This window comes from Eleutherodactylus coqui, chromosome 5 (assembly GCF_035609145.1).
Source record: "Eleutherodactylus coqui strain aEleCoq1 chromosome 5, aEleCoq1.hap1, whole genome shotgun sequence".
Taxonomy (NCBI): Eukaryota; Metazoa; Chordata; class Amphibia; order Anura; family Eleutherodactylidae; genus Eleutherodactylus; species Eleutherodactylus coqui.
In genome coordinates this window covers 243,661,908-243,722,855 of record NC_089841.1, presented here as the reverse complement: position 1 = coordinate 243,722,855, position 60,948 = coordinate 243,661,908, and the positions used below count along the sequence as shown (strand labels likewise).

Here is a 60,948-nt window from a genome sequence, read left to right as displayed (position 1 = left end):
GCTCATGATAGATTAGCTAGCCCTAAAATCCTAGACTCATAGATAAAAATAATAAACAGAGGACACAGCAGAGTCTTCAGCCTACATGGTTGAGCGTTCCGTCAGCATGCTGCGATTTGCCGCCCGTTAGCGGAGAATCGCTATGATTCTTCGCTCGTGGACAGGGGGGCTGCGCTTTCCATAGCAATGTGGGGAAAGCAATGCAAAAATGCCCGTGGACAGGCAGCCTATGTGAAAGGAATGCTGTTAACAACTGTTATTTGCTTAGAAATAGGATTACAAGTGTCAATTGACAGTTTAAGGCTAGCTTTACACGGGCCAATAGACGCCCAAGCAATTGCTCAAAAAATGGGACTCAACTGGGCAAGTGAGATGGCATCGTTCACTTCTCGGGTCACTTGGTTTTTAGCTCACCTAAAAAGCAAGCGAATACAGCCTGTGTTCATCTAGCCAAGGTCACATGTAGAAACAGAAAGGACAATGCCGCACAACAAATGTAAGTAATCTGTACTCCAAGAAAGAAATGTCCATGTTATGCATGCCCACCGATGAGCTTTATCCGACTCACCCACCTCCACAGAAACCAAGTAAATTACAGACTCACATCCTAAATTCTAGAATTAAAGAAGTTGTGCCATGATAGAAAGTTATTCCTTATCTACATTCCCCTATCAGGCCCTTCCTACACTGAGGGCAGCAGTGGTCACAATTGTACACTGTTGCTCCATTCATTTCCATGGGACTGCCAGAAATAGCCAAGCAGTCCCACTGAAATAAGTGGCCCTGTGTAGGTGTAACTGCTGCTGCCCTCGGATATGTTGGAGCCCTGCTCTCGGAATCGGTGCGGATCCAAATGTTTGGACCCCCACCAATTTGAAAGTTATTGCCTATCCTGTGGAAAAGGTAATAACCTTCTACTAAGGTATAAGCGCTAGTGTGTAGTCACCTTTAGGCCTCATGTCCACTTGAAAAATACAATCCGCGCAGAATCTGCCGCGGATTTGCTTTAAATGGTATTTTTTTGCATGCAGATATCCGCACACATTGCTATCAATGTGATAGCAATGTTGGCGATCCGCGCGGAATCCGCGGCAGAATGGAGCATGCCGCGTTTTTTCTCCCGTGCGTGAAAAACGCAATTCTTTTAAATTGCCATCCGCGGGTGCAAAAATCAATTTAATGGACCGCGGATGGCCAATGATTCCCTATGGGCAAAATCCGCTGCAATTCCATTTAGCTAGTGGACATGAGGCCTGAGGCTGGGTTCACACAGGGCGGATTTGCCGTGGAAATTCCGCGCTGAATTTCGCCGCGGCAAATCCGCCTACGTCTGCTAATCTCGTGATTAGCCAGCCATGTGGACGAGATTTCTGAGAAATCTCGTCCACACGGGACGGCCAATCCGCTGCGGTAGGTCAGGCTGGAACCGAGCTGCGGCGACCGCAGCCGCGGTTTCAGAATATGCAGCATGTCTATTTTTTTTTTATTTCTACCGCGGCCGCGCTCTCCTCTATGGGAGCGCCGGCCGCAGCGGAAGAATGAGCGGCCGGGCCGCTTTAAAGCTGCCGCGGGTTTTTCCGCGGTGGTTTTCTTCCGGCGGAAATCTCGCGGTGTTTGCTGCGGCCAAACCACGAGATTTCCGGCGGGATTCCGTCCTGTGTGACCCCAGCCTTAATGTGTCATATAATAATACAATGTTTTGGCTGTTTCAGGGGAGCTGAACGTCTAATAGTCACTGAACTGAGACATCCCGATGCCAGCTGTCATCAACGTAGCTCCTTCTGCGGTGTGCAGTGCAGTAACACAGCATGTAGTAGCACCCTTTCTATGGTACTGCAGAGGTGCAGCTAGGCTTTCCTTAATCTGTGGCAAAGGTTAAGGCCCAATGTTCACAGGTGAATTTGAATTGCAGAATCAATGCGGGGCACCTGCGCAGAAGATCCGCAGTTCAAGCCGCCCATAGGGAACAATGGGCGTCCGCACTTGAATTTACACATGCAGATTTGCTTTCCGGATGCGGAAAAGAAATCACAGCCTGCTCCATTTCAGTGCGGTTCCTGCACGGACGGGCAGCGGATTCCGAGTGAAAGCTGGAGTTTGAAAAAAAAAAAAAAAAGTACTGCGCATGTTCGCTGGACGGCACTTATGCACACTTTCAGAGTACAAAAAAAAAGACCCAGACAGGTAACCAAAGTCCCCGGCCGTGGGAGGGTTGGAGAACTGGGGCGGGCTCCCACATGCGGAATCGGACCCGCCCGTGGACATGAGGCCTTAGTCTCCCTCTCCATTGGGTACGATTTTGCTAAACTACCTAAAAATAACACCAATACACAACTTGACCTCATCTGTCTGCTTGTACTGGAGAGTCGCCATTCCATGTCCTCCTCTTGTCCGTGAATTGGTGTTTTTTTCACATGGGCCTGCATCAAACAGTTTTTTCAGATTTCCAACAGCTGGACCTTCATACATTCACACAATATAGCAATGTGATCCCCTCCATAGTGTGCTGAACACAGAAATAACAGCATATGCCCATTAGCAATAGTGGGAATTGCAAACTGTGCTTGCACTGTATTACATAAGGAGTTCAAGCCGAATGGCATATTTATGAAGCCCTGAGCCAGTGTATTTCTACATGTTGGAAGGGTTGATGTGGCTTACGAGATACACCAAGGGCAAATTGTTAAAATTACACTATTCTGTTTCCAGGTTTGACTTGGTCTTGTCTTAAGACTTTGACACATTTATCAACGGGCTTGCATTCTATTGATGAATTTGGCATACAATGCGCTTATACACCGTCCATGTAATTCTAAAATACCTGGTCAAATGCCTAAAACCACGGAACAATGTTGTGTGTGTGCAGCCTGCATAAATGAGTCTTCTGTGTGCACACAGACACACACTGTTCTCTAAGGGAGAGCGCACACAGCTACAGAGATGAGTTCGCTGTGCGCACACAGACACACACTGTTCTCTAAGGGAGTGATGCACAGCTACAGAGATGAGTCCGCTGTACACACAGACACACACTGTTCTCCAAAGGAGTGTGCACACAGCTACAGAGATGAGTCCGCTGTGTGCACACAGACACACACTGTTCTCTAAGGGAGTGATGCACAGCTACAGAGATGAGTCCGCTGTGTGCACACAGACACACACTGTTCTCTAAGGTATTGCGCACACAGCTACAGAGATGAGTCTGCTGTGTACACACAGACACACACTGTTCTCTAAGGGAGTGCGCACACAGCTGCAGAGATGAGTCTGCTGTGTACACACAGACACACACTGTTCTCTAAGGGAGTGCGCACACAGCTGCAGAGATGAGTCTGCTGTGTACACACAGACACACACTGTTCTCTAAGGGAGTGCGCACACAGCTACAGAGATGAGTTCGCTGTGCGCACACAGACACACACTGTTCTCTAAGGGAGTGATGCACAGCTACAGAGATGAGTCCGCTGTGTGCACATAGACACACACTGTTCTCTAAGGTATTGCGCACACAGCTACAGAGATGAGTCTGCTGTGTACACACAGACACACACTGTTCTCTAAGGGAGTGCGCACACAGCTGCAGAGATGAGTCTGCTGTGTGCACATAGACACACACTGTTCTCTAAGGAAGCATGCACACAGCTACAGAGATGAGTCCGCTGTTGCTGACTTCCACAGGTGAATGAGGAGCCAGGTTATTATATAAATTATATACATTCTACATGTTGTAGAACTTTTAGCACATTTTTTGTGGGGGGTGTGGGAGAGATAGAAAAAAATGTCCAGAATTCCGCCATTGTTTTTGAGGTTTGTCTTTATGACATTAACCATTCAGGAAAAATAACAAGATAACATTCTTATCTCTATCAGCACGATTACTGTGATACCAAGTTTATACAGACTTTTATTTTTTACTACTTTTGCACAATAAAAAGACATTTTTAAAGTAAAACAATTGAATCTGCATTGTCTAATTCTAAGATCCATAGCATTTTTAATTTTTCCATTTTTATTATTAATGCAGCTCTGGGGGGGGCTTGGTTTTTTCGGGAAGATGTATAGTGTTTATTGGCCACATTTTGAGGTATATGTGAGTTTTGAAATGCTTTTTATTGCAATTTTGGGATGCAAACACAAGAAAAATAGCAATTATGGCGTTACTTTTTTAGGCCTTAGTCAGACGGGCGTTTTTTCGCGCGATTTGCGCATGCATCAGGCGATTTTTTAAAACCATTGCTTTGCAATGGTATCGGACACATGAGCGCTTTTTATGCGCTCGTCCGATAAATTATAGAACAGAAATCGCAGATCGCACCTATCTGCGATTCCTGTTCTCTTCTCTATATGCGCTCAATGGTGTCAGCGGCAGCAGCGCCGACCCCATTGAGAACATATAGAAGACAAATCATTCTTCTCTGCCACAGCTGTAACAGCTGTGGCAGAGAAGAACGATGTTTGCCCATTGAATTCAATGGAGCCGGCAATACAGCCGGCTCCATTGAAAGCAATGGGCTGCCGGCGTGCGCGGGGTGAATTGTTGGGAAGGGCTTAAATATATAATATATACTCACCTGCTCCCGGCAGCCGGAGTTCCACGCAGCCGGCCTGCAGTGGGTGTGAGTCAGACCTGCCCCCTGATTGGCTCAGCGCTGAGCCAATCAGGGGGCAGGTCTGACTCACACCCCCTTCACACCCACTGCAGGCCGGCCGCGCGGAACTCCGGCTGCCGGGAGCAGGTGAGTATATATATATATTTTATTTTAACACTTTTCTGGATGAATTGCAGGGAAGGGCTTATATATTTAAGCCCTTCCCGACAATTCATCCCATTTCGCCCGCAGCGCATTGCTTTCAATGGAGCCAGCTGTATTGCCGGCTCCATTGAATGCAATGCGCTGGACAGCTCCGGCCCGTTTCTAATGAAACGCGGCTAGGAGCAGATTTTCGGGCGATTTTCGGGCACTGGTCACGCGATTTGCGGATGCGCATCCGTCATGCGATCCGCAAATCGCGTGAAAAAACACCCGTCTGACTAAGGCCTTAAACGATTTTTACAATGTTCACCAAGCAAGATGAATAAAAATATATTTTCATTGCCTCTGTCATTAAGAATGCCTATTATGTGTTACTTTTTAAAAAAAATTTTGAGTATTTTATCTATTTAAAAAGGTTTTTTTGTGGGAAAAAATGCATTTTTTTAACTGGATTTTTTTTCTTTACTTTTCAGTCCCTGAAAGGGAATTAAAGATGCGATTGTTCAATCACTAGAATAGTACACGGCATTACTTATGTGGTGCATTCTATTATGTCTATGACAGTAGCCTATTAAATTCTGTGAGAGGCGGGGCCTTTATCATTGTATCTTGTCACCACCAGCAAGGTAGGGGTTTGACAGGGCTTGGATGCAGGAACGTCCCTGTCACGCCCCTAGCTGCCAATTGGTGACTTCTCAAAGGTCCTAGCAGCATAGTGTGTAGTGATTTTTGCCTAGGCTGGATGGTTAGGGACTAGTGTACCTGTTAGGCGTACATTATTAGAACAAATAATCTAAGCCTAACACCAAAACATCCCTAACCCTCCAGGCAAGGCAAAAACCACTGCACTGTTTGACCGGGGAACAGGCTGCTTCTTTATGTGGGTGGACTTATAGTGCTGACGGCAAACAGATGTGAGTCAGCACCACCGTCGCTCTTCAGCGCTTACATATGCGGACCAACACCTCTCCGCTTCCTCCTTGCTGACTGCTACAAGGGAGTGGAGGCGAGCATCTTCACACTGCTGGCGCTGGGGACAGTGCCGCCGGGGAGAGTGACAGCGGCACCAGTAAGGGGAGCCCACAATCAGTGCTGCACTGCTGCCGGAAGGCCGCCGCTGGGGACACTGCCACCAGGGGGAGTCACAGCGGCCCCGCTAAGGGGAGCCAACAGCCAGTGCAGCGCTGCTGGGGAGAAGCCACCGCCGTCGCCTACAGTCACAGCTGGGCCAGTAGCACACGCGGCATACTCACATAAGGAGACCGCAGTGCAATACTGAGTGCCAGGACCTGCTGTGAGTCCGAGAAAGAACACCCTATCAGGAACAGGGGGCTTCACCCCCTGTCGAGGACCAAGTGTCTTGTCACCACCCACACTTTCGATGGTGACAGGATACAATAATACCGGAGGGGCCTAATAGGCTGAGTTACATGGCAGACATGGAGACCTTGGCCAGGCGTCTGGCTGCCATGGGAACTTATTGGAACTTTGCAATCACACTTGGGGCGCCGATGGGTGAGAGGAGGAGCACCCTCCCCTTGTCATCAGCTTACATGATGAAGTTGCTATTGATTGTGGTATGTAGGGGGTTAAACTACTAGGATATGACATTTCTCCACTCCTAGCTGTCAGCTACGCTACACCGCCTAAAAAAGATGTATGTGCAGATTTAAAGCCCAGTAACGAGGTCAATAAAAAGGCGTATTGCAGTCTCTAATGGGTTAAACCAAGGTCAAGTAAACCTACCTTTTCCAAACAAAATACACAGATTACTGCAAATCAATGATGCTCTGTCAGTAAAACCACTCCCAACACTATCAGTTACATCAGAGGTTTCACACTTCTACAGTAGCTTGTTAGCTGGAGCTGTACAACATAATGTTCACCATTCAGCAGCCGAATGAACAGCTGAGAACAAACAGCACATAAGTCCTGTGGATCCAGTATTTTCAGGAAATGTTGCCAGCGTTGGATATAAATGAAGCCTTATCTAAGGGAGATTTTCACCTTTTAAGAACTCTTGTGGCATCAGGCTCTGATATTAATCTACAAGACAAGGAAGGCAGAACTGCTCTAATAATCTGTTGTCTACATGATGGAGAGACCTGGGCTTTGGGATCAGCAAGACTTCTGTTGACCCATGGTGCAAAGTTAAGCTTGTGTGACAAGGTGGGTCGAAATGCCCTGATGTATGCAGTCATGTACCGAAGAGAAACTCTGGTCAAGTTATTCCTCGATGCATTAGACTGTGATTTAACTCATACTGATAAATGGAAACACACAGTGCTCTGGTACGCCGTCTTCACTGGAAATGCCAAAATTCTCACAATGCTAAAAGACATTTTTACGAAGTACGGTTTGGATAAAGAAGATCCTACCACTATTTGGGGCAGCGAAGACAACTCAGCAATTCATAAAGCACAGAAAAAGCCAAAGCAGCATTCTAAAGGAAAAGTCAATACTATACAATATATACCACCTTACAAAACGATACCAGCTCTCATTTGGGAAAAAAGAGCAAAATTGAACAAATCCACAGAAAACAAGATACAGCAAACTACTTCCAAACTACTTCCAAAATGCAGTTCAATCACCCAAGTAAAATCATCATCTCCCAACAGCTTGACATACGCCAGCAACTCAAATCAGCCCAACTCACAGGATACCAACTGGAGGCAAGACTTGCAAAGACTAACTGCGATTCTGGAGATACAACTCAGTTCCTCTTACTGCAGAGAAGCCAGACTTTTACCACCGAGCATACAAAGATACCCAGAAATCCGTAAGAGTGAAATGGATAAATACAGTAAAGCTAAGCTACATGGCAAAGGAAAGAACAGGAGGTTATCAGTCGATGTCCTGGATATCTTGCAAGGCAAAAAGGCTACAAAAGGCATTTTCAGACGAAGATGTAGTGTAGCTGTAATTCCTTTAATCAAATTGCAATCTCACAAGTCATCCTTTGTACATGAGCAAGAGCAGCAAAAGATCAAACGCTTGCTGTCTTAACACCCACTATTGAAGTGTCTATCATAATGTCTCTGCTGAGCAGCTGGTTTGGGAATTCCAATGGCACAAATGCTTAGAATATAGTAGATGTCTATGCACTTACACATTGCCAATGGAGAAAAGAAACCAGCTGATAGTTGCTAGCTGTGAAGGTGACAATGTAGGTAACAATATACTGCATAGATTACAGGTCATTACTTCTGTAGTTGTAGATTAGCTTAGAAAATGACAGTGGAAACCAAATATGTGTTCAGTGGTCAGGTATTGACTTACAGGGCACCGGGTTGTAAGTAGGACCTCCTGGCCGTTCCAATAGATCTTTTGTTAAATAACTAACCCAACTTGTAGCAAGTTAAACAGGCACTTGTTTGAATCAAACTTGTTCCTACATGTACCGATAAATAATGTCTTATCTTCTTTGGCTTGTATGGCATTTCCTTCAGCAGGAGATCATCCCGATATGATACTCTACTAGCTTACAGAATCAACAACATTTAGAAACGTAATATCAGAATTAGTGGTCCGTGAACAACAAACAATCGGAATTGTATTGCTACTTAGATTTACTCTAGTATTGTGTTGTGTTTCATAAGGCAGACAGACAGTAAATATGTTTACAAGGTATACTCACAATACTGCCTACGGTTTTGCTCTAGTAATCTTGATAATTGACTGTTTATTAAGCCCAGAAGACAGAGAAGACAAAACAACGACAATCAAATCTGCAATTATCAAGAGTCTCTTCATGATCGATTCCAAACAGGAAAACAAAACTTTGTGTAAGTGGGAATTTGTTGGGGCGCTGGGCAATAGGCACAGAGCTCTGATAGTGAGGTACATATAGGCCCCCTGCACACGGGCGGAAATTCTGCGGCGGGATTTCCCGCAGAATTTCCGCCCCTGCCCGCCTGCATAGGATTGCATTACAATTGTATTTTCACGTGGGCAAATCGTAGCATGCTCTATTTCTGTGCGGATCTCGCAGAGGCCCGCACAGAAATGTTACTCCTGGCTCCGCTCTGCGCATGTGCAGCCGACACATCACAGAGCCGGAGCCGCAGGAGAAGGAGAGACCCGCATCGGTCCCTGCAGAGGCGCGGGTCGGGTCCTGCTGCGAAATTTCTCGCAGGGGATCCGACCCGGCCGTGTGCAGACGGCTGTACTATTTTAGCTAGTGGCTGGATGTGTTTATACACTGTAATGTAAAGTAAATAAAGCTAGCCAAGGTCAGCTTTAACCCCTTAGTGACCACGCCTGTTTACGCCTTAATGACCAACTAATTTTTCAGTTTTTTTCATTGTCGCATTCCAAGAGCCATAACTTTTGAATTTTTCCTTCGACAAAGCCATATCAGGGCTTGTTTTTTGTAGTGTGAACTCTTCAGTTATCCACTTTTTAGGAATATGTGAACATTTTGATTGATTTTTATTCTTTTTTCTAGAGGCGAGATTCAAACAAAATCCACAATTCTGACATGTTTTTTATTTTTAACGGCGTTCAACATAAATAATATGTTATATATTAATTCTGCAGGCCACTACGATTATGCCAATACCAAATTTATATAGGGTTTTTTATTTTTGCAACTTTTACATATATATATATATATTTTGCTTAATACTGCATTCCAACCTTTTTTTGTCAACGGTGCTATGAAAGGTTTTTTTTTTCGTGGGATGAGCTGTACTTTTTAATGGTACCATTTGTTGATCCATGCAACATTTTGATCACTTTTGTATTCCGCTTTTTGTAAAGCGAGATAGGCAAAATTAGCTATTGTTGCCATGTTTTTTGTATTTTTTGTTTAATGGCGTGCACTGTATGGGTTAGATAATGTACTATCTTTTTACTCTGGGTCATTATGAACGCATCGATACCACATATGTGATTTTTTTAAACTATTTTCACATAGTAAAGGGAGAAAGGTAGGGTTTTGACTTTTTTACAATTTTTTAAAAATATTTTTTTTTTTCTCACTAGGTGAGTTGATTAGCATCTTTAGCTTTTTTTCTAATACACTACTATACTTCAGTAGTATTAGCTATTTTCACCATGTTTTCTGTATTTTTTCTTCCTGGTATGAAATGTGCAGCTTAAATAATATACAAACTTTTTTCTGGGTGCCATAGCAACCTATCGGGGCCCTGCGATCATATCATGGGGGTCTGATGGGTGACAGAGGGAGCCCTCTCCATTAGCATTTTACATACTGCGGTCACACTGACTGCGGCGTGTAAAGGGTTAAATAGCAGGAATCCAAGGTTTCTTCAGTTGTTTTAAAAGCAATGTCATAAAGTTTGCAAACGACAAATTCCACCAGGTGAACAGAACAGCCGAGCGCGGGCCTGCTCCAAGGACAAGCTGTAGCTATACAGATGTTTCTTGTGCTTTAGAAAATGTTAGTTTTGGGAGGAGGAGAAAACATGGTGGAATCAGAAGGAGAGCAGCAAGAGTTCCATCACTACCAGCAGCAGCTACAGGACCTTGAAGGCTGACTGTGCCGAGAGGAACCATGAGAGCTGTAGCACCATATTTCCATAATGACATAATTTCCATTTGGGTGGGAAGTAGGAGGAGGAAATATGGTGAAAGCAGGAGAACAGCAGCATCACCAACACCTTGAGGGCACCGTGTGGTCTTTGATACATATTTATGCTCCGTGATATGCGACTAAAAATTGCCAGCGTGCTAACTAATCAGTGGAATCCGCCATGAGGGTGCAGAAATCTTCGTCTTGTTCATTGTTACAAACATGGGTGTGCTGAACACCCTTTCTGACAGCACACTGGCAGCACAGCAGCAGGGAAACACCTCGAAAGCATGTTGTGCAAGCTCTGGCCACTCGTCCAGCTGAGATACCCAAAAGTCAAAGGGGCCAACGCCTCTGACTGTCAGTCTTACCCAATGCTTTTGCTGCAGGCTGAAAAAAAAACTATTCCACACCTCTGTTAGACTGCCCCTGCCAGAGGCGGTGCTGCTGCAGCGCCAGCTTCCTGATCATCCACCATGAGCCACAGAGCTGCGATCCATTGCGGAAGCACACCTGCAACCATGGAGAAATGGAATGTTCAAGCTATTTAACAGTCTGTCCTGATGGCACTGCATTTTGAGGTCCCTCTCTGCTGCCGGAATGAGATTTGTTATTTTGGCCTTGTAGCGGAGATCAAGGAAGGTGGCCACCCAGTAATAATCTGATATTTTGAAGTGGGCTATGTAACGGTCCTTCTGCAAGCACTGCAGCAAAAAATCACTCATATGTCTCAGAGTGCCTGAGGGTGATGGCCCACATTCCTTTGGGTCCAGGCCTGAGTGTCCTTTGGCTCATCCCACCATCCATGTAGAATAGCTGAGGTTAGTGACAGATGGAAGGAACATTGCATAGCCCCTCCTGCCTCTGGACCTATATCATTCCCCTCCTTTAGGGCTCATGCCGATGGATTCCACTGCAGAAATACAGCATTTAAAAACGCGATACGCCCACGAGTGATTGCGGATTTTCGCAGCCTCCATTAATACTATATTGAGATCTCCTGCTGCGGATATCCGTGGTGAGATAAAATATGCCGCGATTTTATTCCCGCAGCATTCTGCAAGTGGGCATAGGACAGCAGGAAAGCGATTAGGTTCAATAAAACCTAATAGATGCGGAATTCTGCTCCGGGAAACATGGCAGGAATCCATCCATGGGCATTAACCCTTATACTTCTCCCAAGGCTAGGGATGCCCCTTTTTTGCCCAAAGCCACCCTCCCTGCGGTGTTGAGCAATGGTGGTCAAAATTCTGATCCTGGGTGTGCCGTCAATAGTTTCAATGACAAATCGCGCGGCCTGTGAGTGCGATGTGATTTTTTTAAAAGATCCCATAGGAAATAATGGGTGATTTCTTTCGAGGAATCACCCAAAAAATAGGACATGCAGCGATTTTTCAAGCTATGAGCGAAATGTGCATAAGGATGCATTCACACCAGCCACAGCAAGTCGCACTCGACATTCTTGAGCGCGACTCGCATCACACAGCACGTAGGTACACTGTCCGTGTGCTGCGCGATGGTGCGAAGGACCACACGTGCTATTATCGTGCGAGCCAGACACGGAAGCAGAACATGATGCGATTTTTACGTCTCACAGCATCACTGCAAGAGAAAAATCGCCCAGCGAATCCACTCATTGCGAATAACCGGTTGTATTTTTGCGCAGGTGTTGTGCGTCTCGCATTACACAAAACCCGCGCAATTTTTTTTGCCTGTGTGAAAGCACACTTAACCCATTGAAATCAACGTGCTGGCTATGTTCACAGCTGCGTCTTTCCTTTCTGTTTGTCTCTTCCATCATGGGAGGAGAAAATCCGAAAGCATCGTGTCCGTTTTTCCCCCTATTGAGAAGTATCGGCTTCAGTTACGCTCAGTATGGCTCCATCTACGCCCAATGCACCAGTTGTCCGTTTTTTTTTCTACAGATGAAATAGCGCAGGCTGCAGAATTTTTTTTTTGCCCAAAAAACGGAAGTCAGACGGATGCATTTTTTTTTTTACCGTTGCAGTCTATGTATAGAGGAAGGCATCCCGTCAGCACACTGTTTGTCTTGTTTTGGCTGCGTGAGATCGGGGGTCCCAAGAGAAAAGGCGGACTAAAAAAATATCGACATTTTAACGGATCCATTAAAAGCTGACAGCAAAACGGATAAGAACAGAAAGAAGAAGCATCCGTTTTTCACGGAAGCGTTAAACAGATCGGGGTAAAAATGTTAAAGTTTTCCGTTTGCTTTTTACCATCCTTTCTCTAAAAAGTTTTAACGGATCCGCTAAAAACGGAACAAACAAACGTCGGCCTGAGACGTCATGTCCACGCAGGCGGGAGCCCCCAGCGGAGTCCGACCCTGCCTGCGGCCACTGCGCTGCCTGTCCGGGTCTTCTGCATGCTGTCCTTGTTTGCGGAAGTGCCGGTCGGCACGCCAGCGCAGTGATTTTTTTGGGAACTCCTGCTTTCCCGTGGGCGGACCGCGGATCGGACGGCTTCCATTGACCTCAATGGAAGCCATCCATGCGGGATCCGCAGTGAAATGGAGCACGCTGCGATGTTTCTCTGGACCAAAAGGTCCGCAAATCAGATCCGCGTGCTTTATTACATTTTCGGACGCCTGTGTATCACTAATGGCGCCTTAATGTGCGGATCTTCCACACGGATTACGCAAATCAAACCCGCCCGTGGATATTGGGCCTTATTTTCACGGGTGAGTTCCGTTGGTATTGCTCTCTGACTGGACTCATGCGTGATTATCGCCCGTGTAAATACGCCATCATGCGGGCACGTGTGGCGAACACTTTATTATGACGGGCACGCGATTTTAGGGACATTTGTGCACAATGTTAGAGGGGCATCTGTGGCTGACACACTGTTATAGGGGACTTGTGGCTAGCAGACCATTATGAGAACATTAGCGGGGGGCAGTTATTTGGGGTAACAACCCGCATTCAGCCCGCTGACTAAGAACATGACGTAGTCACTGATGGAGGGCGGGGCACGGCTTGTCACGTGACCGCCCGTGGTACACGCTGTGCTATAAGCACCACGCACCCTGTACCCATCGGTGACATAACGCTGCGGCGGCTCCGTTTCTGGGGCAGACGCTTCCCTCAGGAATCCCAGAGCGGAGGCCACAAGATGGACGTGACAGAAAACAAGCAGAAGGCGCAGCCACAGAGCGAGATTTGTTCGCTTGAGACAGGTAACCAATCAGAAACCGAATATTCTAACACGTGACTGGTGGGCAGCCGCAGCCATCTTTAGTATGGGCGTGGATGGGCCTGCTGCGGCGCTGTAGAAGTAGTGGCGTGCAGCACGTTTATGTGTCCTTCTTATATATCACATTAATAGGCATTCATATGATTTATAGGTCTGCAGGCACTTAGTATGCCTGTTTGTATATTGGGGTTGGGGCTGCCGGATAATGACTTACATAGGACTTCTCTTTAGCGCGTAAACACATGGACGTGTTTTTGTTGCGTTTTGCGGCCATGAAAATGTAATGAAATGGTTGGTTTCAATAGTTTCGTTTGACTAGCGAGATTCTCGTAGTTTTTCTGTGTCTGAGCAAGATGGGGTGGGACTTGTCATCCAGCTCCCCCCCCCCCCCACTCAAAATCGCGCGCAATTGTGTGGAGGTTGAATAGTGTTTTTAAAAAAAACCCTGTTTCATGCGCCGATAGCTTCCATATAGCATGGGGCATCCGCACTTCATCTGCTGAATCCGCCCGCGGATATGGACCGGATAATACATTTTCTTACCTCTCCAGATCCAGCGCGGGTCTCTTCCGTGCCGGCCGGATCTTCTTTCTTCAGCACGGCAGATGTGTGTCAGCACCGGCCTACGTGCCCGGCGCATGCGCAGCGCAATTTTTTTAATAAAAATTCCTGCTTTCCTGTGAATCCGCCGCCCGTCCGCTGTGGGTGTGCCGCGGATCAGATGACTTCTATGGAAGCCGTCCGTGGATTTGATGTTCTGGTATTTATTTACTATCCGCGCGGATCTAAAATCGCAGCCTGCTCTATTTTTATCGCGGATCTGGCTTCATTGAAGTCTATGGGAGTCGCGGATCCGTAAATACATTTGCGGATCTGCTGGTTATAAGTAATTGAGGAGGTGGGGGAAAGGCTGGGAGGTGGGTTGCAGATTTTTTTCTGTGCGCATGATCCGCAGTGCATCCGCGATCTTCCGCAAGGGGGGGGGGGGGGGGGGGAATTTACGGTGACCTGCAGTGCATCCGCTGCGGAAATCCGCGTGTGCCGTGGACATGAGGCCTAAGCCCTCCCGCACACGGGTGGGTCGCACCCCACATGCAGGATTCCCAAGCTGCGTTCAACCTGGCCGGTGACCCTAGCATACCTGTCCAGCGTCTTCTCTGGGAGCTGCAGATGTGCCCACCATCACTCTGTCGCGCATGCGCAGTAGGTGCCGGGGCTTTGCAATGATGCTTATCCCGTGATACTTTCACAGTGCTCATTGCGGAAGTCCTGCGGGACGGACGGCTTCCATTAACTTTAATGGAAGCCAGCCGTGTGTATCCTGCACAACATTGCAGCATGCTGCGATTTCTCACCCGAGTGTGGAAAATCATGGCAGGAAATCACGTTTTGCTATAGCATGCTATGGGCTGGTTTGCTGCGGACTCTGAAGGCGTTATTCGACACTGGCTGAATTTGCTGCCCGATGTAATGAGCACCAATTGGCATCCTTGTGAATTGGCGCTCCTTTGATTTTCTACATGAGCTGAGTATCCGCTTGGGTATCGCTGGTACAATCGTTCATGCCCATAGGACAGCCGGGCATCTCCATGTTCATATGGGAAGACATGCAGACAACCGGTGAGCGTTTTAACGTTCCATCTGCTGACGAACGAGAGTGCGCTACTTGTCGGCTGGTCGTTAACCTTTTACACGATCTAGTCAATGGCGGACAAATGTATGTAGACGGCGTTAGAAGACCTCTGGGCCTTTGTCACAGTCATAACATAATGGAAGCCAGCGGAACAGTGAGTTGGGTTTCTGTAGCGGTGTTCGTCGGCACTGTTGCGTCCGCCACTTCTTATGGAAGGCGCGACGGAGGCCACAGCACAGATGTGAGCGCTGTCGCAGGCTACTTCAGTTAGGTTACTGTAACATTTGATGGCAAGATTAGGGGTGTTAATCCGACAGACCCCGATATGAGCCCTTATACGTGACCCGATAAATCGTTTAGATTCCCGCCACCCAGCGGGAATCAACGAAACTATCATTTAATGTAAATGCGCGGCCCGACTAAACGAGAATATGTTCGCTTCTCGTTCAGTTTATGCATGCAGAAAACTGAACGGCGGATCGGCCGTGTAAACAGGCAGTGAATCACTTATGAACGACTGCCTGTTTACTGTGAATGGAGGCGGGTGGCAACCATCTCCGGTCCGCTCCTGCTCCATTCACTTACGATGCTCCTTCCTGTGCTTTTATCACTGGGACAACTTGTCGGGCAACAAGTAGTTGTGTGTAAAAGAGCCCTAAGTGTCATTGTATACGCCAGTGACGTACTTTCCTTATCTCACATGCGTGTGTTCCAGAGACAGCCGTGTATTTGCACCGATGTGCTGAGCTTAGGACATCCCTTGACTGTTGGGTGACCACATGGATATGGCAACTTGTATTGAGTCGAGCAGGAAAAAATGTATGGCTGCCAATTTCTATTTTCCCTGGACCACAGACCTTGGCGGGTCGACCAGGCTTTACAGAAGTTCTAATATTTATGGCCACCTACCGTGTTGTCACAAAAATAAGACACTGTCTTATATTAATTTTTGTGTCAAAAGAGGCGAAGTGTCTTATAATACTCACCTAGCAGCTGGCGTTCGGGTTCCTCGCACTAGTCTCTGTCGTTGCTGCAGGCTGCTGTGTCCTCCTTCACGCCAACAGCAGTTCTTCCTGGTAGCGGGATTGAGTACCCCACCTCCAGCGAGCTAATGCTCTGAATGGCCATTGAATGGCTGTGATTGGTTAATCCAGCACTGGTTTTCATTGGCTGACGTGGTGCTCGATTCACTAATCAGAGCATTAGCTTGTTTGAATACCCCGCCACCAGAAAGAACTGCAGAGTCGGCGTAAAGGAGGGCATGGCAGCTTGTAGCAGTGCCGCAGGCCAGCGCAAGGGACACGAACGCCGTCTGCTAGATCAGTATTGTTCGATTGTGATTTTTATTTTCCTTTGCTCACAGAGAAGAAATCGCAGCATACTGCAATTCTATGTGCACTCCGCACGGATGGCTTCCATTGAAGTCAATGAAAGCTGTCTGATCTGCGGCCCTTCCGCAATGACATTGCGGAAAGGTTGCAGATTCCATGTCATCGGTAGGCGATGGCGCTGGAAAAGCAGTGATTTAGGCCCCCTGCATAGAGGTGGAAATTCCGCGGCGGGATTTCCCGCAGAATCTCTGCCCGTGGCCGCTGCCATAGGATTGCATTAGAAAACGCAATCCTAGGCAGACGGCCGCGATTTGTCCACGTGAAATCACACGCAGAAAACACATTGCAACATGTTCTATTTCTGTGCTGGTCTTGCAGAGGCCCGCACAGAAACGTCAGTAGTGACGGGCCGGCTCCGCTCTGTCATGTGGAGCCGGCTCATGGCAGCCGGCGTATAGCAGAGAAATGAAAATGCCAAGAGCGGGTGAGCCGCAGGCCTCTGCAGGGGCACGGGACCGCATCCCACCTGAGAATTCTCGCAGCGGGATCCGACCTGGCCGTCTGCAGGTGGCTTTCAAAAAAAATCCGCAGTACAACAAAAGGACTTCCACACGACCACCAGCTGGGCACAGCGGAATCTGATCCGCCCGAGTGCAGACGGCCAAAGGCCTCATGTCCACGGGCAAATTTGGATTTTAAATCCGCAGCGTTTTTCCTGCACGCGGATCCGCGCCCCATAAGGATGCATTAGACAACCGCAGGTAGTTAAACACCTGCGGATGTCATTTTTCCCTTCAGGTGCGGGTCCCGTGTGCAGGAAAAAATCCGGACATGCTCCATTTAGGTGCGGGTCTACCACGGGGACAGCTCCTGCAGGCTTCTATTGAAGCCTACGGAAGCCGTCCGGATCCGCAGGAGACCCGCGCCTGAATTAAACTCACCTGCTCCGGGCGATGCAGATCTTCCTTCGCGGCCGGAAACTTCTTTCTTTGGCCCGGCAGATGTGCCCGGTGCATGCGTGCGGCACGCTGCCGACGTGCAGAGCACATCCGCCGGGCCGAAGAAAGAAGATCCGGCCGTGACGGAAGGAAGACACGCACGGACCGCTGCAGGTGAGTTTATTCTTATTTTTTTAGGCTTCATGTCCGCGGGGCAGGAGGGACCCGCTACGGATTCTCCATGGAGAATCCATAGCAGGCCTGATTTTCCCCGTGGACATGAGGCTTTAGTTATGCCCGCTTCTTGTTAAAAATGAACATGCTTACATTTAGTACAAAGTTTGGCTGGTTTCACATCCGCGTTGAGACCTCAGGTCGGAGGTTTTGGTGCAGATCTAGCTTAAAATACTGGAAGAAAAGGTGCTGCAAACAGCACTTTTTCTTCCATCTGAAAGTCAGGAAGCTGAGTGGAAGCAAACGGACCACATTGTAGTCAATGCGATGCATGCGGCGCTGTTCGGTTCCATCCCGACACGGACTCCTTTGGCGGCAGGGATTTCCCTCTCCTGCTTCCTGAATGGAGCAGGAAAGCGGAACCCCTGGCGCAAGTGTGAAACCGTCCTAAAGGTTTCTCTCTGCCTGCCTCCAATGTGGAGCACTTCTACTTCCGCCATGTTACTTTGTAGACTCATCCGGGGCCCAGAGGAGCATTCTGATTGCTCTGCACCGATCTGCTCACTGTCATCTTGACCTCCAACAACCTGACTTTTAGATTGGTTCATGTTTTCCTTTTCTCTTTTCCAGGTCAGGTGGTAACCCAGCCCATTGGATACATTGAATCCTGTTTTACTAGAAAGAATGGCACCCCCAGGCAGCCTTCTATTTGCAGTTTGTCACGTGGCTCTTTAAGAATCAGCAAAAAGGTTTTCAATAACCCCGAGCATTCACTGATGGGTCTGCAGCAATTTTCCCATGTATGGTGAGTTATTGCAGGAATCCCGAGCTTGCATTGAAAGGAAGCCGGTGTTTAATCAGCTCTTCTCTTGGTATTATATATAATATGATAGTCTGTTGTCTGGCAGAGTTCTATAGATGCTTCAAACACCATCATATAGCCAAGTAACCAATTGGGTAGCCGCAGTCATGAACACTCCTTATAACGCATATACGTCTACAAGAAAAACTCATACTACATAATATCAACCAACAAAACATAAGAAATAAATGGCCAAAAATACTAAAAAAAAATATACACATTCCATTACTATCAAATACAAAATCGTCTACCACCATTACACATAAAAACATAACAAAGAGGACAAAAAGAGAAGCAAAACTGTCAATAACAGACCCAGAAGCCCTAGTCAAATATCCATAGCTATTAAGTAATAATTAAGGCTCTTTCACATATGCGTTGGGATTTCTCGGTTTCCTGCTCTGTTCGGGGAGCAGGAAAGGGGAATCCATTGGCTGAGCGACTCCGTATTATGATGGAACTGAACAGTGCCCAATGGACCCCATTGACTATAATAGGGTCCGCTCGGTTTCTGCTCAGCTGCCCCGCTTTTAGACAGAAGGTCCGGTATTTTGTGGTGGATCTGGGATGGAACCTCCGACCAGAGCTTCCAGCACAGATGTGAAACCGGCCTAAATTGGGCATTTGTAACAGCAATAAATAGTCCAAATATAAACAATGCTCCAAGTTAATAATGAGCAGATGAACATATATGCTGTTCTATTAGTTTTCCCATCACAGGTATGTGAATGCGCTTATTTCTGACAATAATTTCACATATTATTTCATTTCTTAGGATTTTGTTCATTTTTCATAAGAATGGACATTTAAGTTGCAAGGCGAAAGTCCAACCGCCGAGACTTGATGGAGCCAAGACTGGAGTGTTCTCCACAAGAAGTCCCCATCGGCCCAATGCAATTGGTCTTACACTGGCTAAACTGGATAAGGTAGAAGGTAATGCTAACTTACTGTATACTTTTGTAATCTGTCATTTGAATGACCTGCACTTCATATGGTGATAAGATTTGATATCACATGACACCAAAACAAATCGGATCAAATATAATGGGCTATGGAGAAACAATAAATAAGGGCTCCTACACGGCAGAGCCGGTTTCTGCAGGCGGAATCTGGCCCTGGCAGCAATGGCGTCCGCACTTGCCTGCTTACTTTCGTTTTCACCGGTATTGCGTATGGTACTGTACTCCTTCTTTTCCCGCATCATCGCCTAGCAATGATGCAGAATATGAAACCTTTTCGCAATGTCATTGCGAAAGGGCCGCGGACTGGATGCCGTCTGCGCGGAACCCGTGGAAAAATGGACCATGTTGTAATTTTTCCTCTGCTTGCGGAAACCTCAATTGGTTTCTGCGAGTGTTCAGGAAGAATTAATTTTCCCATAGCATGCTATGGGCGGCATTTGCCATGGATCCGCGGTGCGGACGCTCGCCACAGATTCTGCAGCAAATATCTGTCCATGGGCAGGAGGCCTTACACCCAGAAAAGAGAACATAGCACAAACCATCTCATCAAATAAAATCTTAATGTTTTATTAAACAACATGATTAAAGTACAATTCCATAGGATAAAAAAAGCAGACTAAAGGAGCCAAAGTGTGCTAAAAAGTTGTGCAGTATATAGCAATTAGTATAATAATAAAGTACAAGTGCAGACTAGACCATGTCAGCAATCCCAGTTGCAAACAAGTATGCTGATGTAATACAAAGTATATCCAAAATATCTGAAAAATAATAATAAAGTGCTATGCAAATAAATCTACAAATATCTATTGATATGAATCAGTACATCAGCAAAGTACAAATACATAGAGCCATTATCAATATTTGGGCAAGTATGTAAAAGACATCAGTAGACGAGCAACTAGGAAATATACAGGTAAACCACTCATGTGCAGATGTATTAAAGTGTAACTTCACTGCAATAATTATCTGTGACAAGTTCTCCTATCTTAATAGGGTTGTCCCATCTCGGGATTTCACCCCCAACACCATCATTGAAATTATGGTAGTGATGGCCGCACTGCGCTCCACAGCTCCATTCAGTTAAATGAGACCTCCAGAAATGGCTGAATGCTTGAACTCGGCAATATCCGGCAGTCCATAGTAAAAAAGACATCCCCGCCAATCTGGACTCAAGAGGAAGGCAAAAATCCCAATGAGGTAGAAGCCAATTTTCCCTATCTAAGGGGGAAAAATTCCTTCCCGACTCCAATCTGGCAATTTGAATAATTCCTGGATCACCGACCCTCCTGATGTAATCAGTGACTATAGCTTGTAATATTGTAAAATGTGATTGTTCCCAGCAGCAGAAACCACGTAATCTTGTAGATATGAGACCTTTTTAATGACTAACAATAATACATGATGTTACAGCGAGCTTTCAAACCTCTCAGGGTCCTTCCTCAGGCTTAAATGAAATGGTTCCGAAGAGGCATGCATATATATATACTTATGACAAGGCACAGACATGGATGTGAATAATTTGCACTTGAAAGAATACTACAATGGAAACACAAACCTCTTTGAAAAGTCACTGATAATGATGTGAAGGCTTTATGGTCCCTAATTAGTGTTAGGGGGTCACCAGGCCAGAGTGTTATCTGTGCTATAGATTTCTCTTACTTCCCATTCACGGATAAATCCTCGTGAAGAATTTAGCCCTTTATTGAAAGTGTCAAAAGTTGTTATAAATTTATATTCCCAACCTTTTTCATGTAATAGTGTATCGCTCTAGAAAGGTGACCGGGCCCCTTTTGTACTCTTCTTCTATCGACTTTGCCACCTCTGTCAAAACATCAGGAAGCGCTGGGGGTGATATCCTGGGATTGGTAGAAAACTCAGTGGTTGGATAACCTGCTGAGATGGAAATACCCCTTCAAGCCGTTGTAAAACTATTGATATCGTAGCACAACTTACCTGTTGAAAAGCTACTACAAGGGCAAAAAAAAGGCAGACACAGAAGATTTTCTAAACAAATTGTCAAGTTAAGCTTTACTAAATCTGTATCTGCATCCAGTTTGTTTATGTTCCATTGTTGCACTCCATCTATTCAGAAGCAGCAGATTCTAGGCGTTATTCTCAAACCCGCAGCTTGCCCTATCCATTCTGCATTCTTGTAACACATATTTTCAGGCTACCTTTTTGTGTGAACTTAACCTAAATGCAGTCCACGCTGTAATGACTTTGGCCTTTGGCTAACAGGCTGTGGGACTTCGTGATATACATACGGCTATATGCTTACTTTTTTTAAAGCATTACTATGTATGACTCACAAAGTAAACACGTGTAACTCCCCCTCCCTCTGCATCAAATGGGGCAGTCGTGGGGGTTTGCCATTTAGAAACTTTTTAAAAGTCCTTCAATACACTGTATTATATGCTAAATGGTAGCATTGACAAATAAAACTCGTTCCGCAAAAAACAAGCCCTCATGTAGATATGTCACTGGAATAATTTATGTTGTGCTTTTTTGAAAGTAGGAATGCAGAATGTGACCTGGCACGGGAGCATCAATGACCCTTGGGCATTAACCGCTTAACGCTGCAGGGCGTACAATTACAGTTCTTATCATGGAACCGAACAGACCCCAATATAATGACTATAATGGGGTTTGCTTGGCTTACGCTCAGCTGTCTGCCATTTTCCCAGATGTGAAAGCAAATTTAGTTAATTTTTTATTTATTTATTTAAAATGCATTCATGTTTCACGACATTAAACCGTATCTGGGTACAGATAGTCCCCTACTTGCGAACGTTTACATCATTCTGTTCAGGGTCCGGACAGGCTTCTATCAAGCCTGTCAGGTCAGATCGCGGGATGCAGTACGGTTGCTAGGCAGCGGGGGCCCTCTGAAAGGCCCTAGGGCTGCCTATGCAGAGCGCCTATCAAGCCCCTGGCTGCCTAGCAACCGCACAGCGTCCCTCGACCTTATCACCGGACACTGTACGGGACCCCTGAACGTCGGGTGTCGGCTGTTTCTTACAGCGGACACCTAGCGGCAGCAGTTCCGACGAGCCGCACCGCTTGACGGAACTGTTAACGCTTTAAATACCGCTGTGTATTCTAACAGCGGCATTTAAAGTGTTAACAGTTCCGATGAGCGGCGCAGCTCGTTGGAACAGGTCCCGCCAGGTGCCCGCTGTAAGAACAGCCTGCACCCGACGTTGTATGGAGCGGGATCCACCCGCGATCCCCTCCATACAACCATTTGTTCGGACATATGAACAAATGTACTTGCGAACAGGTTCCTGGAGCGGAACCAAGTAGGGGACCCTCTGTATTGAGAATATTGAGGTGGGTCTCTGAAGCTCTTGATGTAAAGTGGCTGTACTGGGAAACTAAGACTGGCTGCACACGACCGGGTCGGTTTCTTGATGCGGAATCCCGCAGTGGAATCTGCCCCTGTATCGGGCCGGGGTCCGCGCGTACCTGCATTTCAGCCGCCTCTTCTGTAGGCGGATTTTCCGCACGTCACGCTTTAAACGTGTGTTTTTCCCGTGCCATCGAGGATGATGCAGGATACACGACCTTTCCGCAATGTCAATTGTGGAAGGGCCGCGGGTTGGACAGCTTCCTTTGACTTCAATGGAAGCCATCCACATGGAATCTGCTCAAAAATAGAGCATACTACGATTTTTTTTCCTCCGTGACCTGAACCTTGCAACTGATTTGCGCTGGTGTGTAAGAAAAAGCGCTTTTCCATAGCATGCTATGGAAAGTAGTTGCTGTGGAACCTGGAGGTGGACGCCCGCTCCGGTGGATTCCGCAATGCAAATCCGACCGTGTGCAGCCGGCCTAAGAATGAACATCTATATATTGCATTCTTCTGATATGTATGGATTATGCATCCTTTTCCTCAGGTGACACCGTCCATTTGTCTGGAATCGATATGATACAAGGAACGCCAGTTCTTGACATAAAGCCTTACATTGCAGACTATGATTCACCACAGCCTACAGTTTCTCCAAAGGCGTATCTACAAGACATGCAGGAAGACGGTGAAGATGTTTCCAATGCTGAGTTGCAGGCAAATCATTCTGCCGAGGATGATGATGGACCTTCCATGGACACAGATGACAGATCAGCAGATAAATGGGACCTACCTGGCATAAGGTGCGAAATATTAGACAACATGGAACAAGAAGTAGTCTTGGAGACTAATGAGCCATCTCTTGTTGAAGACACTTGCTCCTTGCAGGGGATTTCTTCCAAGCAGTCGTTAGAGGACATCAATACACGGAAACAAAGCCAAGACTTATCTTGTGATGGGACCGCAAGCTTCCATGAAACCAAAGACAGACCCAGCTCCCGTGACAGTTTTGTCCCGAAATGGGTGGCAGATTCAGCCGTGCCTAGTCTATCTGTTAGATTTACACCTCACTCAGAGAGAGAACTGCGACAGTTCAAGCCATCGTGTGAACTCGGTATGATGCGAAGATTCTCCTGTAATAGTATCCACCGGTTTTAACAAATTTGCTTTCCTACAGGAAAATGTCAGATCAATATGAAGAATATTAGGAAATTATATAATTGAGTCCTACACCATATGCATTTCTACAGATAATGGGGGGCGCGCATTAAAGTGTGGCACTTAACGCAACAGGATAGAAAGTTACATACCGTGAATGGCGCAAGCTCAGAAATGAGCGAGCGCCATCCTGCAGTGGGAGCTGGCCGTGACTGACAGCCGGCCTCCCGCTGCAACAGCAGGGATTGGTGAGAACACCAATCCCCGTTGTTAACTCCTTATATGCTGAGATCAGTGTTGATCACGGCATGTAAAGGATTCAGATAGGGAGTCCGCAATATAATCGCAGAGTGCCGATGGGTCATCATGGCAGTTGGACGCTAGATAATGGCATCCAAGCCTGCTATGGCCCATGATCGCTATTGTAAGCGGTAATGCATTGCAGTACAGAAGCACTGAAATGAATTATCATAGCGATCATAGCTTTTTGGTTCAAGTTCCCTACAAGGACATAAAAAAAAAAATGTTAAATTGAACGGGAAAAAAAATACTAATAGAAAACCCACTTATTCGCACGTGTTTTTCTCTTGATATTAAAATTTTTTTTTTATATATAATCCCACGCCGTGTACAATACATTTGTCCTGCATGGCAAAAACTGTACAAAACTGAGCCAAAATGCTTACTCTGTTCATTTCGCCTTCCAAAATAACTCAATAAAGGTAATTAAAAAAGCCATATGTACTCCAATATGGTACTAATAAATACTGAAAAAACAAGCCCTCAAGGAGCTCCGCCCATGGAAAAATAGAAAGTTTATGGGACTTTGAATGCAGCAATGCAAAAAAAAAAATTTCAAAAAATATATAATTTTGGTATTCTAATGACCCAGCAGAAAAAATGTATCATGTCATTTAGGGCTTATTCACACGGGCGTATATCGGCTGGGTTTTCACGCCCGCCTGATATATGCTGCCCCTGTGATGCATTGTCTGGGCGCTTTCACGCTGCTGCTGCCAGCTGCATGGATTCCTAAGGGAGCCTTTGCTAGCTACCGGAGGTGGGAGGGAGTTTAGCTGCTAAACTTCCTCCCCCTTCTCTTCTCCCCTCCGCCCCTTGCCACTGTTTCCAATAGGAGGGGGCAGGACTTAGGTGGAGCTAAGAGCCGCCTCTTCCCATTGCTAGCTGAGGACAAGGGGAGGGGGCCGGAGCTTAGCTCCACTCAGGCCCCTCTTATTGCAAACTGCCAAAGGGGAGGAGAGAGGAGGTGACCCGGGGAGGGAAGGGGGAATGTCTCCCCAGGCTCCACGGCATTGCAGCCTCGGCGTATATGCGCCAGGCTCTTTGCCCTTCAGGCATTTTTACGGCGCACACAAAATACCTATGGCCGTGTAAATGGGCCCTTATACTGTATGATTAACGCTATAAAAAAATTCAGTGGCAGAATTTGTGCTTTCTCAAATTGAATACAAATTTCACAATACATTATATCCACCCAAAAATGATACCAATGAACACTACAGTTGGCCACACAAACAAGCAAGCGCTCGTATGGCCATGTTGAGGGAATAATAAAGTTAGGGCTTTTGAAAAGTAGAGATGAAATTCTCTCCCCAAAAAACCATTGCTTCCTTATGGCCAACATAGGCCGTGTCATTAAGGGATTGAAGGCGCCACTCGCATTGGACGCTGCATGGGTACTTGTCCGTGGGCTGTCCTGTATACGGAGGGCCCGCATGTTGCCATGGATTTGCATGTCCTAATTCTCATCTGTGATATGGACAAGAAGAGGACTTGTGATGCGTTTTTAGGCGTGAAAAAAACAGCAGCGTGCATAACCCCATAGGCTACAGAGGGTCCGGGAATTACCAAGGGCGGCACACAGACCCAAATATGCAAGTGTTCTGGAATACAGGTCAGAAGGTGGCATTAGTGGTGAACTGTGCCCACCTAGTCCCAGAATGAAGGGGTGTGATGGTCCTTATTTCTGATTTGGAGACCTTCTAATCACTGAGTATGTTTTAAGAATCTTTCATTGGTGTCATTAGAAATAGAAAGATTTTCCCCTTCCTGTTGGTTGGGGCTCATTCACATTCTCGTTATCTGAGCACTAGATGACCATTCCGCCGATGCAGTTTCCTTTTGGACAGGGATGCACAAACTTTTTGCTTTCAGGATCACATTGTCCTGTTAAAGGGCAGCAATAAAACTTGAAGCGACCCTGTCACGAGGCTCCTACTACCTGAACTACGGGCAGCATGAACTTGGCACAGATATGCCCATTCGGCTCATGTATGTTTAAGTCTGAAACATTGCAGTGTTTCCGGAAAAACTGAAGTTTTGACTCAGGCCTGAGCTGGAACGGAGCTCCCAATTAAAGAGACGGATGCACTAAGCTCTCTGTGCCCACAGCATGTTGACTGACCGCTTACTCTTTATACGCAAGCAGGGAGAGGAGCTGTTGCTTTTGAGGACGTGGGCAGGATGAACTCGCTGTGGCCCAGGAGCTCCGAGAACTCAGCTCCAAGCCAAGCCGAGACCTCATATATGGACAGCAACATGTAACTCATAGGCTTCTTTTTGGAGTGCAAAGCAGGAGTCAAAGAACCCCCAACTCCTGAGCTGAGCGCTCGCCTTACTCTCTGGCATGGAGACTACAGTACATGGGAGCAACCACACATAAATAGGCATTTCCACCTCCAGATGGCTGTGGGCTGCATGTAACCTGCACGTTGTACATCCCTACTGTAGAGCATCCAATAGATACTGTTTTTCTTAAAGGGTCTGTTCTGGAGACAGATTTCTTTTTGGGGTACATTCACATGGGACGAAAACAGGGTCAGGTGATGCAGAAGTGGAATCACCTGACCTGCGGCTCGGCGCTCACAACAGGCTGCTGTGCGCTGACAGCACCATGTATTCTGGGATGAGGAGGAAAGATGTAGCAACTGAAATCTGCTGCGGATACAAAGCTGATTCTTGGTCACAATCCGCACCTAAAGTGTGGATTGTGATGCAGGTTTTAATGCGAAAATGCTTCAGAATTTTGCACGATATACATTCCACAACATTTCTGCCCCATGGGAACACACCCTAAAATACAGAAATATAGCACATGAGGGTCAGTGTAAGGTATATGGGGAAAATAATTCTTGCACAGGGTCATATCATCCTAAAACACAAAAACCTAGTTAAAAAAAACCACTCAAACTTTTGGCTGTTCTGGCAGATACATGGTATCAGTAGACAATTAAAGGGAATCTGTCACTACTTTTATACTTCCCTCTTGGAGGGCAGTATAAGGTAGGGATAGGCACCGATCACAGCATTTTGTTTGTGTGCCTCTCCTGCCGTTTTGGAGAAATTCACACTTTATTAGTTGCAGCACTTGTGAGGAGAGAGCCCTCTCAATGATATGCATGAGCGAGGAGCCCTCCTTAAAGGGGTTCTGTTTTAAAAAAAAAAAAAAAATTCTATTGTTACCTTTTCCTTCTCCGTTGGTCTTCTCCCCGCTGATCTTCTCCTGGCTCTTGCAGTTCCCCCGGGTCACCTCACCTCCAGTCGGCCGTTTCTTCTTCATCTGGTGACGAAGTGTACATAGCCGTCAATCTCCTTCCTGCAGGTCATTGTACACTATGTCACTACTGATGCTGCGTTCACTGCCTACCAGGAAATGTCAACTGCTATGCTGTGCCATTGTGAGACTGCGCATGTGTGCTGTCTCGTGACAATAGTATATGAACACTCGTGGCAAGCCAGCGCGCATGCGCAGTCTCGGCAATAGCCCAGCATTCCCTCCCTAGAATGAACGCTCCAAAACAGGTAGAAAAGAATCCCATCGGCGGGAGGTGGGGTGACCCAGGGGACTGGAGGAGCCAGGCGAAGATAGAGGAGGAGAAGATGCAGAAAGAATGACGAAGGAGGAAAAAGTAAGTATTGATTTTTAAAATAATTTTTTTTTCTAATGACAAAACCCCTTTAATCACAGGGTAAGGTGGTGCTTCAACCTACAATGGCATTTTTCCAAAAATCGCTGTATGTTAAACCACTCTTACAGAAATTTTAGAATTGCTCAGAAACTATGCAATCTGCATCCATCATCTGTTTTTCTAGCATGAATTTATACAAATATATCTCAGTAAAGTTATTAAAATTGTACTTTTTTTTTTTTTTCCCCCCCTCTTAGGAAAACCATCATTCCGCTTTTTTCGGTCTTTTGAAGAGGCAAAATATGCAATAACTAAAGTTCTCTCTGCTGACCCTCGATCAGTCTACAGAAGAAACCAGTGTCTGGATCGTCTCTTTTACTTTAGTCTTGATAGCATTCACATCACCTGCTGGTTTGGAGATGGATTTGCAGAAGTACTTAAAATACAACCTGTTGCAGAGCAGCCTAAGACCTGATTTTAACAGTTGATTTGGAGAACTGACTATATTTACCTTTTATATTTGTCCAGGTTACTAGTTGGTCTTTGAGTTTGTCTCAACCAACTGAAAGTTTTGCCAAAATGGTGCTTGGAGAGAAGGACCTTACCGATTAGCCCGAGCACCTTTTTGGATGGGCGGGTGGGGGCTGTTATTCTAAAGGCTCTATCTCTGGTTAGATTGGAGCTAGAGACACGAATTTAATCTTGTTTTAAAAGCAGGAGTCACTGCTCTAGCCCTGGAGGTAGAGCAGATTAAAGTGAGAGCTGCATGTACTAAACTTGCAGCTCTCATCTCAGGCTATGCATAGGAGAGGAGGTAGCAGGGAAAGGAGCATTCACAGATCTCTGTGGGTAGCGTGGATTTTTGACCATGTTATCACCCGCCGCCCCCCCCCCCCCCCCTTTATCAATCAGAAAGCATACTTGCTCTCTAATTGTCACAGATGGGGTCTGTGTCTCCAGAAAACGAGTGACAAGATGAGTACTTCCTCATCTAATCACTGCTTTGCTAAATAGGCTATTGACTCCACACAGCTTGTTCTTTAACCTCTCAGATGCTGCAGTGATTGCTGACTGCGGCACCTTAATGATTTTATTGAAAAAAGTTCTGTTTTACAATATTTTTTAGTAAAAAATTTTTTAAAGGGTAAAAGACTACATATAATTGTTTTCTCCCTTCCATACTACAAAAATAAATGCCAAAATGGTTAGCACTGTAAAAAAAAAAGTCATTGTCAGAATAGCCATATTCCATTCATCTTGCCTTCTAAAATCAGGAGTTAAAAGTAATCAAAAAGTCATATATATACCCCAAAATGGTACCAATGTAAACTGCAAGTCATCCTGTGAAAAACAAGCACTCACACGGATCCGTAAACAGAAAGGTAAAAACGTTATAGGTCTTGGAATGCGGCATCACAGAAACAAATCCTATGGTTAAAAAAAAAAAAAAAAAAAAAAGGGTTTCAGGTGATGGCGTTGAGCTGCAATACCAGGCAGAGCCACTATGAAATATATGGTGCTGTGTCTTGTGTGCACTGAAGTGACAGCAGCGCTTGCTCAGGGCATCACAGCCATTTCAAACAGCTGATCATTGGGATCCCAAACGCCACATCCCCACCGATCTTATATTTAGGACGTGTCCAAAGGATCGATCATTAATATTGAAGTCCCAGAAAACCCCTTTTAAAAATAAAAACGTTTTGACTGCTGGAACACGAAGGGGAAAATAATGTAATGGTCCTTAAAGGGGTTGTCTGGACTTTTACTATTGATGACCTAGCCTTAGTATAGGCTATTACTCCTCAATAGTTGATTGGCGAGGTCTGCCACTCAGGATCCCCATCAATCATTGATTAGTTGATTGCTCAACCTGTTGTCAGTGCAGACAGCATTGGAAGAGATAGAGCTGTCAACATTGTAGTAACCGGGTTTGGTACTACTAGCAAAACTCCCAAGCTAAGCACTGCATTGGGCTGGGAGATCAGCTGATTGGTATGGATGCCAAATAGTGGACCCCTACCGACCAACTATTGAAGACCTATACTGAGCACAGGTCATCAATAGTAAAAGTCCAGAAAATCCCTTTAAGGCTAAAATTAATAACGTCATTAAAGGGTTTAAATGCATTTAGAGCAGTTGACTAAAGTATTAATTATATTTCATTGAGACATAAATTAAAATATCTGCAATTAAAAAATCATATTTTAATGTGATTAAGGGCTCTTACCCACTTGCGTTTTTTACGCAATTGTCAATGGGACCTTCTAATGTTAAAAACTAGAGATAAGCGAGCACCGCTCGTTATTCGAGTCAAGCTTTTCGTAATATTTGAAAGCTCTACTCGAGTAGCGAACCCCATTGAAGTCAATGGGAGACCCGAGCATTTGTTGTAAGATTCCCCTCCAACAAGCCACATACTACTGTTGATGTGCGGACGCTGGCACGTCACAGCAGGAAGTAGTAATGCGTTGAGGGGTCGAGCTCGGCGTGGTACTCGCTGGGGTAATGAGCACCATCGAGTATGCTAATAATCGGACGAGCATGTTTGCTTAACTCTATTAAAAACGCATCGCAAGTTTGTGCTTTGCGATTTTTGTGCGATGCATTTTTAACATTAGAGAGTCCTGATGACAATTTTTTAAAGAGAACTCGGCAATCTACAGTGCTGCTATTAGAATAAATGGAGGGGCAGTGAACATGCTGCTCATCCTATGCTACATTCATGTGGGGTCATAGGTACCCCAGGGTGGATAGGGGATGTCTCTACATTTAACATAACCCCTTTAAATGGTGAAATCGTAGCATCTTTGTTCCTGTTTCTTATATACTGCATATAAACATGTCCTGGTACACAGGATTTATTGAAGCTTAGACGTGTGTGTGTGTATGTGTATAGTTATATAGGATTCCTATATTATAAATTTAAATGAGCTTATACAACCTGGGAGGAGAATTTTTTTTTTTATATGGTCTCGGAGAATTTGAAATATCGGCATATGTGGAAGAAACTGCTCATTTCACTGTAAATGCACCTTCTAGAGAGGGACTAGAAGAGGACTTCTCAGAGGAGGAGACTAGTGAGACAGTTAGATCCAGGACAGGATAGTTTTACCCCAAAATTTTATAAGGTGTAAAGCCTGAGCTAAGAGGACCTTTATCCTTATGCCGCTGGCGAAGGCCGGATCTCTGCTGCTTTGTTTTTCTGTTGACGCTGAGAAGGCCTTTGACCCCATTCACTGGGGATTTATGTCCACTTCTCTTCCACAAGTAAGTTTTTAGGTCAGAAGTTTCTAGATTACATATTGGCATTAAATACTAATCTGATGTCATAAGTCAGGGTCAGCGGTCTCTTCCTCTTCTATCTCAAGTTGCAACGGCTCACTTCGGGGATGTCCGTTATTGTGAAGGAACATTTGGTGCAGGCCATTAAAAATAACCCAAATGTACATAGCATTGCTGTCGGGGAGAGATGATATAAAGTTGGTGGATATCTTCCAACCTCCTATTTCCTTCTTCATTATAGTGGAGTTCAGATGGTTTGGCCATTTGAGTAATTTTAAGATAAATTACAGTAAGTCTGAAGTGATAAATATTACTTTGCCACCACGGGAGATGTCTTATCTCAAGGGTAGTTTTCCCTTTTACATGGCAGACATCATCATCGAAATACCTTGAGGTGTTTCTCTGCGGACCATGTCAGCCTCTATTCCTTGAACTATCTTACTCTCTTTGAGAGAACACTTAGAGATCTGACCTCGTATGATCAGTGGAGGCTTTCGTGGTTTGTACGGATAAACACTTTTTAATGTCCTCACTATTTTCTATACTTGTATTCTATGGTTCTTATTATTCCACCAGAACACTTTTTCAGTCACCTTACATCTGCTATCTCGAAATTTGTCTGAGGGGGTTGTAGCCGTGTATTAGTGTGTAGACCCTTCCTAGATCTAAAGCACTGGGGGTGTGGGACTCCTGTAAATTTAAGACCTATTACACTGCCTCTACACTTACCCAGCTTATCGAATGGCCAAACAATGGGTTGAATTAGAGCAGACTTCTATATCCCAGCTTTTGCATTATCTCCCTCGTACTGCTACTTATTATGGACCCTTATTGAATCTTAGGCTTTCCTTGCATGTGATGTGACAGTATGAGGTGAGATGGTATGGAGGGGTCTCTTTCCCAGGGCAGCAGACCACTAACTCCTCTTTTTACTAATTTAGCATTTCACCCCTGGTGAGAATAAGGACTAGAACTCTTCCGATGATCCACAGTTTCATCACGTGTTGGCAGGCTCCCCTTTACCACCGCTATCGTCTCCGCAAGCCTCTAAACCCATGCTTCATTTGCTGTGGCTTGAGTATACATAACTGCACTCTTTCCTCCATTTATCTGATAGAACCCACATCCATGCCCCCCACACCCTTCGAAACCTTGTTCTTATTGGACTCTCCTCCAGCACACACCATGTCTCATATATTGTCTTTTAGAAGAGGCTGATAGCAGGAGTGGCCTGGGATTTGTGGAGGCATGGAAGAGGGAACGGGGTGAATCTATGCCTGAAGCAGATTGGCAGAAGTCTTTTGTGTTATCTCATGAGCTCTCTCTCAGAATTATAAATTACTCACCTGATGGTATAGATGCCCAGTTCTGGTACACTGTATATTCCCATCTGTGCCACCTGAAGCCCTAAGAGTGGTTCTTTTCTTAGCCTATAAAAAGGCTCTCGAAGGCTACCTAAGTATAGTGGATCTATTTTTCTATTTGTGTAGAGCTTGTTCACCGCTAGACATGCCTCTGTGATGCAATTGAAGATATTTCACCCAATTAAGAATTTGAGAAGGGTCACATTATTGGAATGCGAGAAGCTGGATGATCGTAACAATGCATTGCCAATCACCTGGGTCGTTCTGATCAAACTGTTGGGAGGTGTTGAGACCAGTAGACATTTGGTCTTACAGTGTCCATTACATTTACTGCCTTTGACACCCACCCACTGTCACCTCCGATTGCAGAGTGTTGGTTGGTGTACTGAATGACAAAACTGGACTGCAACAGAGTCTTCACCAATGAATCCAGGTTTAGTTTGGGCACTGGTGACAGCCGTGTTCATCTCTTGAGACCTAGGGGTGGGCGCCTCAATCTTATCTTTGCTGTAAAGCAGCACATTTTCCCCTCTGCTGGTGTGATGGTCTGGGGGGCCATCGCATACAATAGTCAGTCATCCCTAGTGGTACGAGAGACACTGACAGCTGAACAATATGTTTAGGACATCCTGCAGCCACATGTGTTCCTCTCATGGCGGCTTTCAAGAGGCATTTCCCAGAAAGATAATACTCTGTCACACACAGAAAGAGTGTTGCACAAATGCCTCCACAACATTGCCATACTTTCATGGCCTGCCCGTTCAACAGATTTATCACTAATAAAACATGTATGTAGCCATCAGGCCTGCCAACTTTGACAGCTTACAATTGTGCCATCTGGAGGCTCAGTTACAGCAAATGTGGACTATATACCACAGGATACCATACGGAACCTATATGCCACCATGTCCATCCATATCACATCTTACATCCACGCTAGAGGTGGCCCAACCGAGTACTAGAGCCTCCATGCCTGCCTGTATCACATCTTGCATCCAAGCTAGAAGTGGCCCAACCGAGTACTAGAGCCTCCCTTCAAGTGCTCAGTTTTCTGTAACAAATTCTCCTTTTCCTGTGATATTATAATCACTTACTTATATCAACGTTACAATCACACAGAGAAAGTTTAATTCAATTCCGACAGCTTCGTCTAGGTGCTTGATTTCTTTTTTTTTTTTTTTTTTTTTTTTTTACGAGTGTGTATTGTGCTTTCGTTCTTTAAAAAGGGACTTGATGTCTTTCTGGAGAGGAAGGATATTACAGGCTAATTGGCTTCTGCTCTTGGTTTTTTTTTGCCTTCCTCTGGATCAACAAAAAAGGAGGCTAAACAGGCGAACTAGATGGACAGCCTTATGAACTATGTTACTATGTTATGTGATTAACTTGTCCTGCCTCGAAATGACCACTAGATGGTGCTGTAATAACAGCTTGCTGAAACTGTTCCACTGCTCTACGGCTTTTACAATTCTAATCCAGCTATGTATTGTTTAAAGGGAAAGAATACAGCTCAAGACATCTTCAGTTTGCACAGGAGACACATTTCTTTCAAATATTACTATATGATTATGTAAAGATACATTTCCCCTGTGGCGGACCTGCTAGTGCTCTAACATTACAATACTCGATCATTTTATTTTTGGGCAGAACCAATGATTTGTCGTTTTATTTTTGATTTTCATCCCCATCTTCCAAGAGTCGTAGATTTTTAATTTTTCCATCAACATGGGTGTATGAAGGGCTTGGTTTTTTGCAGAACAAGCTTTATTTTTTTCTACTTTTTATATAGTGCATACATATCCCGCAGGGCTGTACAACACTTGATATAGGGCTTTAAGTGGAGGGAAATAAAAAAAAACGCAATTTATTTATTTTTATTTTTTTTGGGTGGGGGTGAGTTAGTTTTTATGGCATTCGTGTTGCAGTAAAAGTGACATGTTCAACTTTGTGGCTTTAATTATGGTGATACCAAATGTAAAGCATAAAAACTGTATACAACTTTTAAAAGATGAAATGGATGCTTTCCATCGCCATGTTCCGAGACTCCTAACCTTTAATGTTTTTCCTTTTGTTTTTTGTGGGCCAAGCCATAGTTTTTTATTGGTACCAACTTTGCGGTACATACAACTTTTTGATTGCGTTTTATTCAATTTTTTTAGGAGATGGAATGTAAAAAAAAAAAAACGTGTAATTTTTGCATTATGTAGTTGTTTTTTTTTTTCTTATACTTTTACAAACTCAAATAATTTTTTTTATTATTTATAGGAAAAATTGAGCAGTGGTGGTTTTAGAACTTTTAATACTGACCTGATCACTTAGTGTTGTCCATAATACGCATCCGTGCATGCCAGCCCTGGAAGTCTTCACCATGCTCTTGCCTGCCATGCCAACCCATTTGCACCCTGTGATCACGTTGCAGGGAAGACTATGGGGTGTCGGAGGGCCCTCATTCTGGCCAGCTTTATAGATGCCGCTTTCTGAATTTTAAGGGCTGTGATTGGAATTAACTCTGAGCGTAGCTTTTGCAGATGTTGAGAGCAGCTGACAGTTGCTGGGTATGGAGTGTGCTCGGCTCCCGATCCTGCTCCATACATCCTTTATAACTGCATAATGTATGTTTACGTTAAACAGATTGTCCAACATATTTATTATAAATCTTATTTATTACCCCCCCCCCCCCCCCCCCAACCAAGCTGGGTAGTCATTTTACCAACCTTGGAAGGATGGAAGGCTGAGTCAACCTTGAGCCGACTACGTGAACCATGCGGGGGTTAAAATGAGTACCCAGCTTGCTGGGGGGTAATTAAATTACCTGAAAGCGCTACAGAATAAGTTGGTGCCCTACAAAATAGTCCCTTATGTCATACAGCATGTCTTTTCACGTGGAGGAGCATTTGAATTGCATGTACAAAAAACATACTTTTCTGCGCATGTGCAGGACATGGATGGATAACTCATCAGTCACTGAGAGCTCTCCCCTGTCTTGTATGGGCCAGTAATAAGCACCTAGGGCACATCGAGGGAGGTGGGTGGAATTTAAGGATAATAAATGAACCATCCTGGATGGGCAAGCATCAGGCAACTGTATGTATAATGTAGATGCATGTATTCCATGTGTGAAAGGTGAGGGGCATGGCTGGAAGAGGAGCTGCAGGAGGACAGTGGACCCTATTAAAGATACGTTGTAGGCTGGCCAAACATTGACAAAAGCACATAAGTGTTGGGGATGGATTTTAATATAAATGAGGGGTATGCAAAATTAGATTTAGAAGTTAGATTTAGAAGTTAGAGCCGTAGGGTATGGTGGTTATCGGCACACAGTACAAGTAAATGAATGGTTGCTATCATGCTGGTTCCAGAGCCTGAGAATGGGAGGAGGACATTCTGAAACTCCTGCTTTTTTGTAACAACATAGTTTGTCTCACATCTGGAGAGGTGTTACAATTCACATCAATTTTCTTGCTGTTTTGTCATCTATCTTCTAATTTGTTGTTGGTATCCATTAGAGTGAGTCAGCTGAGCCCATTGCTCAGTTCAGCATTGTTTGGGGAAGAGTTCTTCATTGGCTAGCCTCTTTTTAAATATTCCTATCTTCTGCAGTGTGGTGCTGGTTATATTATATGCTATGTGCATTTAAATCCAGTATTCCTTGTTTGACATTGTGGATGGGCCGCGGATTCCCTGGGAAAGCAGAAGTTTTTTTTTTAAAAAAAGCACTGAACCGGCTGGCACTTCCGCACACATCTGCAGTACAGACCTGGAAAGGTATGCAGGGTGGCCGACCGCGGACAGCCTCTGCAGGCTCCCGCATGCGGAATCCGATCCGTCCGTGGACATTAGGGTTAGGTATTGTCAGGTTATTTCTGTTCCCACCAAAACCTCCATTATTTGAGTACTGTCATCATCATCCGTTCGTGCCATCGTCTGGTTTCTATTATAATTCTGTCCCTGTCATCTATTGATGGGTTTATATTTATTTTACTCAGTTATTGCATATTTCGCAGCATATTTTTTGCATTACTTACTAGTGTTGATATGCGCTTCATATGTTTACTCATTCAGCTACACAATTCGGCACCCTCTAAGTCTTGGGGCCATCTGAGTACTGGGAGAAATCGATAGTACCCAGAAAAGCCATCTGCTGTAGATGAAATCTAGTGCATAGTTGGTATGCAAAATAGTTTACCTCCAGAAGGAGGCAAACTATTTTACAAAGAAGAGCTATTTTGAATATTTTTACCATTATCTTAGAGATCCTCCACCTCTTCCTGGGTTTCCTTCACTCAAGAACGTAGTATTACTACTTTAGATTTTACTTTAACCCCTTAAGGACCGCCCCTTTTTTCATATTTGTTATTTTCTCCCCAGTTTTATTATGATCATAATTCTTTTATTTCTCCATCAGCCCAGGTGTCTGAGGGCTTGTTTTTTGCAGGACGAGTTGTATTTTTCAATAGTACTATGTAATGTACCATATTCTGAAAAACTTATAAAAAATTGACATAACTTTATGGGTCATTATGATGACTACGATACCAAATTAATATAGTTTTCTTTTTTCTCTACTACTTAAACAAAATAAAATATATTTGGAGAAATATCAAATAATTGTCTGCCCCATCTTCTGACAGCCCTAACTTTATTTTTCTGTCCACACAGTGCGAGGGCTCGTTTTTTGCAGGACATCTTGTAGTTTCTATTAGTACCATTTGGGTTTTTTGTTTACATTTTTAAATATAAATATGGCAAAAGGTTTTGGTTTTTTTTAAACTTTCATTACCTTTTTTTTTTTTTTTTTTTTTTTTAGTAATCAGATTTTTTTTAATCAGATTTTTTAATTCCTATAGGTGGCATAATTATGGTTTGATCGTTCCTACAATACGGTGTAATACCTTTAGTATTACATTTTACTGCGATCTAACAGACAATCTATCGAGCCACACCACATACATGGCTTGGCAGGCTATCTGCAATGGCAGCCCTGGGGGCTTTCAGAAGGCTCCCGGCTGCCATGCAACCAAACGGCACCCTACGTTTTTATTGCAGGGGGCTGCTTGGGACCCCTGAACTCCAATCAGGGCATTTAAATAGGAGTGCTGATCGCAGCTGTTGCAGGTGGGTGTCAGCTGTAAGAAATAGCCAGCTTCTGCATTATATGGAGCAAGATCGGCTCCTGATCCCCCTCTATACAAACCCTAAACCTCCATGGCGTAACTGTACATCATGGAGTATTAAGGAGTTAATGGGTTTATACAGTTACTGGACAACCCCTTTTGAATAGGACCCCCTGTGTGAAAGTAATAAACAGAGATACCCCTCCCCAGCCACCAGGATACAGCGCTACAGCCCGCTGCGGTAATGTTAATTACTGTGACAGATGATGTCACAGGAAATCAGATGAGATCACATCCTGAGCGCCATGATGCCAGGAGTTCAAGAACGTCACGCTGCATTTTCTCATTCGCAGCAGTGATCAAGTGATTTCCTGTGACGTCCTCTACCAAAACAAACCCCGCGACTACAGCCAGTTGCAGTGCCGGATCCCGGCGGCTGCGGGGGGGTAAGTATCTCTCTGTTTATTGTTTTCACACAGGGGTTCCCATCGAAAATGGGTTGTCCAGTAACCAGACAACATTTGCCATGTCGGTTACCTTCCAGATTTCTTTCGCTCACAGGGCTGGAGGTGGATATACTTGTTTTTAATTTTAGAGTATTGGAGTTATGTGTATGTTTGCTATTCATCGTAAAGGTCAGACAAATACTTTAGTATGTTAGAATTCCGTGCAAATTTTGAAATTTGACTTAGAAAATTCTTTAAGCCTTTTATTGTAGTGACGATAAAAATGTATTTCCTGAAAACCTGACCATTAGGTCGCCTGCACACGGGCGGATTTGCATTGCGAAATCCAGAGCGGGCCTTTTGATTCCACAGCAAATCTAGCCTGCTATGGCAATTCGCGATTTCATGTCCCCAAGCAGAAATGCATTGCGAAGCATGCTGCAATTTTGTGCGAGCTCCGAACAGACGGCTTCCATTGAAATCAATGGAAGCCATCCGTCCCGCGGCCATTCCAAAATCATCATTGCAGTGTGGTCGCAGCGTCATCTGTGCTGCGCATGTGCGCAACACATCCACAGCACAGGAAAGAAGGTATCAGACAGGTACGCAGAGGTCACCGGCCGGGCACCGGGTCGAACTCCGCTCCAGGATTCTGCCTGTGAGGTCCGATTCAGCCGTGTGCAGGCGGCCTTAAAGGGAAACTGATTTTCCTCTCATAAATACATGTAGATAACTGTGATCCCACTTCTTAAAGGGAACCTGTCAGATCCCTTATGCTACCCCGACTGCAGGCAACACAGTATAGTGACAGATATGCAGATTTCAGTGGTGTGTCACTTATGTTGAGCCATGCTTTCATTTTTAAACACTTGCATTTGAAAGCATGCAGACAGATGAGGCTGATGATATTCATGGTAGATATATCAATGACTAGTCCGGCTGATGATATCCACGCATTATATCGAGGACTAGTCCTTGATATTCAAGAATTGCTGCTAGCCCTGCCTACTCCACCCTCCAGCCACTGATTGACAGCCTTCTCTCTATGTACAGTGATAGCTATATATGCATGGGTATTCAACCCCTTACATGCCTAAGTATATTATTGCTGTACTTTATATATGTTCCTGCTAGAAACTTCAGAGAATTGAATAATCGAGTTGGGACCCATTAGCTTTTCCTATTTATTACATAATCAATGCTTGTACCAAATTTTTATGACATCGGGAAGTGAGAGAATTAGATTCCGTACGTTAAACTTTGGACACTAATTCTTTTGTGCTAGAATTGAATAATCGAGTTGGGACCCATTAACTTTTCCTATTTTGGACATAATCTATGCTCCTGCCAAACTTCATGTTTCTACGACATTGGGAAGTTGGAGAATTAGTGGCGAGTCAGTCAGTCAGTGCTTTCGTCTATATATATATATATATATATGATTGCCATGGTCACACAGGGTGCTAGACAACTGCTTTTTGGGAGGGACACTGCTGCATTTAGGTAGGGGTGATTATCTCATTAACTCCACCTAGTCCTAGCCAGATGATCTTTTTTCTCTGCGTGGCAGCATTTTGTGCAGCTACATGAATCCTCCTCCCAACTATGTCTCCTCAGATTTAGTGCTTCAGGATATCAGAGCATAGAAGAGAAATGATTCAAGTAGCTCAACAAGATGTTGCCACAAGTAATCCTAAACTCAGCACAGGGATGTCTGTGGCCCAAATGGGTACTATTGCATTATGGGGCACTATTACCTTATAGGGCACAAAGTGAGAGCTATTGTTTTTTTTTGTGGAAAAAATGTGGCACTATTATATTGTGTGGGCAAAAAAAGGGGTACTATTGCATTATCAAGGCACAAAGAGGGCACTATTACATGATGGGGATGCACAGGAGGCACTATTATATTCTGGAGACAACTATTATGGGGCACAATGAAAGCACTGCTATAGTAATGCATAAGAGGGCATTGTTAACTAAAGGAGGCATTTAGCTTATGGGAGCCACAAAGGGAGAACCAATAGGGGTACTATTACCTTATGGGGGCACAAAGGTAACACTAATACTTTAAGGCTATGCAAAAAGGTACTATTACCCTTGGAAGCACTATAACCATGTGGGGAGAAATGGATTCTAAAAGGGCAATACATGACAAATGGGCACCAAGGGGGCAGTAAAATGAAAGGGCAGTAAGTGCTAATTCAACAGAAGGGCACTACAGGAGCAATAAATGGCAAATAGACATGGAATTCAGTGCCTCCATATTGCCCTTTTGCTATTTATTGTATTTTTAAACCCTATTCACATCCCATTAAAGAGAACAGGCCACCTCTAAACTGTTTCATGGCGCTGTTGCAGGAGGTGGTGAGGAGCTAGGAGATATATTTTTTATACTCCTCTGCTCCCCAGTTTCCACGCTGTCTTCCAGTGAAGTCCATGTGCCGTCTGAAAAGAGTCATAAAATATACATCTGACTCCCTGAACAGCACCATAAATTACTTTATGGTACTGTTCAGAGTTGATGACCTGTACTTAACGTGTATGCCCGAAAAAGTTCTTCATGTATATGCTAAGAGTATGTATAGGTCTTGATTCCCCTAAAGAAGGCCATAACACTTTCCTTTTGACCTCCATCAGACCGGTATACATCAATATGCTTTTTATTGAATGAAGTAGCGTAGTACTCCGCTGTTCCACAAAAATAATCTCTTATATACGGTATGTTGTTGTTGCTAGCCGTTTAGTCGATCACGAGCCTTGGCGACTCTAAAGGCAAGCTCCTGCCATGTTTTTCAGTTTAGTTCAGCCAGTATCAGCCCTGACAATATCAGCCATCGCGTTCTGTGGCGGCCAGGTCTTCTTTTGCCACTGATCTGTCCAAGCATTATAGATTTTACTAGCGACTCTGCTTGCATTATATGGCCAAAATACGTGAGTCTTGAGTCTGGTCATCTTGCCCTCCAGTGATATATCCCTTATATATAAAGAGTGGCAACTTAACGGTTGCACAGAGGGGGGCTCCCTTTGTCAATCCATCAGCAGTTCCGCAACATGATCACAGGAGCTTGGTTCTGGGGCTGTATCTATGTACAGAGGTTGGTTCTGCTATTCTATTTATGCCATCAGTTTGATTCTGGTATGGTTTACATGTACTGAGCTTTATTCTGTGACTGTATGTATGTTATGAGCTTGGTTCTGCTATTGTACTTGTTCATTACGTAGAAGTATATACAGTATATATTTAATGCCCCAGAAGCTCAGCATTTGTTTCAGTTTTGTATGCATTAGCTAAAGGTTTCATCATCCATTAATAATGAACCTCTCATTTATCAATGCTTAGCCTTTGACTACTGCTGTCATAGACCGATGGAGTGGAGGATGAATGAGAACAATAGTGTGAGCGCAGGAAGCTGTAAAATCTCTCTGTTAAAGCAGAAATCAATCAACAGACCAATAGATTTCACTAGTCATTAACAAGTTAACTACAAGTCTAATCTGGGCAATCGAAAAAGATCATGTTTCATGGAGGCATCAGAAATCTGCCTGCTATTCTCTGGCCAGACGAGTCACTGTTTGTCTTAGTAGATCACTTTTCATTTGAAGAACTAGAGGCACCTGGAAGAAGAAAGTCTGTGATGAATGGATTCTGAGACTCGCATTATATTGACTTGTGTTTTTGAAATGTTTTCTGTTTTGTACACAGAACGATTATCATTCCGATTTCCGCAAAAGATTGTCCATCATCCATTGTCATTGAACATGTATGGCCAATTTGGACACCTGTAAGGGCTAATATGGACCATAGTGTGTATGGCTGCATCTTCAAAACGAACCTTCACCAGGTTCAGTATAATTGTTCACCCATCCACCTAATTATGAGTATGGCCAACGTTGTACAAATTCATTAGTCCTTCATATTTGTCTTTTCGCCTTTGTATAAATTGTAAAAAACCAATCTGTAAAGATTAAAACTATACTAAATATTCTATAGAAATAATTAACCAGAGTACAGCTAAATTGTGGATCCAGAAAAATGTCCAATGTAAACCTTAAGGGGAGTGTCTATGCTAAATGTTTTTAACCAGCTGACCATACAGAAAAATGATTAACCTAGCAGTAGCCTATACTCACCCATCCAAGACCGCTGCAACTCCGGTGTTGCATCAACCATACACTTTGCCAACTCTCTGTTTACAACCTGTAGTCCGCTTGTATAAGGGATGTCACAGACTGACTGCAGTCAGTTACGGGCTTCAGCGGTCCCAGGTGCAGTATTGACTATTTTAATGTTTTTCTGCATGGTTGGCTGAAAAAAAAAACTTGGAAAATCCCTTTAAGCGGTCAGTATTCCAGAGTCTATGTTAATGTCTTTTATTGGAGTAAAAATATAAGGATCTATAGTCATTTTTTTTTTTTAAGAAGGATCTATTGTATGCACACACAACAGGGGTGTCCACCCCGTGTCCCAGGATGGCTAGGAATGCAACCCAAGCAACCAGGTCCGGAGGGGCGCTCATGCTCAGGCTGGATCTACAGGAGGCCTTAGGCTGTACCTGGCAGGCTCATGTTGATAAGGACACAGTGGGCAGCTATGTGACTGCCTGACTCACTCACTCACTCCAAATCCAGCAGGCGGTGGCAAATCTCTTTCCTTTCCTCCCGAGTCCGAACTGCTTTTATCCAGTATCAAAGTAAGGACGAGAAACAGTGGGTTCATCCGGGCCCAGCCGATGCTGGTTTTCCCTCCCCTGGTGTCAAACACTGGTTTCTGTGTCCAGGTTTGCATATAGAAACATGCAATGACTCCAGTCTGGCGTCCATATGGCCTAGTGGTGGGGGCTTTTTGGAGAATGATGGTTGTTGGTTGGAGGACTTTGGACGACGATGGGTGTTGTTTGGAGGACATTTTCTATAATAGTGATCACAAACTTGGGACCTGCTTGACGATTTTAAAAGAGCCTCCGAATGGGGCGCTGCATAATAAGGATTATTATCTAAGAACTTTTTTGCTTATCTTTGGTGGCGCATATTACAAAAACTATGCACGGACCTTCTTTTTTTGCTCATCAGCTTTCATTAGTGTTTGTGCATTTATTGTATGGACCAAGACAACTATTCTTCATGCATAGCTAAAGAGATATATGTAATTCTTATTTTTGAACTCCCTTTCACTCCCCTGTAGTAAGTCGACAAACTGCCCATGCTTTGTATACTAATAAAGCATCTAGAAGTTCACTGTACTGTTCAGAGCTCAAAGTGTTCAGGCCACTACATGGGAGGTCGGCGTGGAGACTTCCACTCCGAATACACAGAGGTCGGAGCGGAAGCCTCCACGCCAACCTCCCATGTAGTGGCCGGTGCTTGTAACTAACTGCAGGCGCGGCTCTCATTGATTTCAATGAGCGGCAAACCCCAGCCCATCAACTATTGATGACTTATCCTGATGGGTCATCAATAGTATTTCCATGGAAAACCGCTGTAAGATGTTCAGGGGATGTATTACAATACAGAGCATGAGCCATTTGCAGGCTCACTGGAAGTGAGTGAAAGTGAGTTCAGAGATAAAAATGACATTGTTGGACTCTGTCTCTTCAGACACTCATTATAGTATTGTAGTTCAGGCTCATTTTTCATGGTGACAGATTCCCTTTAACTGTTTGTTATTGATTAATGGTGTTCTCTCGTCTATATTCTTCGTATCCTGTGGCTTGACAAAATCTATGTTATTCGGTTGTGTCAAAGAAGTCAAACAACGACTATGAGATAAGTGCCAGGCATGCATCTGCACCTCGTAGCATTTAGAGTTAGTGCATATTTTCTTGGTAAGTGAGCATTCTTGCTATTTTTCACATTTTTTAGATAGACAGAGTGAAGTGCTTAGTCAGAAAAGCTGTAACACATAAAAAAATCAGACCTGAACAGATCGCCAGATTTTGTATGTTTGTTGTATACTGATTGAAATACTGTTGTGCGTAACCAGACCACTCAATCATAACAACAGGATTCCTGCCAAATTACTGGCAGCCCTTACAGTTGTGTAAGTCGGGGCTTATTTACAGGAGCGTATATCAGCCACCGTTTTCACGGACGTCCGATACACAATACCATCTGAGCTGTCTTCCCCCTTCCCTCCACTTGCCAGCTCTCTGCCTTTCTCCTCCCCTAGGGCTGTTTGCAATGGGAGGGGCAGGACAAGGGCGGAGCTAAGCTCCTGACCCTTGTTCACAGCCAGCAATGGGTGGGGGGAGCTTAGCTCCACCCCGCCCCCCTGATGCAAACAACCGGTGGAGAGGAGAGAGGCAGAGAGTCGTCGAAGGGGAGGAAAAGGGGAAGACAGCTCAGATGGTAGTGTATATTGGCTGGCCATGAAAACGGCAGCCAATATACGCTCGTGTAAATAAGCCCTTTAGCACACAGAAAAAAATGATTTCTTAATCAAAACTTGTACTCAAATTAACTAAGTGTCTAAAAAATGAAGAAATTAATTAAACATTGTGAAACATTTATACACACATGGGGGAGGGGGGATTCTATTAATGGTGTTGCGCCAGAATTCTGGCATCAAAAAGTCACAAGTTGACTTTTTGGGATGTTTTTTTGCACAAAAAGCTGTAATAGTTTTTTTTGTTTTTTTTTTTACACCAATCCCACCACCTTTATAAAAGTGGGTGGAGCTTAGTGACAGGGGATGTGGCTTCTTACAGGCCATCACGTTTACTACAATTTACACCAGAAAACTAGCATAAATTATGGCTAAAATCTATGCCAGATTGTTGCCGGTGCAAATTTCTTTTCTTTGTACATTGGCAGCCTTGGATGCGCCTAAAATATTAAGAGGCATACACCTCCTACTATGCAGACCCACCGTTAGAAGATGCACCTAAAAAATCAAGACCCGCATTCAAAATGCCAGTATTATTAGATCAGCCCCATGGGTGTCTATTGAAAATCCACACCCAGTGGACCTCATTATATGTTTGCATTTAAGCATCAATAAAATTGCTACAATTATATACATTTTGCTAACACATTTGTTACAACGGAGGCAACAGCTATCTTTATAAGGAGCCTTTAACTGACTATGGTCATTTAAAGGTAATGTGTTGTCAGAAAATGACCTATTTTATACATCAACGATGTAAGTCGTTCGCTTTTAAATGCCATCCGTTTACTTGCATAAATAATTGTTAAAATTTGTTACCATTCGCTTGTTCATGCGATCGTTGGTCTTTCAGGGCACTTTGCCAGAGAATGGGAACAACTGAACGATCCTTTTACATCCTTGCACAATGACCTCTGCACAAATCATGCCCACAATACTCTTCCATAGAAGTCAATAAGTCCCCTCCTGTCCATAAGGCATATCTCTAAATGTAGTTTACTGCAGCTCAGGCACGATGGCTGCCCCCACAGTCTACAATTTCTACAATTTGAGAATAAAATCAGATTAGTAAAATGAAAATTTTCACAATCTGGTTTTAATTAGCAAAAAAAAGAAAAGAAAAAAGTAATATAGGTGATGCATTTCATTAAAGGGATTTTCCAAGTTTTTTTTTTTTTTTTTTAAATTTCATTTAGTTTTGGGCTCCCCATGCCCAAACTATATAAAATCAAAATACACACTGGACCGCTGCTTTGGCACTCCCCCAGCCAGCAGGCCTGACCTGATGATGTCCCAAAGTAGGTTTACGGGCCATCATTGATGACGTGCCTGCCGGCCTCCTATTGGCTGCAGTAGTCAACATGCGACTACTACAGCCCGAAGTAAACAGAGCGGAACAATGGCCAGCGGCGGTGGGAAAGCGGCGTACAGCAGAAGGTGAGTAGTATTGGTTTTTTTGCAGGCAATGTGTTTGCCACCACTGCTACCAATAACAGGGGTTCTCAGAAAACCCCTTTAACTGTTTTCTTGGCTTACTTTAGTAAATTGTTTCTACGCTGTCATTTTGAAGTTATTAGAAGAGTAAAGTTAGTACATTTTTTCCATTTATGTATTTAATTTTCTTTTTATCTAATATTAATTTGTTTTAGCATAATTTATACAAAATCCTATCATTTAGTTCACTGCTTCTCACTTAGAGTTTAATTAAAAAGGTGTTCAAAGCGTTAAAGTAATATAAAAAGAATGACAATAATGTGACAAATACTGTAATACGTGAGATAAGTATTCTTGCAGTTATCTTACAGCTAATAAATAATTCTTCAGAAGTTACGAATGTGAATAACTAATTTTACTAATTGACATTTGTTTAAGGGATTGTAGACAGCCTTGCTGGTAAGTGTTCTGGAGAATTCTCTTTTGCAATTGCCATCATAACAAATTACATATTCAGAAATGCAGTTAGAGTTTCACAGCAACGTTTACTGCATCCTTTAATTAAAATTTCAGTTGTATTAGTAATCAAATGCTATAAAAAAAACTAACTGCACCAAACTATACTGTCTAGATGGACAAGCGGAGTAACCGCCCTGAAGAGGGCGACCCCACACTGGAACCTGACTTGCCTCTCTCTATGTTTCCCTAATTAGAAATAGGGAGGCGATAAAAGAAGGGAGAGGTATTAGATACCCAGGTCAGGAAAAAAAGAGACCTGATCCAAAAAATGCTAAATAATATTACTAAATCCGAAAAATATTAATAGAAAATACCACCACCAAAATAAAAAATACTAACTAAAAAATATATATTTAACGTCAAACTCTCATGAATCAAGCGATACAGATAATGTTTTTAGTCCCATGTGTTTTGCCCCTAAGTTCAAAGGGCTCATTAGGGATCTCCACTCAATAACTGATGCCACAAACAGATATCACGTATAATATATATAGCCAGATATTATCAGTTATTAAACAATAATACGAAATATCAGATTAAGAAGGTTCCGAACTACACGCCATTCCTATCTCACCACTTCAGGTACCAAGAGATGGTGAGGAGAACCAAGATATATTCACATAATGTACTCCTATATACTTAGTGTGCCGCACTGCCAATATTCCAATCGTTTGAGCCATATACCAGCCTTGACTGGAAAAGAGGTCCGCTAATAGATAATTCTTCAGAAGTTATGAATGTGAATCACTGATTTACTAATTAACATTTGTTTAAGGGATTGTAGACCGCTTTTCTGGTAAGTGTTAGAGGAGAATGTGTAACATGCTGGTGAGTTATTACAGTGTAGGACCATTGTTTTTTGTAACTTTTATAGCAATTAACAAAAGTTATTCGTATAGTAATACTGAAGGCCCATATAATGAATTATATAGAAGACAAGTCACTGTATAGGTGTACTATGCAATCATTATTATGAAGAGTGAAAAGAAAGTCATGTAGGATGGAATTCAAGCTTGACATGTCTTATACATTTGGTTTCAGCAAAATGTAATAAAAAACTATGTCAGGACAGCGCCCACAAGGGAGTTTCAATAAATATAGCCCCTAGGGCTAGGAAAAAATGTACGAATGGACTTACCCTGTGTTTAGCAGGACCCTGCAAAGGGACCTACTAACACCCCATATCCACGTTAGCTTCAAAACTGAACTACAAATGTAATCTTCCTCCAGAGATCCTTTTCATCCTGCCAGGCTAGAGACTAGCAGAGCCAGCAGTATCCATAAGCCGTATCCTTGCAGGGATCCGTGCACAAAGTAAAATGTAAGCAGGAAAAAAAAGGGGGACACCGCGCTCCTTAAGGAAATTCTCCTCTGGTATCAAATATCGATATAGCAACCGTTTATTCTGTACAACGCGTTTCGTCACTTGGACTTTATCAAGTACGTGATAAAGTCCAAGGTACTTGATAAGGTACTTGATAAAGTCCAAGTGACGAAACGCGTTGTACAGAATAAACGGTTGCTATATCGATATTTGATACCAGAGGAGAATTTCCTTAAGGAGCGCGGTGTCCCCCTTTTTTTTCCTGCTTACATTTTACATTTGGTTTCAGGACATTTCATCCAATTTCTTGGACATAGTGATACAGAGGACAAATTGTCCACCCAGACGAGTTGTTTTCCTTGGGCAAACTTATGAAAGGACTAGAGATGAGCGAGCACGCTCGGATACAGCAGTTACTTGAGCGAGCATCGCTCTTCTCGAGTAACTGCTTACTGGTCCGAGTGTCCTCAGGGGGGCGGCGGGGGTAGCAGGGGGGAGAGAGAGAGACCAACTGCCTTCAAACCTTACATTTATATTCATTTTATTTACAAAAACTATATAAAATGATTTAAACAAATGTAAGACCCACGCCCCCAATCAGTCGTTTACAACAGTGTCCCCCCAACTCCAGTCCTCAGGGACCGCCAACAGGTCATGTTTGCAGGATTTCCTCAGTGTTGCACAGGTGATGTAATTATTGTGAATGACTCAGACATTGCCACAGGTGTTCTTACCATTGGATATCCTGAAAACATGACCTGTTGGTGGTCCCTGAGGACTGGAGTTGGAGACCTCTGGTTTACAACATCCGCTCTAGCTTGTTACAATTCATACATACTACGTCTATGATGTCACTATAGGATCTACTATTTCACAAATGTCGTCATTATCCTAGAGCCGTAGAAAAGGCAGGATCATATTATTTAACTTTTAATATACAGTAAAAAAAAGGTTATTATGTTCATCCCATAGGGAAAAATACAAAGACAATGGATATTACATGTTAGTCCATCCTATAAAATAATAGAAAAGCATCTATGTTAATGAGACCGTCCTGTCTAATATCAATCACTGAGTTGTGTCTCCACATGACAGAGCAAATAAGTTTGGTCAGATCAGCAACAGGTGATGCAGCATATGCTAATATCATTAACAGATTTTATTGTATATAGTTTGTTTTTGCGGCTTTATCTCTAAGTCATATATTAAACTGCAGGCACAAACCTGTCCATGTTCCCAGAATAGGTTGTATGCCGCAGGTAGGCATTCGTGCCGGCTAGTTGTCCGTTACTATTGTAAGCAGTCAATGAGGTGTACTGTCCTGGTGATATCCTGCCATAGAAGTCCATGCTGTCACTGTTCATCACTGGAGATGTGCATGGCATGGCTAATCTGCTGCTGGATGTGCCAAACAGCTGTGTGTTACTATGGGAATAAGAAGTTTGATTCACTTGTAGGTGGCTGTTGGGCACCGGATAGGAATAGGACATGGGGTTGGCAGGTCTTTGTAGCATGCTATTCCCTACGGCTTGGCTGTTATAACTTGCACCTGTATAATTGCAAGAACTGGTATTGGAAGAGTTGACTTCTGGACTCATGGATCTGCTTGCCTGTTGAGTATGCTCTGTGCCATTGGAATGCCCTATAAGTGTATTGATGCTGAACACTCTGGACTGGCAAGAACCAAAGGCAGGAGAAGAAGATGGGTAGTAGACAGAGGAGTGAGGGGTGATCTGCTGACTATATGTGGGGCTCATCGTCATATTGGAATACACAGAATTTGGGTAAGATGGCCTACTCACTTGCAGAGATGGGAACATACTAGTGTCATGTATGTAAGCTGGATATGTGGTGAGATCTGTCCTTTTGAATCTCTTTCTTCTTCTAAGGAAGCTTCCACTGTCAAACATATCTTCAGCGTTGGGGTCCAAGGCCCAATAGTTGCCTTTTCCTGGCCTCCCTGGCTCCCTTGGGATTTTGATAAAGCAGTCATTAAGGGTCAAGTTGTGTCTAATGGAGTTTTGCCACTTCTTTGAGTTTTCCCGGTAAAAAGGGAACCTTTCCATTATGAACTTGTAGATGCCTCCTAGGGTAAGCTTCCTGTCAGAAGAATGAGCAATGGCCATTGCTATGAGAGCAATGTAACTATAAGGTGGCTTTCCTCTCTGCAGGGGTCTTTTTCTTCTTCTTCCTTTCGGAGTGTCCTCCACTTCAGAAGACCCTTTAGACTCATTAGCTTCCGCTGCTGGCTCCTTTTCCACCTTGACTACTGGCATAGACAAGTTACTTGATGGTTGTAGATTGGTGCCTGCTCCAGTAGCTCTAGTCGGGGACTGTTGGCTCTCCGCTGTCATCTTTTTGTTATACGTTTATTCCTTAGTTATCAGGCAGAAAAATCACCTTTCTTTCTACCAGGTTTCACAAAAATAAAGAACTAGTTCATACGGGTTTCATGTTGTATAATTCCAGGAGGAAAAAAAAATAAAGTACCACAATTATGTCACCTTGTGACCCAAATACGAATATGGTAAGGCAAAAATATGCAAATTAGGAGCAGGGCTCAACTGTGTTCAAGATGGCAGAGTCTTGGAAACCCTTATTTTTCATACTTCTTGGCAGATATGTGCTTTTTCCACACCAATAGAAGTCTGTATAACAAACACAAAAATGTATGTAAAAGACATCCTAGCAATAGTAAGACAAAGATAATACAAGATAGCCATTACAAAATTAAGTAAAAAAACATATGTTAGACATGTAAAATCGATTGTTCCTTGGCCATCAATGAGTCTGTCTGTCTATCTATCTATCTATCTATCTATCTATCTATCTATCTATCTATCTATCTATCTATCTATCTATCTATCTATCTATCTATCTATCTATCTCAGACCGTGGCAGTTGTAGTGAATTCTAAATACCATTGCTAATGTCATATGTAGTTATACTGTGACCAGGTAATGTCTGTAGTATGCTTGCTTTACCTCATTGCCAAAGATACAAGTCCAGTCTCTTCTCACACAGAAGACATCAGTTGTACTGTTTTGCTTCCACTTTCTAAAGAGCCTTAAATAGTTGGTCAGCCTATACCTGGAACCTGCACAGCTTGCTGTATACCTGGATGTCATAATAAAAGTCCCTCCCCCTACATACACACCTGGAGATTCTTAGCAGAGACTGAGATGACAAAATAAAAGCCCCCAATCCCTTCCAACTGCCACCCACCTTGCAGATGTTTAACCCTTTCCTACTACACACATCTTAGGCGAAACACTACTGACCCAAAAAGGACAAAGACAACAGAGCTGCAACTGTGTGGAATAATTGTAAGAAGCAAAAACGGATTCAATTGTATCTGCTTATTCTTGGCTCAGATGAAAAAGAGTAGTTTTATACTTTACTAACCTTTTACTTTTTTTAACATTTACATTTTTAATCGTTTTCAATTTAAAATAAGTCGATTAAAACTTTTATATTTAATTGTAAGTTACTTTAGTGAAATACAAATCATAATTCCATGCGATAAACTGGTACAGTTACTTCAGTACTCTATCTGTCAAGTATCTATCCATCCATTTCTCTGTTCTTCGATTTAATATTTACTATCTATTTCATAATTTTATATCTATCTATCGATCCATCATCTATATCTACCTCATATCTATCTACCTCTCTCTCATATATCTAATCTATCTCCTATCTATCTATTTATCTATCTATCAATTATCTATCCATCCATTTCTCTGTTCATCAATTAATATCAAATCTCATATCTATCCATCATCTATAGCTACCTCATATCTATCTATCTATTTATCTATCTATCTATCTATCTCATATCTATTTATCTATCTCATATCTATTTATCTATCTATCTCATATATCTATCTATCTATCTATCTCATATCTATTTATCTATCTATCTGTCAATTATCTATCCATCCATTTCTCTGTTCATCAATTAATATCTATCTATCTCATATCTACCTCATATCTACCTCTTTCTCTCCTATCTATCTATTTATCTATCTCATATCTATCTATCTATCTATCTATCTATCTATCTATCTATCTATCTATCTATCTATTTATTTATCTCATATCTATCTATTTATCTCATATCTATCTATCTATTTATGTCATATCTATCTATTTATCTCATATCGTATCTATCTATTTATCTCATATCTATCTATCTATTTATCTCATATCTATCTATCTATTTATCTCATATCTATCTATCTATTTATCTATCTGTCAATTATCTATCCATCCATTTCTCTGTTCATCAATTAATATCTATCTCATATCTATCTATCTATCTATCTATCTCATATCTATCTATCTCATCTATCTCATATCTATCTATCTCATATCTATCTATCTCATCTATCTCATATCTATCTATCTCATATCTATCTATCTATCTATCTATCTCATATCTATCTATCTATCTCATCTATCTCATATCTATCTATCTATCTCATCTATCTCATATCTATCTATCTCATCTATCTCATATCTATCTATCTATTTATCTCATATCTATCTATCTATTTATCTCATATCTATCTATCTATTTATCTCATATCTATCTATCTATTTATCTCATATCTATCTATCTATTTATCTCATATCTATCTATCTATTTATCTCATATCTATCTATCTATTTATCTATCTGTCAATTATCTATCCATCCATTTCTCTGTTCATCAATTAATATCTATCTCATATCTATCTATCTATCTATCTATCTATCTATCTATCTATCTATCTCATCTATCTCATATCTATCTATCTCATATCTATCTATCTCATATCTATCTATCTATCTCATCTATCTCATATCTATCTATCTATCTCATCTATCTCATATCTATCTATCTATCTCATATCTATCTATCTATCTATCTCATATCTATCTATCTATCTATCTCATATCTATCTATCTATTAATCTCATATCTATCTATCTATTTATCTCATATCTATCTATCTATTTATCTCATATCTATCTATCTATCTATCTATCTATCTATTTATCTCATATCTATCTAACTATTTATCTCATATCTATCTATCTATTTATCTCATATCTATCTATCTATTTATCTCATATCTATTTATCTATCTATCTGTCAATTTCTCTGTTCATCAATTAATATCTACTATCTATTTCCTATCTCTCTCTGTCTCTCTGCAGTGTCTGTCTATGTATCGGTAATAGCAGTATCTGACAAGTCGCTTGTAATGAAGTCTTCCCACTAGGATGAAATAAAATAAATGACTATATTGGCTACCATAATTGTGCTAGTATTGTGTGAATGGTAACATAGAAGCGCACACTGGTAGTTGGTCCGCAATGTCAGGCAGAGGAAGACATTTCTTTTGTCACCATTTGGCTAGAGTATACGGATCATTGTAACTAGATGGTCTGTACTAAAGACAACAGGTTCTGATAAAATGACATTATCTATGAGATTAGTTTTCATGCTACTATTTTTGACAATTCAGTGAATTAAGGATGAGCTAAAGCAGCTGGAATTATTTTTCCGTTAATCTATGTAGTTTTCAAATAGTGATCCTCAATATTTATTACTATCAGTATTGATTACTATAAATGTGCTGCGCATACATGTTACGGATTTGTATTGTATCGGTACGTTATCCTTTTTGTTGCAGTTTGAATTATCAACATGAAAAAAGGAGAAAATGCAGCATATTTTGTAGCAGTATTATGACTGGTTAATAATGAATATTAAGACAAAGCATTGGAAAAGTTCAGAATAAGACAATGGGGCAAGTTTTGTTATACAGTATATAGCAGATTCTTTCCATAAAGCAAACAAAGGTGATGAGGATTTATCCATTCAGTCATTGTCGACTTTCGGTCACCTTGTGACACAGCGTACACCAGGCTTCCCTGTCGCTTGTCGCTTCCTTCAGATTTTCCACAGTCATGTTTGTGCCAACCTTGATTGTGCCTATCCACCGTGTTCTTTGGCGTCCTCCTCTTCTGGACCCACTGACTGCGCCGATCATTAATGTTGTTTCCAGAGGATTATCTCGTATGACCAAAGTATGAAAGCTGTTGTTTGGTGATTTTGCTCCCTAGTGATACTTTTGGTCTGACACGGTCTAGGATCGCCTTATTTGTGGCCATCTCTGTCCATGGTATGCCCAGCATACACCGCCAACACCACAGCTCAAAGGCCTCCATCCTTCTGTCTACTTTCTTGAGTGTCCAGCTCTCACATGCATATGTAGTTATTGGGAAAATGATTGCATTGATTATTCAGATCTTGTAATGCTGATGTCTTTGCTCTTCCATATCTTCGCCATTCTTTGCATTGCACTATGGCCAATGCTGATTCTTCGTTTGATTTCAGGCCCCGATTCGCCACTGCGGTTGATCTTGGATCCAACAAAAGTGAAATCTTGGACTGCTTCAATTTCTTCATTGTTGATTGTTATGCGTGGTACAGCAAAGGTAAGATAACCAAATAACTGATGCTGAATTGCAAAAATTGCAGCTGACAACCGCACTGTCATATACTTAAACAAATAAATATATAGCAGAAATGGTATTTATAATATAGTAATTTGTAATATAAAACACTTGTATATGTTTTTTCTATCGGAGTTTTGGAGTGCTGTCCTATTTATATTCAAGGAAAGTCATAGAAGTCCGCTGAAAATTGTGATGTTCAATATATTCACCCATCTTCAGTATATTCTCTTGGATGTGATGTACATTATGTGAGCCTGGACCAAGATGTCGTTGTTGACACCAACTACTTGGTCTTCATGATCGGCTCCTTTCTCTATATAGTTTATCCACTTAGAATGTTACAGTTGCAATTAACAATCTATGCCCATCACTGCTTTGAAATGGCTCAGGCGTTTGATAAAATAGGAGTATGTTACCTGTTAAAGATACCGTGACCTTCTGAGGGCCCTTTTACATGGATTGATAAATCGTTCAGTGTAAATGCATGCCCCGACCAAACGATGAACAAGAATCTGTTTGCTTCTTGTTCAGTCTCTGCATGCAGAAAACTGAACGAAGGATTGCCTTGTGTAAACAGGCAGTCGTTCATTTAATAGGACGTTGCGGCCAAATACGCTAGCTGATGTTTTGACGTAGCTGGAAAAGAAAGGTCTTCCCTTATCTTTCGGCCGCAATCAGCTGGCAGCTCCCATAGGCTTCTATGGGAGCTGACGGCAAAATGTAGTGGCTAGCACTGCTAAACTATGTCAGCTGGTTCTATTGAGCCAGTAGAAGTCTTTTAGAAGATTTATGCCGGCCGAAGGAATTCCGGGCTTCAGCGTCTATACTCCGCACTCAGCCTTTTAAATGGCCAAGAAAACGCAAAATTCAGCCGCCACTTCGTCATGGCTCCTTCTTGACCTTGCGGTCGTGTGAAAGAGATCTAAAAGTGCTGCTGTTGTCTCTGTTCTTATCATCAAGCAATAGATATAACTGATACAGGACAATCATATGGGGCAATGGGACTCTATTCTGCTAATTGTCAAATACATTGTGATGTCAGTAATGACAAAACACCAGAATGAAGTTAAACCCTTTATGTGTGGCACTCCAGGGATCTCATATCCCAAGAACCCAAGTGCATATGTACAGACTGATGAAATGTCCATCACTGATCGCAGCCCTCCAGCTCATATTGTGTTGAACAGAGTCCTCATCCCATCCACTCTCAGATTATTACCTAGTAATCAAGAAATTACTTCCAGTAGCTTTAAACGACTCCAAACAAAGCAGGTGCTCTGATACTGTCTGGTCTTACAGCAAGAATGAAGCAGTCCGTCAGTACTTCATATGTGCCCCTTAACCCTTTCCAATCCAATTTGTATCCTGGTTTTCCTAGGGGGCTTACGCTTTTTCTGCTGTTATACAATGGCGCTATCTGCTGGCTAAAGCCAGTACTGCATGAGGTGACACATTGGATAGGCTCCGACAGCAGAGAGGCTGGCAATATACAGTAAGAGAACCCCGACGGACGTCTTCTAACATTGGAGCTGTACAGTCTTAAACCATAATGTCTTCAGAGGTCAGACAGTGGACTGGAAAGGGTTAAGGCTTAGGCCTCCTTCACATAGGCGACGTGCTTTTTAGCCGGCTGCATCACGGCCGGAAATCGCATGAACGACACAAAGCCATGATCAAGTCTCGGCTAAATTTAGCATTTTCTTGCCCATTCACATGGAATTTCATCGGCTGGGGAGAAATCGTTCAACTGGCTCAATAGGGTCAGCTGACATAGTTTAGCTGCCGCTATGGGAGGGAGAGAGACTTTAGCGCTACCACGGTTAAACTCCCTCTCACTCCTTTGCCGGCAGCTCCCAGCAATAGAAGCTCCCATGGAAGCCTATTGGAGCTGCTGGCAAAGCGAGGGAGGGGGAGAGAGTTTAGCAGCGCACTTTTTTGCCTATACGCATCAGCGTGTGAATCACAGGAAATACATGACTAAAGATCAGGACTCGATCGCGTCAAATCTTCATTAATGTGATTGCACGACGTGAATGTAAAAATGCATACAGCTGTGTGAAGGAGGCCTTAGGGCTCATGTCCACGGGCAAAAGAAGAATTAAAATCCGCAGCAGATTTTAACTCTTCTCCTGCCCGCAGATCCGCACCCCATAGGGATGCATTGACCACCCGCGGGGTAGATAAATACCCGCGGATGGTCAATAAAAGTGATTTTAAAAAAAATGGAGCATGAAAAAATCTGGACCATGCTCCATTTTCGTACGGGTCTCCTGCGGGGACGGCTCCCGCGGGCTTCTATTGAAGCCTATGGAAGCCGTCCGGATCCGCGGGAGACCTAAAATAGGAATTTAAAAGAATTTACTCATCCGGAGCGGGCGGGGAAGGTCTTCTCTTCCTCACGGCCGGATCTTTCTTGCTTCGGCTCGGCGGATGTGCCCGGCGCATGCGCGCGGCACGTCGGTGACGTGCCGCCGGCGTGACGAGTTCATCCGCCGGCCGAAAAAGAAGATCCGGCCGTGAGGAAGAGAAGACCTTCCCCGCCCGCTCTGGATGAGTAAATTCTTTTAAATTTCTATTTTCAGCGCTCATATCCGCGGGGCAGGAGGGACCCGCTGCAGATTCTCCATGTAGAATCCGTAGTGGGCCTGATTTTCCCCGTGGACATGAGGCCTTAGGCATTAGGGTCAGTTCAGGGTTTACATTTCTCTGTTCCTTTTTGGGGAGAAAAACTGAAGTAAAACACAAAAAAATGGATCCATTTCTTTTCCTTATTGATTTCAATGGGATTAAAAAAAAAATAAATAAATAATAATAAAATGGAAAGGTTTCAGTTTGCTTCCATTCCATCCGGTTTCCAGGGGGTTTTTTTTAACGGAAAGATAACGATGCGGACTGCGCTATTTTCCTGTCCAAAAGATGGAAACCTAATGGAACAGAAGCAAACTGAAGCTTTTCTGTTTGTTGTCTATTTTTCTGAAACTCCACCAAAATCAATGAGAGAAAAAATAGATTTTTTTTTGCATCTTATTTCTTTATTTCAAGCCATTTCCATTGTAATTAGCAGTAAGGCGTAATATGCGCTGGTAAATATCTTGTATATTCTGCGCTGTTAGCATTTTCAGTCTCCGAAATCTGATCAGCAGATTATTGTACGGGTAATATAAGTTCAGAGACATCTCCCTCCCATTGTCCCCTGCTTGTGGCCTCTGTGTGTGGTCTAGAGATGGTGATTGCCTCTCCGGAGGATAATCAGGAGCGTTTTAGTCTGCCTTAGGATTTTGTGCATATCTGTAAAGACTCACACGACCGTATTTGCGCATGAAAACTTTGCGCCTGCAATATGCAGTGAATAGAGCCCAGCGATATCAATGGATTGGTACACAGAAGCGCATTTCAATCACGCAAAATAAAATAAATACAGCGCGTTTTCCTGCACATATGCCCTGTTAAACCATATGAACATCGTAAATGTGGTTTCCCTCACAAAACCAGAAACTTCCGAGTAGTTTGTGCCTGTCCTATACTTGTCTGATATTCGGATGAGAATCCTACGTGTAAATGTGCAGCGGTCCACTCACCGCCCACGGATGGGCTGTCCAGCTACTGTCCGATGCAAGTTGCGCCTGAGAATCTCGGATGCAACATTAACATCGCTGGTGTACATAGAGCCTTATTGTGATCTATCATCTATTTTAAAAAAAATCTACTTATTCATTGAAAATTGAAATTAAAAAATATGTAAAAAAAAAAAAATTGCCGAATTCATCCCATCTTCTAAGAAATAAAAAAAAAAAGTCATCAAAAAGTCATGTCTGCCTCCAAGTGAACACTACAAGCCATCCTAAAAAAACGCTCTCTCATGCAGCTCTGTCAGCAGACTACATTTATTGTGCAATAGCGGTAAAGCTATTTTGCCGCAATACAATGCCGGCTGAAAATCGCGACCATCTGAAGCATTGGACTCCAATGAACTTGTTCAGATGAGCGGTTTTTTTGGTGCATAAAATCGTTTGGACGGTAAAGGTAGTGTACAGGGTGCGCATTGTAGCCGGACGCTTTTACGCTGACCGGAAAAGATAGGTCAGGACCTATCTTTTGCAGGAATATGCCGACCGGACCCATATACTCTTATGGGAGCCTATGAGAGCTGGCGGAAAAGGGAGGTGGGATGGAGTTAAGCAGCGGATCTGCTAAATTCCCTCCCCTTCCCTCCCCCACTCTGCCTCTTGCTGGCTGCCAGCATAGGGACAGGGCAGGATAGGGCGGGAGATTAGCAAACTAGCTCTGCTAAGCTTCTGCCCCATCCCCCCCCTCCTTGCAGCAAGCAGCGAAGAGGGGGAGGGAGTTTAACACACGAGCTCCCGCTCCCTCCCGCCCCTTCCCTTTGCCAATGGGCTGGAAGGAGTGGGGGAGTTTAGCAAAACTAAACTCTTTTCTGCCCCAGCCAATGGTATTCCAGGCTGTGACATATATCTGCTGCAGCCTGACCATTTGAATGGGCGTTAAAACGGGAGAAGCAGCCGTGACTTAGTTGCGGCTCCCTCAAGTGCATGCGGCCGACCAAAAATCTCAGCGCCTGCGTGAAGGAGCCCTTAGTTTTGTTGGTGGCTAAAAGGCTAAAAAATGATTTTTTTTTAACATTTGTAGTTTGTTAGTTTTTTAATTAGTATGTTTACGCTAAAAGAAAGCATGGGAACGGGTTCCTCATTTTGTTTTGGACGTTTTGATATATAATATTTATAGTTTCGGACTACAGGACGCATACAGCGACGGTTTTGGTTTGTTGGCTTTGGGTTATTTACTTTTCTATGTATATATTTTAATTTTATACTGTATTTTTTTTAAAGCTTATTTATGTAATTATTTTTTTTACCATCTATGTCCACTATGACATCCTATAAGACCTCTAGGGGACGTTCACAAGGGTTTGGTTTTTTTTTTTTTATTTGACACTTTTCCACTGTTGCTGGGGCATCCATAGGAGACCCAGTTAGAGGGGAAAACATCCAATATAGTGACAATAGTGACTGACAAAACTGATTAGGATCTGCTAGGACACTGCAGCTCTGCTGTGCCAGGAGATCCCAGCGGTAACATGATCCCTCCACCCACGGTTCTGCAGGGCCTCCACTATAAGTTATAAATAGAGATGACTGAACTTTTCAAAAATTTGGTTCAGCTGGTTCACTGAATTTTGTCAAAAAGTATGGGTTGGTTCGAAATAGTTTGAACTAAATCAAAAATTCAGGAAAAAACCCAAAAACTAGTATTCAGCACTATCTAGGAGTGCTGAAACTGTGGATGTCCTTCTTCAATGGATGTAGCTCAATAGTTATCACTGTTGGCTTGCAGTGCTGGGGTCCTAGGTTCAAATCTGACTAAAGCAAACATCAGCATGGAATTGGAGACCTTCTGCAGCGTAAATCCGCGGCAAATAGAACATGCCACGATTTATTTCCCGTGATGGAATTCCGCAAGTGAGCATTGGCAGGCAGAAAGCTATTAGGTTCAATAGAATCTAATAGCTGGGGAATTCATGCGCGGATTTCTGCTCCGGGAAACGCAATAGAAATCCGCCTGTGGGCATTAGCCCTAAAGAAAACATACAAATCCCATGCAGATGTTGTTCTTGATGACATTTGAACCTAGGACTCTGGTGGTGAAAGACAACCGTGCAAACAACTGAGCTACATCCGTTGAACAACCACCACCACCATTGCAGAAATAAACCACATGAGGTTCGGATTCTCACAGGATGGAACTTTTAGCAACGATCGAACCAAATCTGTGTTCTACACATTCAACTTACTGATCTCTACTATGTTTCCCCGAAAATAAGACACCCCCTGAAATTCGCAGAAGTCCCAAATATTAGGCACCCCCCGATAGTAAGGCATAGTAAAGTGTGCAGGCAAGTCAAGAGGCCTGTCCCCTGCTGCCATCCCCGTTGTCTCCTACCTCCAGATGTATAGGTAGATCTGCAGACAGTCTGCTGTTATCCTGTCCCTGCTGTGCTGTACGAGTGTGCTGTTGTGAGCTCCCCTTGCTGGCTGGAAAAGTCCATACTGTACGTTCTGTTCCTGCTCTACATGTCTGCTGTGATGAGCTCCCCCTGGTGGCCGGAAGCTGCAATACCATCCCTGCTTACAAGTGGTACAGGAACTTCTGTGTGCAGACAGGTATGTTACTTTACAGCCCTTATTTTTTATGGCTCTGTGTGTGAGTCAGGCAACCTGTGTGATTCTTCAGGCTGGGTTCTCGCAGAGCGTATTTCCAGCGGATATCTCGCAGTTTGGTCACAGCGATAAACAGCGAGATTTCCGCTGGGAAAGCGCTGCTTCAAAACCCACGGCACTCGGCTGCTTGTTTTGAAGCGACCTGGCTGCACTCTTTTCCGTTTCTGTGGCCGGTGAATCCGCACCACAACGCCGGCTTCTCCCAGCTTTGCCGTGACAGATTTGCTGTCCCATGTGGACGAGATTTCTGAGAAATTTCGTCCTCAAGGCTGGCCAATTGAGGGATTAGCGGCCACAGACAGATTTGCCGTGGCGAAATAAGACACCTCCTGAAAATAAGACATAGCGCATATTTGGGAGCAAAAATTAATATAAGACGTGTCTTATTTTCGGGGAAACAGGGTAGTTATAAGTTTTAAAAGTTCCGGGGTAGCGTCTTGTTAAACAGCTAGCATCATAACTTGTTTCCAGTAGATTGTCCAAGTCTTCCTTCCTCCAG

At 43.4% G+C, this 60,948-nt stretch overlaps 2 protein-coding genes across 2 annotated transcripts; one reads left to right on the top strand and one right to left on the bottom strand.

The window, feature by feature from the left end:
• The first annotated feature begins 13,298 nt into the window (after positions 1-13,298).
• TRMO (tRNA methyltransferase O) lies at positions 13,299-28,721 on the top strand. The gene is made up of 5 exons (XM_066604406.1): positions 13,299-13,486; positions 18,210-18,384; positions 19,217-19,374; positions 23,300-23,863; positions 28,094-28,721. Exons 1-5 carry the CDS (start codon positions 13,423-13,425, stop codon positions 28,309-28,311), a joined length of 1,179 nt encoding a protein of 392 aa, XP_066460503.1. The 5' UTR covers positions 13,299-13,422; the 3' UTR covers positions 28,312-28,721.
• Positions 28,722-48,284: 19,563 nt separating this feature from the next.
• FOXE1 (forkhead box E1) lies at positions 48,285-50,750 on the bottom strand. The gene is made up of 2 exons (XM_066602020.1): positions 50,686-50,750; positions 48,285-50,349 (listed from the first exon to the last, which is right to left on the bottom strand). The coding sequence occupies exon 2, from the start codon at positions 50,053-50,055 to the stop codon at positions 48,907-48,909; it is 1,149 nt and encodes a 382-aa protein (XP_066458117.1). The 5' UTR covers positions 50,056-50,349; positions 50,686-50,750; the 3' UTR covers positions 48,285-48,906.
• Between the last annotated feature and the right edge of the window lie 10,198 nt (positions 50,751-60,948).

Coding starts and splice junctions, on each gene's coding strand:
- TRMO (XM_066604406.1), top strand. CDS start 13,423: ATGGACGTGACAGAAAACAAGCAGAAGGCGCAGCCACAGAGCGAGATT. Junction 13,487..18,209: donor GATTTGTTCGCTTGAGACAG/GTAACCAATCAG, acceptor TCTCTTTTCCAG/GTCAGGTGGTAACCCAGCCC. Junction 18,385..19,216: donor CAGCAATTTTCCCATGTATG/GTGAGTTATTGC, acceptor TTCATTTCTTAG/GATTTTGTTCATTTTTCATA.
- FOXE1 (XM_066602020.1), bottom strand. CDS start 50,055: ATGACAGCGGAGAGCCAACAGTCCCCGACTAGAGCTACTGGAGCAGGC.